At 38.0% G+C, this 60948-nt stretch overlaps 6 protein-coding genes and 1 pseudogene across 6 annotated transcripts; 2 read left to right on the forward strand and 5 right to left on the reverse strand.

Moving 5' to 3' along the window:
• Positions 1-5491: 5491 nt before the first annotated feature.
• LOC148960023 (uncharacterized) lies at positions 5492-12860 on the reverse strand. Its single transcript, XM_089109133.1, has one exon. The coding sequence runs from the start codon at positions 11915-11917 to the stop codon at positions 9845-9847; it is 2073 nt and encodes a 690-aa protein (XP_088965259.1). The 5' UTR covers positions 11918-12860; the 3' UTR covers positions 5492-9844.
• Positions 12861-13804: 944 nt separating this feature from the next.
• Positions 13805-21531, reverse strand: LOC148960024 (uncharacterized). The gene is made up of 3 exons (XM_089109181.1): positions 21420-21531; positions 19624-19794; positions 13805-13938 (listed from the first exon to the last, which is right to left on the reverse strand). Exons 1-3 carry the CDS (start codon positions 21501-21503, stop codon positions 13834-13836), a joined length of 360 nt encoding a protein of 119 aa, XP_088965307.1. The 5' UTR covers positions 21504-21531; the 3' UTR covers positions 13805-13833.
• Positions 21532-37657: 16126 nt separating this feature from the next.
• On the forward strand, positions 37658-38622 carry LOC135683863 (zinc finger protein 862-like). Its single transcript, XM_065199246.2, has one exon. It carries the CDS (start codon positions 37666-37668, stop codon positions 38620-38622), a length of 957 nt encoding a protein of 318 aa, XP_065055318.2. The 5' UTR covers positions 37658-37665.
• A 7987-nt stretch (positions 38623-46609) lies between these two features.
• On the forward strand, positions 46610-47259 carry LOC135683958 (uncharacterized). The gene is made up of 2 exons (XM_089109180.1): positions 46610-46831; positions 47122-47259. Exons 1-2 carry the CDS (start codon positions 46610-46612, stop codon positions 47257-47259), a joined length of 360 nt encoding a protein of 119 aa, XP_088965306.1.
• Positions 47260-47954: 695 nt separating this feature from the next.
• On the reverse strand, positions 47955-51108 carry LOC135685016 (uncharacterized; annotated as a pseudogene).
• A 3272-nt stretch (positions 51109-54380) lies between these two features.
• LOC135683960 (uncharacterized) lies at positions 54381-55555 on the reverse strand. The gene is made up of 3 exons (XM_089109183.1): positions 55455-55555; positions 54949-55033; positions 54381-54548 (listed from the first exon to the last, which is right to left on the reverse strand). The coding sequence occupies exons 1-3, from the start codon at positions 55517-55519 to the stop codon at positions 54381-54383; spliced, it is 318 nt and encodes a 105-aa protein (XP_088965309.1). The 5' UTR covers positions 55520-55555.
• Positions 55556-57320: 1765 nt separating this feature from the next.
• Positions 57321-57779, reverse strand: LOC135683865 (uncharacterized). The gene has a single exon (XM_065199249.2). It carries the CDS (start codon positions 57777-57779, stop codon positions 57321-57323), a length of 459 nt encoding a protein of 152 aa, XP_065055321.2.
• Positions 57780-60948: the final 3169 nt, after the last annotated feature.

Here is a 60948-nt window from a genome sequence, read left to right on the forward strand (position 1 = left end):
TAACAGTTACATCAAAGTCACTAAATGCCTGCAAAACTCTTCCTTTAAAAGTCTGAAAGTCCTCTTTCACGATTTTTCCTCTCAACGCCTCCTGTCGCAAATTACATTTTATAATATTAAATAAATTTTCAATAGGATTCAAGTCCGGTGATCTTGCTGGTATCTCAACAAGTTCAGCACCCACTTCTTCTAAAGCATCGCTTGCCAATTTGCTCCTTTGACTGGGGTCATTGTCCATAACGAATAACAGTTTTTCCTTCTTTTTCATCGCTGCACATTCTCTGAGAGTGCTGTCCAATGTCTCATGCACAAATTTTGCGAACCACCGGGCGTTCATCTTCTCGTACTCCTCCGCAACAACAACCCCTGCCGAATAGGAAACACCAACCAACAAATGTAGTGTACGCCCTCCAGGCAAGTTCTTCGATCCTTTACTTGTAAACACAAGGCCCTCTTTTTTTGTTCTCCACACTCGTCCCCTTGGGCACAAAGCGTCGTTATACGGATTTTGTTTGTGATGGAATGAAACTCCGTCCAGATACATCAAAACATCGTCCGTCCAAAAATTTCTGTCATGTTTCTTTAAAGCATCCCTGGCATATGATACTCTCTTCCTCCTATCCTTAGCTGACAGTATACCCTTCTTTCTAGGATTCAGAAACCTATATCCAGCATCATGCAGAGCTCTTACCAAAGTCCTGTAGCTAACATGTGTGATCTGGCATTCCTTTGCTACATCCATCACTCTGACGTTTCCATTTGTTTCTCGCATCTTCTTGAAAGTCCTAAGAAACCTTGCCTTGTCTCTTTTGCTCATCAGTGGTGGTCTACCTGTCCTCTTATTCTCTTGTTTAGTTGAAGGCCCCTCCTTACAAATACGGACCACACTTGAAACAGAAATCTTGCAATGTTCCGCTATTTTTCGAAACGACAAAGACCTTCCCTTTCGCAAGTAGCAAGCCAACGCTCTCTCTCTGTCGCTAATTTTGCTATGAAACACCATGTTTGTTAAAGAGCAACTCAACAACTGCTTTTGATACTATAGTCAATTTCGTTTTTATTTCTTAGCTTATCGTTTAATTATACAACACCGACACAGTGAGAAACAGGAAGGTTTCCGCCATTGACATTCCAAAAATTCTATCTTGGAGACATTTTCACACGTACATGTGCTTTGAACAGCAATTGCAATACTTAATTTTCCTGTTTTTCATCTTTTGTTTTTTCCCTTGCAAGTCTGGTGAATTTTCAATATCTAATTTCGAAAAAAACAGAGCAGAATTTGAAGAATTCAAGTAAACGTGAATAATAATCATAATATCTCTAAAATTCGAAAAATAGCTAAATTAGGCCAATTCCATTTTAAATATCAAATTTTTTTCGACGCCAATGAAATCAGCGCTACCAAGAACCCCTACCCCCATAACATTGATTTTCATGCAACTAACGGTTTAAAAAAAAGCGCTCAGACAATCCTTGCCAAAAGTCTTGGTACACCAAGCTAAAATTTCGCATAAATTCAGTAGCATCCCCCTCTCCCCCTTGAAACAATGTTGAATAACAACAGTTTCAAAGCTTGAAATTCGTCCAATGTCAGTTTATCAGCTAGGGTAAGTAATAGTCTTTTCAGCCAACATTGTTTTTGGGGGGAGGGGGGATATATCTGTATCTTACAGCCGGAAACCTTTATTTCTTCAAAATCTTTCATTGGTCACAGGGTGTTCCAAGGACTTTTGTCAAGGATTGTAGCTAATACAAAACACTGTGAGATAAAAATATTTCCGCTTTCTGATCGTGATGCCCTGTTTATGTCCTTCAAATTACCAAACTTGTCACCTAGAGGCAGAGGTACCTAGAAATTCAAAACCAGCCTCCTGGTGGCCTACCAGCAGAATTTTATAATTTCTCCTGGGATGAAATTGGCGAAGCCTTAGTAGAAGTACTAAACTTTTGTTTTACTAAAGGCATTCTCACTGAATCCATGCGTTTAGCTATAATCTCCCTCTTGTACAAAAAGGGAGACATCAAACTTCTAAAAAAAGAGACCAATTTCCTTACTTAATGTAGATTAATGCCTTGGCATAGAGACTGCAATTGATACTACAATCCATACTAAATAATGACCAAACCTGCTCGGTACCAGGCAAGTTGATATTTGAAAATCTTGTTCTATAAAAAGAGATTCTATTGAGTATTGCCAGGAGAAGAAACTCCCTCTTGCATAGATTAAAATTGACCAAGAAAAAGCCTTTGACCGTGTAAACTGGGTCTTTCTGCTAAAAGTCTTTAAGAGAATGAATTTTGGCCATGTAAAAACCATAATTTATAAAAACCATGGCCACCTTTCTAGGAAAGTGACGCTTAGGCGTGGAGTAAGGCAAGGCTGCTCACTGTCCCCTATACTATATTGCATAGTGTCGGAAAATTGACATAGTGCTGAAAATTACTATATTGCATAGTGTCGAAAAATTGACTAATAGACTCGTTAAAAGGAAAAAGCCCTCATTGTCAATACAATAGCTCTTTCTGGCCTCGTCTTTGTAGGAACAATCTACCATCTCCCTCCCACTATAGAAAAACAAGTTAATAGAGCTATTTTTCAATTTATCTGGGCTGGCAAAAATGAGCTAATCAGCAGAAAGAAAATGTTTAAACCCGCAGTCCTCTCGCAGCACTTCCTCAAGTCTTCTCGCTCTATGCAATTTGTTTAAGGCCCCACTTCTGGGTCAAATGTCTACTTTTTAAAATGCAGATAAATCAATGTTTCCTTGTGTGAAAGTCTTTGACAATGCATCATTTGAAAGGTCTTCGAGAGAATTTTACAAAAATGAATCTTTTTGATTAGTTGTTACTATGGTTACCAAACCACGGCTTTCTATTGGCTGATGTTAGATATCATAAAACTCTTTAAATAATAGAGATAATGTAACAAAATTTGGACAAATGTTTCTACCAACAGCAAAGAAAAATCCTATTGAGAATTTTTCTTATATCTTTTTTCTAACAATAGATATACATTATTATATGTTCACTCGGTCCCAGGCTCTTTTTCTAAAGTCCGATTAAAATAATTCTCTATTGGATGAAAATAAATTTAGTTATGGACAACCTCTCCAAATTTGAACACAAAATGTTTTACCATTTAAAAGCCTTAGCAATTTGAACCATGGCAGGTACCTAAAAATCACATTATGAGAAAATCGGCTTTAAAGTTTAGCAATATATTGTGTGAAAAATTGTGTGGATTCCTATTGAAGAACAGTATCTGGAAAAAGGTTTAGAGATCTAGTATTCTTCAAAAACCTTAAAAGCATCTGAAGATCAGAACAATCCACTTTTGTAGGTTATGCCTTCATATTCTATTTGTCGCTCTTCAGATGCTTGCTTCTCCAACACAAGTGACTTTCTCTTTCGTTTTACTGCATCTTCTGTATCACGTCTGGCTCCATATAGCCTCTTCTGATCCTTTCTACTTGCTGAATCTAAAAGCCATTTTGAAGAATTTAACTTTATATAGGACAATATAGCAGTTTTTGCTGCATAATCCCCATTAATGGTCCCTCCATTCGTCACAAGGTACTTTTTCGGTAAAAAATTTTGTGGTATTTTTACGGCGATTCTCAACTTTTAGCATCTTTATCTGGAAAACGAGTTAAGCCTTTCATAAAAAATTTCACGACGGCTTCTTTTTCTCGACTAACTACCAATTTATGCAAAAATCTCAGGAAAAAAATTTTGGGCTGGAGTGGCCCTTTAAAAACTATGGTAAATGGTAAATCTCCCGGAATAGACGGACTACCGTGCAAATTTTAGAAACCATTTTGGAAATATCTCGGTAAACACTTCTTAAACGTGATTAATTCTTGCCTTGATAATAAATCCCTTACCTTCTCTCAAAGGATTGCCTTGATTTCTTGCCTCTTTAAAAAAGGCGACAGAGAAAACATTAAAAACTGGCACCCCCTTAGCCTCTTAAATTGTGATTAGAAAATAATAGCCAAAGTTCTAGCAAATCGCCTTTCGAAAGTCCTATATGAAGCATTATAGCAGAAGACCAAACTTGCTCTGTTCCCGGCCGCTCAATTTTGGGCAATTGCCATACTTGACGTGATGTTATTCAATACTCTAAGATGAAAATCTCCCTGTCGCTCTTTTATCTATTGATCAAATGAAATTCTTTGACCGAGTTAATTGGAACTTTCTCCTTAAAACACTTGAAAAATACAATTTCGGTCCTGTTTTTATTAGCTGGGAAAAACTTCTTTACACTAACATTGAAAGCAAAGTTCTTCTATACTCACTCACTCACCTCGACGGCGTTCTTCAACATCCACAGATTGATAACTTTGCTGCTGGTGTGAAGGAGCAGGCAGGCAACAGGCAAAAAAACTGAGCGCTCCGCAAGCAACGAGGCAGACTTGTGGAGAGTCTGAACTGAAGACATGAGACTGGGTATTGCTTCTCGAGATTTTTTCCTGAGCCCACAAGTTGTACGGTGGACTTTGGTGAAGGATTGCTGACCTCGGATCTAGAACAACAAGAGAAGGGTGAGTTTAGTGGGCACTTGTGGGACATTCTCCCTGTTAGGACCTGCAGGTCAAAGACCAACACCCACTGCCGCAGTTAACCTGACAGGGAAAGAGCTTTAGTTTTTGGCTTTAGTCACCGGCATAAGCTGTTTGCTTTGGCCTTTGGCTTAGTCATTATCTGAAGCATGCCTGAGAAGCTTGCTCCTGGGGGCTCTGTGCCCTACGGGTGTGAAGATCTCGAAACCATTGAGTAAGGCTCAGAAGAGGGAACAAAAGACAAACTTGAGCGTCTTGTACTCCACAAACGTGCCATGAGAAACCATACAAATACAGAAAGTACCCACAATCGCTGATCATCACAAAGCTTCCCGCCACCAAAAAAAACAAGAGGCACCAGTTCCAAGAACCTATGCAGCCCTGGCGGCTGCAGCCACAGTCAATGAAATTTACGTTGGGAGATCAGGCAACCTGCGCTCCCAAGTCCCGAATGGCCGTCATAGGCCCGAACGTTGTGCGTTCATTCCCGTGAAGGAGCAATCTACATGAAAGCTCTCATTGGAAAGCTACAGCAGATTGCCCTCATTCCGCAGGTACGATTCGCTAACACCTTTATTAGACAGTATGAACTCCTCTTCCACGTTCTCTTCTTCTCTCACTCTCTTCAGCCTAGGCTCTGTCGAGGCTGGTGCCCCTACTGCTTCAAAGAGATCCTTCCAGGACTATAATGTCTCTGACATTTCTGTCATGAGAAGGTCCTCTACGAAAAAGAAGCCTAAAGGACGTTCAGCTTGGCAACCTCTCCCTAATTAAGAACCGATGATCTTGTAACTCCCCTCCCCCTTTGAGTGATGGCAGCAATTGATATATTATCAATAAATGTCCATGGACCTCGAGATCGGAAGGAGTCAGTTGTATTTTTGCAGGAAACTTACTTCTGTGGCCGATGGGTCAACCTTATATTAAGACACAAACGATTCAAAGCTTCAGTTTTTGAATATCTATGCCCCATGCCAAATAGGTGAAAGAACTGCCTTTTTCGAAGGCTGCCCCACACATCAGGGGGGGGGGGAGTTCCAACAATCATCGGAGGTGATTTTTATTGTCTAACTAATTTATATCTCAATAAACTAGGTGGTGACAGCCAAGCAGGTTCCTTAGCCATAAAAGCTCTAACTGTTCTAAGGGACTTTAACCTTATTGATATCTTTTGTTCAATGCATCTGCCTGTAAGTTTACCTGGACTAATTCAAAAGTTTTATCTACATTAGATAAATTTTATGTTTCTTCTGATATTCTAGCTAATACAAAACACTGTGAGATAACAGTATTTCCCTCTTCTAATCATGATGCCCCTTTATGTTTTTTAAATTTCCAAACTCGTCACCTCGAGGCTGAGGTACCTGAAAATTCAACACAAGCCTCCTTGAAAATGAAGAATTTACATGTAATATAAGAGATTTTTTGAAATTTTGGGTTTCTTGCAAAAAAGACTTAACAGACAAACTAAATATTTGGTGGGATATAGGAAAAAAGAAAATAAGAAACCAATGCAAAAGTTTTCAAAACGTTTAGCTAAGGAAAAGAGAGAAAAAAGCACCATTTTAGAAGAAAAGCTGCAACGGGGCAAGAATTTCTCCTAATCAAAAGGAAAAAGAAACTGTTCCCCTTATCAGACGAGAAATAGAAGAATTAGATCTTATCAACATTAATGGTGCATGTATCAGAGCAAAAGCCCCTGAATACCAATCAAATGAGAAATCCCAGTAAACACCCAGTCTTTGCATATGCTGTAAATTTTTGGACTGGTTTATATCTTCATCATGTCAAGTAAAATTCTGATATGAAGAACACTCTTTTCACATGTATATATATTACGTTCTGTAACAAAAATGTAATTTAGAATTGTATACTTTTTCACATGTATATGTATATATATATATATATATATATATATATATAGATATATATAGATATATATATATATATATATATATTAATCTTAGTAAAAATATTGTGATTTGGAAATGTAACTTGTATCTCATTTAAAATGATAACACGCATTTTACACTACATGTTTTCTATTCTTAAGTTCATCTAATTATAATCACACTTATTAACTCTTTCATCTCCTTAATCTCAAAATCATCGCAAAGATTATCATTATTAAATTATTTATATCAACTTTGTATATAAAAAAAGTTGCTATCTGTTTTCTTCCAATTACACGGTTTACTCTTTTTCAAACACAATTAATCTTTTTCATGGTTTCTTCTAATTGCTGGAGTGGCAAGATGCTCCCTGTTAGAACCTGTCGGTACGACAAACCACGCCCACTGCCGCAGGTACCCTAACGATAAGTGCTTTGGCTCTTGGCTTCCGCCACTAGCTAAGGCATGGCCGAGAAGCCCGATACAATCATCAGTTAGGATACACTCATGGGTATAGATACACCACCATTAACATAACATGTAGAAAAGTTTGAATCTCCATTTAACTATGTATTGGGGAGTTTTAGAAAAACAGGAAAGGAAAATATCATTAAACTTCTTACTCATAACACTAAATGTAGTTAGGTTTGACTCTATATCTAACCATGTATTAGGACGTTGAAGTAAAATGGAAAAGGGTATGTCAACTTTACACTTCTTACTGTTGTCTGTGTATGTGCGGATAAAAAAATGACCACTTCAACAGGATTGGCAGGCGAAGCTACTCAATAACCTTCTAAATTATTCACTAGACTATTTCCAATAAGCCGCACTTTATGACTACAGAACGCAATTTTTGTACAGACCATCAACAAGCCAAAACTTTCAAGACTTAGCTTCAAATTGAGATTTTTAAACGCAATTTTTTTAACAACGAGAGAAAAGGCCATGACTGAGCGGAAACCAAGTTACGTACACCTGAGACTTGCCTGTTTGCTTGAGCAACACAAGGGTCAACCTAAGATGTGTCCAAAATGTGACAGCAGGACCAATCTTACAGCAAATTGCTCTATAAAAAGGTGTTTCAACTATGGGTGTATCAACAATATTAATACAGTCTGTATTAGGGTTGTGGGTCGCCTGAGCACAATCTTGCTCAGTGCAATACCTCATCCTTCTGGGGCCTAAGTGGAACCAATGATGCAGAGTCAATTCCTGACACCCCAACATAAACCACCTTGGCCTTTGACCTGTTGGACCATGAAAGTGAGCGTCCAACAACGGATGTTGGTGCAACTCTGGCTTTGTCAAGACATTCGACTATGACTCCTGCATAGAAGGCGTTTCTTAAATGACAGAGGGAGAAAAAAGCATACCTTACCCTGATGAGTATACAAAAGAGGACCTTTGCAAAATGTTTGAATACATCAAACAAATATTGCTATTTGGACCCACTACCAACAGAAATTTTGAAAACCTGCATTGATGTATTAATTGGTCCAATAACAGCAATTGTAAACAAGTCATTATCATTTGGGGAATTTCTATCATGTTGGAAATGTGCAGTTGTCATTCCTTTACTGAAAAAAACTGGGGCTGGATCTTATCTGCAAAAACTATCATCCTACAGCAACCTCTCTTTTGTTTCTAAAATAATAGTAAAATCAGCATTGCCCCAGTATGTTCAGCACCTGCAAGCACTTGGGTTGTACTCAACTGAGAACTCTGCATACAAACACTATCATAGTACAGAGACATTACTTGCTAAAGTTTTTTTCAGACATTATGAATAATATGGATAAACAGAAAGTGACCATCTTAACTTTACTAGACCTAAGTGCTTCTTTTGACACAGTTGACTTGCAAATACTGTCAGAAATCTTCCAACAAAGATTCAACATATCAGGCACAGTTTTAAATTGGTTTATCTCGTTTTTAAAAAACAGAGAACAAAGTATTATGATCAGGGACACACTATCTGAAATTTACACGTTAAAGTATGGAGTATCCCAAGGGAGTTGTGCAGGTCCTGTGGTATTTTTGGGATATTGAGCTCTTTGTTTGACATATTGAGCTCATGTGACAGCTTATGCAGATGATACACAGCTTTATCTTGGTTTCAATCCATCTTGTGCTGAAGAACAAATAGAGGCAGTAAATGATATTGAAAACTGCATATCGGACATTTGTGCATGGATGCTAACTCGTCGCTTCAAAATAAATGACAATAAAACTGAATTGTTAGCTATTGTTACAAATCAACAGCTAAAGGTACCAAATCTGTCAATACAGGTCGGATCTGCTGAGATTAAAACGTGTGACACTGCAAAAAATTTTGGCGTAATATTTGATAACAAAATTACCTTGGAGAAGCACGTAATAGTATCAGTAAGAAGGCCTTTTCTCAGTTGAGGCTTTAAGACAGATTAGACAATATTTGACAAAAGAAGCCACAGAATCATTGGTCCATTCATTTGTTACATCAACGCTTTTTGTAATGCACTGCTATATGATGTTCAAAACACCTGCTAGATAAATTGCAAAAGATTCAAAATTGTGCAGAACGAGTTGTGATGGGAAGTAGTTAATATGACCATGTAGAACAGCTTCTCAAAGCTCTGCACTGGTTGCCGATAGCACAAAAAATAGATTTTAAAATTGGATTGTTGACGTATAAATGTCTAAATGGATGTGCACCGAAATATCTTGTTGATCTTCAGGAAATTCAGGAAAGTTGCAGAGTACTGAGATCAAATAAAAAAAATAGGCTGAAGTTACCAATGACCAGAACTAAAACACTTGGCACCAGAGCTTTTACATAAGCTGCTCATGCAGTATGGAACTCTTTACCAGACAACAAAAAGAACACAAAATATGTAGAAACTTTCAAGAGGCTCCTGAAAACATATTACTTTGAAAAAGCGTATAATTAGTGTTTAGGGGGGGGGGGGGTTTGAGTATAAGCATGGACATAAACATTCTTCTTCCATTGTTTTTATAGGTATAGAAGGTAAAAACTAAAAAACCAATATGTGAATAAAAGTATAAAATCCAAAATAGAAGAATGAGAAAAAAGGAGATAAGGAGTAGTCACTACCACCTGGTCACAGCCTCAAACTCCGATGGGGGGTGGTTGTGTGTGCCCATATATGTTTTAAACAATTAGCTTGTAAGTGGGCAGAAAATGATAAAAAAGCAACTCATCAGCCAGAAACCCACGAGGGACATTTCGGGGCTTTAATTCGGTATGTCCGTTTCTCGTGGGCGCCCCTCGCAATCCTGCCTCCAGGATCACGGTTGCAAAATAAATATATACGCAAATAAAAATGAAAATTAATAATCAGTGAATGCCGTACCTTAGGTGTAACTGTGCCTCTAGTGTAATATTTACATATTGTAAATTTTAAGGGCGCATGATGCTTCAAGGGCGGCTTTGTATTGATGGCCTATTTTAGAGTGTACCAATCGATCCTTGAGGTTAGGCCTTCTGGTGAGGGCTAGAACCGGTCTGGTGTCATTCCATATTTGTTTAAGATAAGCATCAGCTGAGATCAAGTGCCAATGTTTAGTAAGGACGGAACCTATATTTATAGTTTTTATGTCGAATGGGACAACAAAAGGTAGGACTTGTGGTTTTGGTGGAGGGGGTTCGAAGTTGAGGTGCTGAGGGGTGGTTTCATTGTTGGCGGGGTTTCCTGGGAAGAGGAGCTCGTATTGGGTGACATATGTCAGTTTACTAAATTCGGTGGTGATATCTTGAGATTCATAACCTCTTATGATTAGGTTTTTTTGGAGTGCTTTGAGGTGTTTGTGGAGTTCATTGTTGTCTGTGATCAAACGTCTGAAGCGAAGTGCTTGGCTGTAAATAACACTTTTTTTACACGAAGGTGGGTGGAAAGATTTAGCATGTAAAAGGGTGCATATATCAGTGGGTTTCACGAATAGGGTGCTTTCCAGGAGACCACTGTTGTTATTAAGATAAATTGTGGTGTCAAGGAAATTTATTCTTGCTCTAGATTGTTGTGCTTCAAATTTAATCGTGTTGTGCACATTGTTGGTATGGGCAAGGAATTCAGTGAGGGAAGCTTCATCATATTGCCATATCATGAATATATCATCGATAAATCGTTTCCAGAGTAGAGGTTTCTTCCCCTCGGGGGCTGTGGAGAGGATATATTGTTCAATAACAGACATAAAAATGTTTGCAAAGTTTGGGGCAAAAGGGGTACCCATGGCAGTGCCATGTGTCTGTAGATAAGGCTGTCCATTGAAGGAGAAATAATTCCCTTTTAGTATAAACTCAAACATTTGTTGTAGGTGTGTGGCTGGTAGAGGTAGTCCAGTGGCATAAAAATCAATTAACGCCATCATGCAGTGTAGAATACCCTCATCCTGTGGTATATTAGTATAGAGGGATTTAACATCCAGGGTAAACAGGATGATACCTGGTGGAAAATTATGTCTCTCTCTAAATATAATTTGGAGAAAATGATTGGTGTCCTTGATGTATGAGGGTATAGTTTTAACAATCGGTTTTAAAAAATGGTCCAGAAATTTGGAGAGTTTCTCAGTGGGTGAGCCACACCCCGAGATTATTGGTCTGCCCGGTATGAGGTCGTTAATCTTTGGCTTGTGTATTTTTGGTAAAAGGTAGAATTCGGGGGTGCGGGGGTGGGGGCTTGGTTCAAGGAACTCATAACATTGTTGTGTGAGAAGATTCCGACCTAGTAGATGTGTTAAGAACGTTGTGATCTGGGTGGATAGCAGCTGTATTCCATCAGATTCTAGTTTACGGTAGTGGAGGGGGTTGGACAGCTGATTGTTAGCTTCCTTAAGGTAAGCCTCTATAGACCATAAGACAATGGCTCCTCCTTTGTCCGCGGGTTTGATGGTTATGTCCTTGCGGGTGCATAAAGTTTTAATGCTCTCAGTTTCTATTGGGGTAAGGTTATAGGGTGTAGGGTTAGCAGCTGACCTTATGATCTTGTTGATGTCGACGGAGATTTTATCAAAATATTGTTGTAATTGAGGGCAGACATCATCAGGGGGGGCCCAAAATGATTTCCTTCTAAAGGGTTCAGGTACCGTCCTGGGGGGATGGGAGTGGAAAAAATATTGCAGTCGCATTCGGCGTATAAAGTCATCGAGTCCTTGTAAGATGAGATCATTGTCAACCGGACCGGGGGCAGGAACAAACGATAGTCCCCTGTTCAGCAGAGATATCTCACTTGTTGAAATGTGAGCTGAGGATAGATTGACAATGTTATTGATTGGTTTAGTGGCCAGGATGGCCTTTTTGAGCAGCTTTTTGTGTGCATTTTTAGTTAGTTTATTGGTATGTTTTCTTCGCTTGGTGCCAATGGTTTCCCTGAGTATGGTGCGTTTGGACGCTGTGCTAGGATTGGCCGTGTACATATTGCAATCTAGATAGCAGAATAATGAGTACGAATAAAGCAACATCGTTTATAGGTAGACAGAGTTTAATATTGTTGATGAAAAGGAATTAAAATAAAAATATACAGCTAAGCATGTTTGTTATACCATAATTAAGCAGCAAAAAAATGTTTTGTTAAATTTAAAGTTAAGCGGCAAAAATACAGAAAGAAAATAAGGGGGGGGAAGAGGAAAGAGGAAACAATGTCAAAAGGTGGAGTACTGGTGTTGCCTCCTGGGCCGTCTTCGCGGGTGCTGTGTGTGTCTCTCCCTGTTCCCAGGGGCGGACGCTGCCTGTCTCTTGGCATTGCAGTTTACTATTCTAATTATGTCCGGATTATAATGTTCTTCCATCTCTGACCGGACTTGTGTGGCTTTGGCCTCCTCCTCTCTGGCCAGATCCAGGTGGTGGGATGCCATTATGTGGCAGATGTCTTTGCGGAGGTTCGCAATGGCCTCGTTTAGCCGGGTTGCGTTTGGGTGTGACAGGGGAAGAAACCCCGAGGGGAAGAAACCTCTACTTTGGAAACGATTTATCGATGATATATTCATGATATGGCAATATGATGAAGCTTCCCTCACTGAATTCCTTGCCCATACCAACAATGTGCACAACACGATTAAATTTGAAGCACAACAATCTAGAGCAAGAATAAATTTCCTTGACACCACAATTTATCTTAATAACAACAGTGGTCTCCTGGAAAGCACCCTATTCGTGAAACCCACTGATATATGCACCCTTTTACATGCTAAATCTTTCCACCCACCTTCGTGTAAAAAAAGTGTTATTTACAGCCAAGCACTTCGCTTCAGACGTTTGATCACAGACAACAATGAACTCCACAAACACCTCAAAGCACTCCAAAAAAAGCTAATCATAAGAGGTTATGAATCTCAAGATATCACCACCGAATTTAGTAAACTGACATATGTCACCCAATACGAGCTCCTCTTCCCAGGAAACCCCGCCAACAATGAAACCACCCCTCAGCACCTCAACTTCGAACCCCCTCCACCAAAACCACAAGTCCTACCTTTTCTTGTCCCATTCGACATAAAAACTATAAATATAGGTTCCGTCCTTACTAAACATTGGCACTTGATCTCAGCTGATGCTTATCTTAAACAAATATGGAATGACACCAGACCGGTTCTAGCCCTCACCAGAAGGCCTAACCTCAAGGATCGATTGGTACACTCTAAAATAGGCCATCAATACAAAGCCGCTTCTCGAAGCATCATGCGCCCTTAAAATTTACAATATGTAAATATTACACTAGAGGCACAGTTACACCTAAGGTACGGCATTCACTGATTATTAATTTTCATTTTTATTTGCGTATATATTTATTTTGCAACCGTGATCCTGGACGCAGGATTGCGAGGGGCGCCCACGAGAAACGGACATACCGAATTAAAGCCCCGAAATGTCCCTCGTGGGTTTCTGGCTGATGAGTTGCTTTTTTATCATTTTCTGCCCACTTACAAGCTAATTGTTTAAAACATATATGGGCACACACAACCACCCCCCATCGGAGTTTGAGGCTGTGACCAGGTGGTAGTGACTACTCCTTATCTCCTTTTTTCTCATTCTTCTATTTTGGATTTTATACTTTTATTCACATATTGGTTTTTTAGTTTTTACCTTCTATACCTATAAAAACATGCTTTTTATCTTATGTTTTTATTTATTCTTAATCTAAATTTTACATTGTAAATAGGACTTAGACTGTGAAGCGCAACCGAGTATTGTCGTTAAGCGGTGGCGTTCGGAGCTCCCGTACACGGCTCTTGTTTAAAAGCAAGTATCATTATAGCCTGGTTACTTTGTAATCGTATATTACAATAAAATTGACTATTGAAACAAAGGGTTTTTTAGACATGATTCGTTCGCATTGGCTTTAGATTGTTGCAATATTTGTTGTTTGTTCTTTCTGTGGTCAAGATTTCAAAACGTTAGGCCACCTTTCTTGGAGATGTAAACGGAAGCTTGACGTCAACCACCAAAATGGTCCCAACGGATCTATCAACATACCCTCTTCTTTCTGTGGAAACAAATGAGGACATTGTTACGCAAGACAATCGGATCAAATGTTGTTGTGGAAAAATTTGTAAAGGAACGAAAGGTTTAATGATGCATCAAAGAAGGTGTCGCGTCATTAGCAGAATAGGAAACCCTGATACCTCTAAAGACCTAGTTTGTGAGGTTCAAAGAAACGAAGAAGCCACTAACAGCATTGGGTTTATAGATGACGTCAATTTGGATGAATTTCTTGAAATTAAACCTGGTGTTCGACTCCCAAATTCGAAAAACGAATGGTCCATTGCAAACCAATATTTCAAATCTGCTTTGTCAAATCTCCATTTGGAGCCGTGCACCACCAACGAAGCAATAACTCAATGAATCACTCAATTTACAACTATTTTAAAGAAACTTGTGGTACCATCAACAATATTTCCAACGATCTGGTCGCGAAATATCAAGATCGAAAAGCCAAGAAACTTAAAAAGGACTTAAAATTGCTGAAGATGAACAATGCTACTCTTTTAGAAATTAAATACGTCTCTTGTCTACTGCCTCACAAAATCAACGTCTGTTCTATGATTTCTAACACTATTCATATTGCTGATCATGATAAGTTCATCTCAAAAAATTTCTTGGGTTACATTAAATGCATCTTCAAGAACAGTTCATCCATTCTCCCAACATTTCCTAATGATATATGCACTCAGTACTTTCTAAAAGCTCTTTCCTCTCTCACCTAAGCAATGTTTTTCAATACCATCTTGGATACCCACTTTTCAAGAGCCTGATCACCCTTTTTCGTCAGAGCCTCCTTCATGTCAGCAAATTACAACAATAATTCGCCGAATGAAGTCTTCTGCTTCTCCTTGCCCCTTGAATAAGATCTCTATCATTGTCTTCAAATATTGTCCTTACCTACGTAGTAAACTTACTGAAATTTTCCGTGTTATATGGCTTTCTGGATATATTCCAACTGAATGGAAAAAGGCATGCACTATCTTAATCCACAAAAAGGATAGCGCCAAAGATCCATCTAATTTCAGGCCCATAACACTTGAGTCAGTACCATTAAAAATATTTACTTCTTGCTTGCGTGACTTCATGTTTGATTTTCTTAAAATAAATGGCTATCTTGAACATAAAATTCAAAAAGGCTTCATGTCTAACATCTCTGGCACTCTTGAACATACTTCAAAGAAGGCTCGTATTATCAACAAAGCACGTACAAAACAGCGTTCGCTGGTTGTCACTCTTCTTGATTTCAAAAATGCCTTTGGCGAAGTACATCATAATTTGATACCCGTTATACTGTCTTGTCATCATATCCCTGACAACATACAGCTTCTTATCTCTAGCCCTCACACCGATTTCAGAACCTCTATCATTACAAGCCACTATAATACTCCTGCTATTCCAGTCCGTCGTGGTGTGCTTCAAGGTGACTGCCTCAGTCCCCTACTATTCAATCTATGTTTCAATGCTTTTATACAGTACATAAAAGCTGAAAAATACAAACAGTTAGGTTTTTCCCTACATGATCAGAACGACCGTATGTTTCAACCAGTCCATTGGTTTTAATTTGCAGACGATGCTGCCATTATCACCAGCAATGAGAAAGAAAACCAACTTCTACTGAATTGTTTCACTCGCTTGTGCCAATGGGCATTGAGCATGATCATACGTGTCAATAAATGCATCACTTTTGGAATAAAGAAATTTTCCACACATTCTCACCAGTATCAACCCAAACTTTTCATAAACCATAAATCTATCCCATCTGTCTCGAATGGAAACACTTTCAAGCACCTCGGTCGACATTTTGACTTTGAAATGACAAACCAAGAACATAAATCTGACATTTTATCATCACTGTCCAACATGGCTAAACAAATCGATTCCCAGCCCCTTCATGCAAAAAATAAGCTGCGTCTTTATCACAACTTTGTTCTTTCTAAAATCTCCTGGAACCTTACTGTAGCAGATCTTTCAAAGACGTGGGTTGTCGAGAATCTTGACAACCTTGTATCCAAATACATCCGCCAGTGGCTCGACCTCCCAATAAGTGCTACCTTGAGTAGCATTATTCTTTCTAAAAACCAGTTTGGACTCAGCCTAACTTTAATATCCACCAAATTCCTACAGTGTCAAACAGTTTTACGCAACCCATTCAAATCTTCACCAAACAATAACATTCGCTCTTTATGAGTAGCACAAATATACAGTATGATATATATAGGAACACCTGCGTCTGCAAAACATCCTACCTCCCAAGGATCTTTATTATCACATCTCTTTAACCAGAATCTTCCACAAATAAACAAACTTTGGTCCAAGGTGCAAAGTAGCATGCCTCAGAATATTTTCAATTTCACCATAAGGTACCTGAACAATACCCTTGCCACACAGAAAAACCTGAAAAAATTGAACTTGAGCGAGACCTCTGACTGTTCTTTCTGTTTTCTTCCAGAAACCCTCCTTCGCGTTGTTGCTGGCTGCAAAACATATCTGGAACAAGGCTGATACACCTGGCGACATAACTCTATCCTAATTTTTCTAGCTACTTCATTAGAAGCTGTCAATGAATCTACCATCTACGCTTATATACGTGGCTTTCTTTCACCATCAATCGTAACTTGCTGATTTGTATTCATTATATCAATCGTGTTATGTTGTGTTATCATTTATAAATATATCGAATTGGTTAATATTTTGATCACAAATGATCAACCTGGGGAGTATGTTGTGAAGTAGTCATAGTAACGGTTACGGCTCTTGCGTAATTAGTGAGTTCGAGTTAGAGTCGAGTCAGTGTTAGATAAAGGGTTTGTGAGTATGGTCGTTACAGCGGACATTTATAATCATGCTATGCTTGTAAATATACGTTGTAAATAGTTTTATATGAAATTGAGTTGGATTTATAAGAATTTTCCTCAATCGTGTTCAACTGCAACCTACCATTACAACAAAGGCAAAAGAAACAGGAAAATCATTTTTCCTGTTCTCTTGAAAAGAAAAGACAAAGCAACTGTTTCATGAAGTCTTTTAAAGATAAATACAATAATTCAGTAACTGATTCTATTGAGATAACTAAAGTTGTCAACGAATTTTTAAAACCATTTATACAGAAGGGCTTGTTAATGAAGCACTGTAAAATGTTCTTATAGAAAAGCAACTAAACGAAGATCGAACAGAGAAAGGCATTTCTGTGACAAACTTCAACGGGTGATTTTTTCACCTCATACTGTCGGTGCTACAAGAGAGAAACAAATTGTGGAGCAAATGTGGGTAGCTAATGATGAGGTCAAATCAGAGATCGAAAATTCAGACGGCGATTAACAAAGAGAGAAACAAGAGTCCAATGTAAGTGAATCGACTATACACCAATTCAGAATCCGGGAACCTTTGGTGCGGTTGGAGATCTGGGGAGAGTTGTTGGGTGAAACTTTTCTCAGTGCGTCGAAGCTTCATACAGACGCCACTACATGCTTGGAAAGAAATTCGTCCAATTTGCAATTTATTTGTAAGGTTTCCTTGTCATTTACACTTATTTGCGTAGTTTGTTATATTGGGAACAGCTTTTTTTAAAGCTCTTGCAAGTACCTTGCCCTGGCAAGCTACGCCGACCATATTGCTGAAGATGGTGAATGGAAATTGTGCCGTTGGAAACACCGATCCCCTTCCTTAAAGGGCAAAGTTCTAATAGTTAATACAATCGCTTTTTCTCGTCTTGTGTTTGTAGGAACCATTTACCATCTCCCTCCCATCATAGAAAAGCAGGTAAACAGAGCTATTTCTCAATTTATCTGGGCTGGCAAAAACGATCTAGCGAGCAGAAAGACAATGTTCCAACCCAATGATAAAGGTGGTCAAAGTGTGGTCGACATAAACCTGAAGACTAACGTTCTTCACCTCAAGTTTCTCCAGTCAATTATCGATATCAGTTATGACTCCCCCTGGGTATATTTTTCCCGCTACAATATCGGTTTCCAACTTTTCAAGTACTTTCCAAATGCAAAATTTCTCCGCTGGAATTTACTTCTTCATGCCTTAATCCCATATCCGCATTACACTTGCCTTCTCACTCGCAATTTGTTTAAAAGTGTTGTTGTATCGTTAGGTGATGCGGGCACACGTGTAAAACTATTTATGGCAGCATACTTGCCTTGGTCTACTCTGGCATATTGCCGGCCCTGGCATGGAATGCTGCCCTCGCGAAGCCACAACAGTGGCAAATCCCATGGGAGCACGTTCGCTCCTGCCTCTGCCAAGGCCCTGAAAACGATGTCTTATGGAAAATTTATCATAGGCTGCTGAAAACAGGAAGTTACTTAAAAAGTTAGGGACTGAATATCCCCGAAAATTGTGACCAATGTCATTAATCATGTCTTCATAGACTGCCCAATTGCAGTTGCAGCCTTTGCGTCCCTGCAGCCGATTTTTGAACAGCTGCTCAGTACATTTTCTGTGCTCCCCTCCCTCGTCATATTCTTTGAATATTCTGTGTCATAAAGGGTAAGCGATATACAATATTTTAAAACAACTTTTACTGTCAGTCATTTAATTGGAGAATCAAGTGCTGATTGCAAATAGTTGAAAGGTGAATTATATTGTGCTGATAGCTAGGATTTAACATTGACAGCTGTGGATTTGGTTTTTTATTTGGGATGAGAGGAACCCTTTTTAAAACATGGAAACGAGGCTTACTTCTAATAGAATTTCAAATGAGCCTTATGAGCAAGACATGATTTGTAGTGATAAATATTACATCAAATAAGCCGCACGTGACATTTGGAAAGGTCAATCTATTGTGACACACGTCATAAATTATAGTTTTGAAATAAGAATGTATGGGCGGAGTGAACAGCTTTAAATTGTGATATGAGGCGTCAGTTCTGGTAATAAAGAAATTTTAAAAAATATTGGAGGAAGAATGGCATTTTCAAGGAGGATTACGGATAAAAAAAGAGCGTACATTTATTTTATGAGAACAAAAACGAACTTATCACTAACAGAAATTAGCAGACTATGCAATGTATCGCCGTCATTCGTCCTGAGAATATGCAGAGAGGGAATTAACGCAAATAGTGAGGTGGAAAGCAAAGCTGGTAAAGTAAAAGCAAGAAGATGATGTCTACCGAATGAGATAGAGCGCGGTTCATAAGAATATTTTGGCGTATGAGAGAAGAAAACCGCAACATAACATGAGGTGGTCATGAGGCATTTTATTAGTAGCAGTGCACAAGAGTGAGTTGATAGAGTGAAGAACATCTGGAAGGACCTCTTGCCAGTGTTCTTTGGCCATGTTTCTAGACTTGAAACAACTAACGTATTCCCTCACAAGACAGGTAAATCAAAGCGGCGATTGAATATGAAATATTCAATGTTAGAAAGACAAGAGATCTTAAATAACCATATGTTGATTGATATGACAATTAATCTTGCCCAGAATATATTAGTGAGGGATTTCACAACAATTAGCGGATTTGAGGACACAGTAGTAGGAACTGTTTCAAATTTCTCCAAACACGATGGAGACTGTCCATATATACAAGTGCTCCATACTGGTAGTCTGCACTGGGTATGCATATCGAATATCTCCAAAAAAGGTAAAAGCCGATGAAGTCAACTTGTATGTCAGCTTAAACACTAGAGGTACAGTTACTGCTCCATGTCCAAGACCATATTGCAGGTTTTCTTCACCTACCTTCTGCTCCTGACATTCATGTTGACATTCAACCAGTGCAGCAGCAAACAAATGGAACCAACTGAGGTGTTTTCGTGATGGCTTATGCCGTAGACCTGGCCAATCTTCATGAACGCGAAATGCGAAAACATCTCCATGACTGTCTGCATGCAGAACGTCTTGCGCCTTTTCCTCGCAAAGAAGGAAATCATTGTAACATGCAACAAGAAATTAAGAGAAAGAACATTGGCCTTTTCTGCATTGCCATAGTCATGAAATGCAGCCTTTGTCAAGAATCATTCCACAAAGGTTGCATGGATATTCCAGATATTGTTGTCGAAGAACGGAGCTCTTAGATTTGCAACAGTTGTAACAGGACAAATAATGATTAATACCTAAATCCATACAACATTATTTAGTTGATTCAGCGCTTGTAGCATATTTGATAGCGTCTTCTCTTTTTTATATTTTACTTATGTTGAAGATTCCCCATAGTATATATGAAATCATGCAAACTATTCACTTACTCATAAGAGACTGAAAAAAACTTAATTCGACAGCCCTACCAAACACTTACTCCTTTGTCTAGGCTGAACGCACTCCTCCTTCCCCACCAAAATCGCTCTAAATTTCAAAAAGGAGATGGCCTCCCCCAACTATCTTCAAGACACCGAACATGGCCAAGTATAAAGGTCAAACGCTTTAGGCTGATATATGAGATATATCATATAAAACCACTGCCCACGTGATTTTTAACATGTGATATCAACTAATTAGTTTTATATAGTTAATATTCATACATTACTTAAGAAAATGTACAAACAAATGATGACACATTTGCAACCTAATTGCTTGTTTTTTTCTTCAATTTCAAAATCTCTAATATTTGTATTTGTATTTGTATTTGTTGCTACCTAGCATCCGAAGGTAGTTTTTAGGACACTGAGAAGCTATGCTTAACGAGCAGTGTCCTGGTCCTTCCTCTCGATGTAAATTAGTAGAAACCAAGCTTCACATTACTTCAGGGTCATCTGGAGTTATTAAATGTACATTTTATTAGTTCAACGTTTTTAGAAACAATATTATTGTAGCCCAAGCAGTGAAGCGAGCACATTTTTTGACACCTTTATTCGGCTATTTATTCGTCCCTTTTATTCATCGCTGAGATAATTATGCTGTCAAACGAAAGTTTATTAGCTAATATTTGTTTTATTATAATGTTGCTTTAGCCTGATGCTATTAACACAAAATCACAAGATGATAAACAGTATGATACTGTTTTTTTGTAATATATAGATGATAAGGTTGGGATTAAATGGAACAGGGTTTTTAACCACAGGTCATCCTTAAAAAAACTTTAAAAAATCGAAAATCGTTTATACTGAAAGTAGTAAATTTATTAAGGAATCAAAAAACCAAAAAAAGTTTACCTGAAATGACGTCTATTGAGAAGAAGACAGGTTTTCAAAAGTAGTTAAATGGCCCCCACGATTTTATTCCCCGGAATTTGCCTTTTTTAAATAGATTGGAAAGTCTCCTACTCGGCAAACTGGCACTGGACAACCCCCTTAGAAACTTTTCTAGTGCCGCCTAACATGGAGCAAAACATTTTTGCTCTATTTTGCGCCACCTATGGCTGCTAGTAGGGATTTTCTGCTGTGTGGTTGACAATGTCCACCATTGATAAAAAGTTAATTCTGGCACCAAAGCGACCAGGACAATTAATAATAAGTGATGGAAGCAATCAGAATCAAGTGATCACTGAAACTCATGAATAATTAATGAGCACCAAATAGGTTATGACATTTAGCCTCTACCTGTCTTCTCTCCTTGTGTAATTTGTTGTTGTGTAAAGTTCTTCTTGTTTCGTTAAGTGCTGCAGGCACATCTGTAAAAAGCATCTACCACAGCATTATCCTCTCTGTCTTCTCCGGCTCTCACATGGAATGCTGCATCGCGAATCCACAACAGTGGCAAATCCCATGGGAGAACGTTCTCCCCTCCTCTCCCATGGCCCTGAAAATGACGTCCTCTGGAAAATATATCATAGGGTCCTGAAAAGAGCAAATTACTTAAAGAGTTGAGGTCTTAAAATCCCCCAGAATTGTGACCAATGTCAACAAACCGAAGACATTAACCATGTTTTCATAGACTGCCCAATTGCAATTGCAGTCTTCGCCTTTTCAAACAGTTGCTTGGCACCTTCTCCGTGGTCCCATTCCTCAAAATCTAGCTGTTAAACTTCCCTCTCTCTGACTGTATAATAAAAAAAATTTTTCGCACATCTACCTCTTCACCTGTAGCCTTGTACTTTCCTATAAACGATTAGCATTAGATTGTCAGTAGATCGTAAATTTTGATTTGTCAGTTAATTGTATCATTGTCAATAAACAAACCCCTTTTTGCTAGTTGTTGGTAATTATTTTGCTTTTAACTGATGTTAAATATGTTTTCATACAAAATTATCAAGTATAACAATAATAAACTGGACACACAAACAATTTTCACTGAATTTGAAAATGTCTATTTCTTGAACAACAGCACTTCTGACAAAGATATCAAGGGGCATAAATGAATCAAATAGATATTGCTACCATCATCCAAATAGGTCTATTTCAAGGCCTATTCAATTTTTGATACCTTGTTGTATAGTTGGTAGCAAAAGTAAGTGTGCCCAAATTGAATTCTACAGGCTGCATGTTTTTGTATTCAACAGGATGCCTTTTGCAGCCACTTCATTCTATAAAACAAGAATTACTGATCATGGAGTAATCAATAGGCCATCAAGGAATGCAGTATTTGTTCCCAATTCGGATAACAGTGATGACAAAGATCTTTGTGATGAGGACAAACAAATGGAGTTTGAAGATGAAGTTGATGTTTATGATGAAAATGTTGATGTTTTTCAAAATGTTTTTCACAGACGATCTCTTTTCTCATATAGTTGAGCAAACAAATCTGTACTCTGTGCAAACATCAAATAAAATGTTAATACAAATAGCAGTGAAATGGAGCAATTTATTGGCATCCTTCTGATGATGGGTATTGTGAAATATCCACAATATCACATGTATTGGTCTCCTGAGACAAGGATTCCTGCAATAGCTGATTGCATGAGCATAAATCGGTTTCAAAAATTGAAGCGTTATTTTCATTTAAATGACAACAGCAAAATGCCACCTCATGCTGATCCAAGTTATGACAAGTTGTTTAGAGTCAGATGAATGCTTGACTCTATTGTAGCAAATTGTAGAAACATAGCGCAAGAAGAATGCCACTCAATTGATGAGCAGATTATACCAAAAAAGGCTAGATCATAAATTCGACAGTATTTGCCTAAAAAGCCAGACAAGTGGGGGTTCAAAGTATGGGCAAGGTGTGGTGTTAGTGGTATAATTTACGATTTTGATGTGTATGTTGGTAGAAAGGATGATACAAATGATTCTCGCCAGTATGGTAAAGTTGGTGCTGTGGTGATAAAACTGGTAGAGTTTTGCTAAAATATGTTGGGCACAAAGTTTATTTTGATAATTTATTTACAAGCATAAAGCTTGTTAGATTTTTAAAAGGAGAAGGAATCTGGTATTTTGGAACCATTAGAGCTAATCGGTTGGAAGGAGCCAGCCCCAAAATGATGATAAAAAAGCAACTAGCTGCTTTGGGTCGTGGAGCAAAGGATTATGTTGTAGTTGCTAACTCTAATCTTGTAATTGTTAGATGGCTGGATAATGGCTTAGTTCAGCTTACTTCATCATTTGTTGGAATAGAAGATGGAGATCTTGTGAAGAGATGGTATTCAAAAGAAAAAAAGAAAGTTGATGTGTCATGTGCCTTCATTGTCCAGCACTACAATAAGCACATGGGTAGTGTTGACCTGTGTGATATGTTGTTGTCACTCTATCGCATTTGCCTTGGTACACGAAAATGGTGCATGCACATCGTCTACTATTGCTTGGGCATATCAGTTGTAAATGGATGGTTGCTTTATAGACGGCATTCAGAGCAGAAGCACATTGACAACAACAATGTTTTATCTCTGCTTAAATTTCAAAGCCATTATCCAGTTCTGATAAGATCTGGAAAGGCTCCTGCACAAACCAAACGTGGTTGTCCATTATTATCCTCCCCTGTGGTAGAAAGGCCACAGAAACACCATTCAGCTGCTGCAGCTGTTCCTTGCAATGATATAAAAAGGACCAAGTTGGACACTTCCCAATCTTTATTGAGAAGCAACAGCACTGCAGATTCTGCCCAAAAGTATTCACAAAAACCCAATGCAGTAAATGCCACATAAACCTGTGTTTGATAAATGATAGAAACTGCTTCTATGAATTTCATAACTATTTTACCTGTATTCAATATGAAAGGTTACAATTATTTGTTTGCAATGACATGGCATTTGAAATACTATTATTTTATCAAAGAATAATTTGATTTCTCATTGTTTCTTCCATTTTCTACCTTCATTGAATAAAACAAATTAAGTCAATTTTACGCCCTTACTTCATAATGTTGTTCTGGAACAACACAAAAAATTTCCTGGAATAATAATCTTTGTAAAAATTTTTATCGGAGAATTATATTAAACAGGTCAAAATACCCATAAAATTTTATATTTCAAATTTTTTCAACACATCTATTTAATTCATATTTTGATCATGCTTTCTAGAAACTATTTCAGGCAAAATGAAATTAAAAAATACCTTACAAAATTTTTCTTGCAATTTGAGGCAAAATTGATTGTCTTCTTCAATTGTCAAGAGTAGCTTGTCACTTTCTTTCTCCCCTTTTGTCCAAATGAAAAAGTGCCAATAGCTTCGTCCAGTTACAAGAAGCTGGTGCCGCACTTGAAAATAGTATTGGTGGTTCTTTATATGAGCATTTAATCTCTAGTACTCCTTTTCCATGACACTTGCATTCAATCAGTCCATCTGGTGATGCAGCAAGATAAGGAGATTCTGGTATCCGAAACAACCATTGTGGAATGGCTTTTAGTTGCCAAGCTTATTTAGTCTCTTTTTGCTTCTTTCTCCATTCTTTTGCCATACCTTGTGTCAGCTACAAAATTGACTCGGAATACTGCATAACTGAGTTTAACAGACTTTTTGGATAATCCACTGATTTGCTAACTTGAAATGCCTGTTTTGAAATTGGTGCAGTGATTCTTCCTGCTTTTTGTAGTTGCCAAGTTCTAGAGGCTCTCTGCTTTTCTGTAATTTTACAAAGATCTCAGTATTGTGATACACAGTTACTATTATTATACCTTTCGTATGATTTTTTGCAATGCTCCTGTAATTCATCATTGGTAAGGTTGATAGCTTGTGGAACAAATAAACTTGTCAATGGTTCAGAAATACAGTTTGACTCATCTTAATCACCAGTGTCTGTTTCACTATTGTTCCTGTCATCATCTGAAGACGAATGAAGAATACTTCTAAATATTGCTGCATTTGGGGCCAACTTTCTCAGTTCTTTTAATTTATTTGTGGCAGATGTCACACCAGAAAACTGACGGATCTTAAGAACAGTATGGCTTCTCCAGTTGCTTACTGCCTTTAGTCTCATTGGGACACAACTATCTTTCTTGGGGTGTCGAAAGTCAATGTTTTTTAGAGGAGCTGGCTCAGCATACCTCCTTGATTTCTTCCATGCAAATAGCCAGGGCTGCCGGACGCAGGTTTGAACATGGGGGGGGGGGCAAAACGAAAAAAAGAGCACGAATATATTTTTCAGAAACATTAGTAAGTGCCAAAAATGATACAGATTTCATGGTAATTTAGAAATTTATAAAAATAATGACACATTCTGGACATAGTGAGAACTATCTTCGCTGAAAGCAGACATGGCTATTTACTCCATTTAGGGACAATGCACTCTTGATCATGATTATTTGTATAGCTTCCCATCTCATGGCCTTCAAGTATTTTCGAGAGTGTAAATCTTCTTCCATCTATGATTTATACCTTTATTACAATAAGCTGTACTTGTTTTCCTTATAATATTCATTGTAGGTGAATTTGGCCCCGGGTAAGAAGCAGGCTGATCTTTACGCAATCGGCTAAAGGTGCGGCAGGGCCTAAAATAAGCGTGGATCTGACTCACTTTGTGGAGTTGCAAATTGAGATTAACGGTTATAATAAGAACTTAATCAAATAGGTTTATTCCATAAGTTTATTTTTAATAGTTTCATCTATTGGTGTTGACTTATCTTAACTTGGCAACTACAGTCTAAATATGTCATGTCAGTCCACTCTTCTTATCCGTAGTTGTATAAAAGATGAAATAACTTTATTGTTAGTAGCATTATTGGTGTGTTCACCATTAAATGTTTTGATAATTTTCATGAAAATGAGTTTGATATATCTTCTTTGAAATTTATCTGATATTTTCTCAACCTGCCGATCTTTGTCGCGTGGTTTTATTCAGGAAAACAGTTTTGAAATTTTAAAAACATCAATGTTTATAAGATAAAGCTGAAATTTCTGAGCCATTTCCAAAGGTAAAAAAGGATGATAGGGTTTTTCGGAAACTTAGATTTATTCAGTATTATTTGCATATAAAGATAGATTTCTGAGCCGTTTCCGTAGGTAAGAAACTAGAATTTCTTGGAAACGTAAATTTATTCTGTAAAAATGGCATAGGAGATGTTAGATTTCTTATCGTTTCCGTTGTAAGAAATACCAACGTTTCTGATGTGGCACTTGGTGGAAACGGAAATGTACCTTTCTGCTGATTTATGATGTCGGAAACTGCTTCAGAAATCCTGAGTTTCTTACAAATTTTTTTTGGTGAGATTGGTAGAAACTGTTCGTTTCTGAGTAATTTCTTTAATTAAAACTATAAGGAAACGTCGGCTTTTCTTGCAGTGCTCATTTTTTATAAGTAAATTGCTATAAGAAAAAAGCAATGTGAGACAACAAAAAAGAATTAAGAAACTTCAAAACTCGAAGCTTTAGTACATGCGGAGAAAATTCAATTGCGCTTTATGATATTCTCGCGTTGTTTTGAAGAAAGATGGACTCGGTATACATCTTCAACTTCAAGAAAACATCTCAAGTTATTCTCCTTTACGACTTTCTTAATAAAAATACTGAGACTAAAGACCGAGACCGAGATTATGTTTTCCTGCTCGTAAGGTATTTTGGGGTTTATGTAGATTCAAGCAGATTTCAGAGAAAGTTGCAAAACAATTAAACTAAGGTGTTTCAAATTGGAGAAGCAAATTGGAAAGATTCCTCTCTCAGAAGAGATCCCAGAAGAGAAGAAAAGATCCCAGATTCTCGAGGCTGAAGCAGTTGAACGATAATAAGCCTCTCGGTGGCAGCTGTGAGGAACATTCAATTGGGAATGTTACATAACAGGGACTATAGTCCTCCCCTACTTTTTTCCAATAATAGGTTAGAAAATGTTTTTGAAAGCTTTCACTCACGAACCTATTAGCAGCAGTTCGTCTTGAGTGCGAACCTGTTTTTGTTCTTTTTCATGATGCTTTAACTTGTTTGATCAAAGATAAATGTTTATTCCATCTAATTCGGTTTTGTATTTTTATAGTAATCGAAATCTTCTCTGAATCGTTTTGTTTAAGAATGAGGACAGAAAAAAGCAAATGTTTTCCAGTGTTTCAAAGGGTGTGGTCGTAAAAAATCTAGGGCAGGCTCCCTAGCTCGGCTCCAGCCATTCCCCCTATAGGCTGGTGCATGGTGTCTGCGTTACTAACAAGATGGGGAGAAAGATAATGCTTTCAAACTACACCAAAAGAGAATAAGAAGAGACAAGCACAATTTGATACATAAGTGAGAGAAGAGATTATTTGCCATCCGTAACAAGGTTTTTGTTTATAATATCGAATTTTTTGAAGAAAAGATTTGATGACAAAGAATTGGATGGGCTAAATGCAATTAAAATGACTTTTGAAAGCCTCACTCTGCTTTTGCCCCGAACTCCTCACTCTGACAGCCTCACTCAAAATTTAGCAAGATTTCATTCAACCGTGCATTGAAATTCGAGAAACAAATGACCAAGATCACAGAGATCTTAGATTTGGTCTCAGAGGATTTCTACCAGTTGAGACAATGGCACGCCTTCTCGCAGCAAACCCTAATTCTGCCGATGCAGAGTGGCTGATTCCCATCTACAAATTAATAGTAACAGGTTAGCAAAGCACCATATCTCCAGAAACACTTAACAAATATATAAATAACACAAGTTTTGAGTTCCGTGAACAGCTACAAAGATATGGTTCCAAAAAACGAAAAACACTAAAGTCTGGGAAACGAAACTGATTTAAGGAGATTTTCGAAGGAGAAAGGGAAGTAAAATAACTTTGACGGAGATCCAAACAAACTATGTCAAAGGGTTTCCTTTCGATAAATATTTGCTCACAAGTTAAGACATCCCTATATCTTTTTAATTTTCTTATTAACCCAATCAATGTATTGAAAAGAATCAGCTTCTTATACTTCTTTCATTTAGGATTTTACCCAATTTAAACATGCTATTTGCACTATAGTGGCAGTCTCTATATTTGCCACGCCCATTTTGCCAATCGTGGCAAAGTACCACGCCAAAATTTTATAAAGAAATGTGGATCTGTAAAAATGTCTTATTTTAGGCCGTGAGGTGCGAACACATTTTTCACCACCATAGAAAATTCAATTTGCAACATTGATTAGGTTCATCTCATCAGTCTTACGAACGAAACAAGTTTTCAATTCTCCTTGGACTTGATCCTGGCGGGCTCAGTCAGTTGGTCAAACGTATTACATGTTAGTTCCGAATAACTCTGAGAAAGTGTGGTCTGTTAACTAGAATTCTGGGACATAGAGTCTTGAAAATAGGATTGCTTTTTTAATCAGTCAGAGAAAACACAAAAGGGCAGGAATTATATTGAAGTACAACAAATTTAGCATCTATTCTTGTATTTTTGTTCTAATGATAGATAAGAAATTTAATTCTTTGTTTAAAAATCCTTTACTGCTAGCATGTACTCATTGCAGGTACACAACTTTTTCATGTCTACATAAAAACATCGAACTCAATTTTTTGAAGTAAGCAATATGTTGCAGTTATAGTTTTACAGGTGTCTGATTTTGTTAATATATCTTAAGAACCATAAGGGATTGTTGTTAAAATCAAATTTAGTGTACTCTGCTTTTTAACTTGCCTAGACATAAGTTTAAGAAAAAGAATGGTTCAAACATGAAAAAATTCCTGCTCAAGCTTGAAAAATCTCAGTGAAAAGAGTTTCACAATTTTTGGCAAAGTCGCAGATTAGGGTACATTTTACTTTACCCAAAATCAGAGATAGGGGTCCAGTTTCTACCTTCAGGAACACACACGATATACATTGCACCAATTGACTGTGCCCGTCAGGGACTTGATGCAGAACTTTCACTAATGCGTTTGTTGCTGAAGACATACTAAGGAAAGTCTTCTACACAGTTGATATCATTCTTCGCAGGAGTCTCAGTTTTCTTGCATCAAGACCAAGTAAAGATTTAAGGAAATTCCAGTGAATGGTCCTCCAACAACATCCAGAGTTATGTTATTCTACTTAGTTTCTTAAGGCAGAATATCTGGCATTGAAAAAAACACGCAATTTATTTATCAAAAAGGGGCACTTTTTGTACTCTTTGCAAACAGGGGGTGGGACCCAGAATATCTGGCATTGAAAAAACATTGCGATCCACAAATGGGTATATATTTTCCATCGTGTTCTTTCGGAACCTTATTCTGACGTTTTATGCTCTGAGGAGTGTCAGACGAAAAAGCTTTTAGTATGTCGTAAAATGTTTGCTATTTTCAAAGCCATTTTCAAATTTTGTACCTCAAAAAAATTGCTCAAAAGAGAAACACAATAATTCCATCTCTGACCCGAACAAAATAGTCAATGTAGTCAAAGAATTTTATGCCTCTCTGTATAAAGAACAGCCAGTCGACTCAAATCTTCAGGATACTCTTATAAAAAATAAGTAAATGAATTTCAGAAACTGAAAAAAACATTTGTGAAAACCCCCTTACTCTTGAAGAAGTGAACATTGCCCTAAAAACTATGGTAAACGGAAAATCTCCTGGAATAGACCTTGCAAATTTTACAAAATATTTTGGAAATCCCTTAGTAAACACTTCCTAAACATAATTAACTCTTGCTTTGATAATAAATCCCTTACCCCCTCTCAAAGAATTGCTTTGATTTCTTGCCTCTTTGGAAAAGGTGACAGAGAAAACATTAAAAACTGGCGCCCCCTTAGCCTGTTAAATTGTGATTACAAAATAATAGCCAAAGTTCTAGCAAATCGCCTTTCCAAAGTCGTAACTAGCATTATAGCAGAAGACCAAACTTGCTCTGTTCCCGGCCGCTCAATTTTAAGCAATTGCCATACTTAACGAGATATTATTCAATTTTCTGAAGCATATTATTCTTCAATTTCCCAGTTGCTCTATTATTGATTGATCAAATGAAAGCCTTTGATCGTGTAAACTGGAACTTTCACTTTAAAACACTTGAGAATTCAATTTCGGCCCTGTTTTTACCAGCTGGGTAGAACTTCTTAACACAAATATTGAAAGCAAAGTGAAATGTAATGGAATTATCTCTGATTCCTTCACTCCAAGCAGAGGTAGCAGACAAGGTTCTCCTCTCTCTGCCCTTCTTTATGTTCTCATTGCTGAGATGTTTGCTGCTAGTGTCATAAATAAAAGGTGTAACAATCAGCAAAACGGAATTTAAAATAATCCAATAGGCAGATGATACTACCCTTCTTATTCAAGGTAACTAATATTTATTTGCAATTAAAAATCATCTAGCTAAAATTATACGAAAAAGCCTCTGGAGCTAACTAAAATAAACAATGATAAAAATGATGGCATCTGGCTTGGTAGCTTTAAAAGCCATCTCAATTCCCCACTAGGTTTTAATTGGAAAAAGAAACATCCTAAAATTCTTGGCCTTTATTTCGGTACAGAATATGTCAAAAAACTAAACTGGAAACCAAAAAAGTCTGAATTTCTAAAAAGACTAGACCTTTGGAAATCGTTTGACATAACCTTTAGGTTTCCAGAGGGAAGGTTGTTGTCGTTTATCAGTTTGCAAGCTCTGCACTTTGGTATACAGCTTCGGTTTTTCCCATACTCTGATGGGCACTTAAAGAGTTTAATGAAAAACTTTGGCATTTCTTTTTTAATGGCAAACGACCCCCGATCCCTAGATCACACGCTAAATTTTCTTATCAAGAATGCAGCGCCAATATTCTTGATATAGAGAAAAAATGTAACAGCCTCCTTTTATCATGGCTAGCCAAACTCTTCTATATTGTTCGGGGATTTCCTGCCCCTGAACAATCAGGCAAATGGAAAGTCCTCTTTGACCACTTATTGGTAGATATTACCTACAACTTTTCTCCTGGTTTCCTCCCAGAACCCGCTATTAAGGCCAAATCAAAAACGTGGAAAACGCGGAACAGGCGGAAAAGTAAAATTTTGCTTTAAGCTTCTGGAATGGAGATACATTAACAAAGCAACGGAGCTCTTTCAATAATTGAGATATAGGAGCTTATTTTTTAAGGAATAAGAATTCCACATTTTCCACGTTTTCGATTTCGAATGAGGGTGAAAATGGAAAACGCGGAAATCACAGAAATCTTTAATAACCAATTATAATTGCTAATTTGATGACAAGAGAGGTATGAAATGAGTTATTAAGCCTTTGATAAAGTTTAACACAGATTTTGTAAACATGGTATTTATCTCAAAATATGTAGTTTATAAAATGAAAAGCACTTAAAGGGCTCGATTATCAAGATAGTTTTTCCAGTGCATGTTTAGTAAAAGCGTTGTTGTTTCTTTTACTAACTAAATTTTGCGTTAGTTTATATATATATAACTTCTCACCTAGGTGTGTGCAGAAGCGAAGAGTTGAGACGACTTGTTTTTAACTGTACCAGAACTCGATTAATCATTTTAACTATCTACACAACTATAGTGAAACAGCTCATTATAGGGGATTAACTAAAACAAAGCGAATAGAAAAGCTAGGCTACAAAGCGAATGTAAATACAATAGGAATAAAAGCTGTTGTGCGTAAGTGCAAATATGTGGCTGAGTATATGGCTGATTAAGTGCAAATAAAATGACGTATTATAAGTTCACTATAAGAGCCCCCCCTCTAGAATGTAAGAGGAGCGAAACAGTCGATATAAGTTTGCAATATGGGGGCTTTAGAAACCAAAGCGATCCGGAAAATGAACTTTGCACCCTGAATGTGTCGTGCATTGGTGACTAGAAGAAGCTGGTGTGTTGTCAATCACTGGGAAGAGTTGGTTTTCTGTTGACATGTAAGAATCCAAGTGGTCCACTTTGAGGCGATCAATGCTGATTGTTTTATGTGTGCAAGCAATCTCTAAAACGAAATGCTTGTCTTGACGTTGAAGCACTTTGTAAGGCCCATCGTGTGGTGGCTGAAGTGGCTTGCGAATGGCATCATGATGCACAAAGACAAACTTACAAGTTGCTAATGCTGACAGAAGATGAAACTTGGTATCCTGTTTGCGAGGTGGTGTAGGCCGAAGACGTTGTGCATAAATTGTAGGGTCTAAAACAGAGGACTATTGAGAAGAGGTAAAGAATTCACCAGGAAGACGTAGGTTACAACCGTACACCAGTTGTGCAGGAGTGCAGTCAAGATCTGGTTTCAGAAGTGTCCGGAGGCTGAGAAGAATTAGTGGCAGACTTTCACACCAACGTGATGGATCAGATGATGCCTTTATTGAGCTCTGGAGTTGACGATGGAGGCGCTCAACCATGCCATTTGCGCAAGGATGATAGGCTGTTGTGTGGATCCATTTGATTCCAAGAATCGACGTCAGTGACGCAAAAAGAGCAGATTCGAACTGAGCCCCGCGATCAGTTGTGATGGTTTAAGGAACACCGAAAACAGAAATCCAATGTGTGACGAAAGAACGGGCGACAGTTTCAGCTGTAATGTCAGCAAGTGGAATGGCCTCAGGCCATCGTGTGAAACGATCGATGCATGTAAAAGATATTTGAAACCTTGAGATGGTGGAAGAGGTCCAACTATGTCAATATGTATGTGGTCGAAACGAACATCTGGTGTAGAGAAAGTGCCAAGGGGTGAAACTGTGTGGCGAGTAACTTTCGACTTTGGCACGGTACGCAAGATGGAGTCCAGTTGCGAATATCCTTATTTATGCCTGGCCAAACATATCGCTGAGTGATAAGATGTTGTGTAGCTCGAATTCCAGGGTGGGACATGGAATGCAACTGGTCGAAAATGAGACGACGATAACACAAAGGAATATATGGTCGTGGGTGGCCAGTTGAGATGTCACAGAGAATGGTGCCTGTTGAAGATTGTAGAGGAAATTCCTTGAGGCGTAGTGAAGAAGACTGTACAAGAGACAAATCAGGGTCGTTTTTTGAGCTTTGGCAAGAAGTACAAAGTCAAGAGGTAAGGATCTTTGAAGAATGTTTATATCCGTCCTAGATAGGGTGTCAGCAACAAAATTTGCACTGCCATGTATATGACGAATATCTGAAGTGAACTGGGAAATGTAATCCAAGTGTCTAGTCTCGCGAGGAGAATAACGGTCAGGTGTAGCAGATAAAGCGTGGGTAAGCGGTTTGTGGTCTGTTAACACGTAGAAACGGCGGCCTTCCAAATTGTGGCGAAAATGACGGATGGCCAGATAAACAGCCAATAGTTCACAACCAAAAGTACTATACTTGATTTCTGCCGGATGTAGACGTTTGGAGAAAAAGGCAATTGGTTTCCAGATGCCGTCAATGTGTTGTTGAAGAACACCACCAACTGCAGAATTTGACGCATCAACCATTAAGCAGTATGGAGCAGTTGAAGAGGGGTGTACCAAAAGCATAGCATTAGCTAAGGCTGTTTTAATTGCTGTAAAAGCAGATGCAGCATCACCCTTGAGAGGAAAATGGTCGTGATAACTGTTTTTGGGAGACAGGATGTCTGTGAGTGGCTGTAAAATCGTGGCACACTGAGACATGAAGCGTCGGTAAAAGTTGATAAAACCAAGGAATTCTCGAAGTTTACAAAGAGAAGTTGGAGGTGGAAAATCTTTGATGGCTTTGATTTTGTCAGGCAAAGGATAAATACCACCAGCAGAGATTTTGTGTCCTAGGAAGTCGATGGACAGAGCACCGAAAACACATTTAGCAGGATTTATGACTATACCATATTCGGAAAGGCGTGTGAAAACAAGTTCTAAATGGTGTAAATGTTCCGATTCAGTAGAGCTGGCGATGAGTAGGTCATCAATGTATGCGTAGACGAAATCAAATCATCGAAGTACTTCATCCATGAACCGTTGAAATGTTTGTGCGGCGTTGTGAAGACCAAAAGGCATTCTGACAAACTCAAACAATCCAAAAGGGGTACTGATGGCAGTCTTTGGCACATCATTGGGATCCACTGGAATTTGATGGTAGGCACGGACGAGATCAATCTTTGAAAATATAGTGGCACCATGCAGCGTTGCAGAGAAATCCTGAATATATGGGATTGGGTATCGATCTGGTACTGTTACTTTGTTGAGGGCTCTGTGATCACCGCAAGGACGCCAGTCGCCATGTGTAGGTTTAAGGACCATGTGGAGTGGAGACGACCAACTACTTTCCAAAGGACGAATGATGCCCAATTGTAGCATGTGGTCAAACTCGGCTTTGGCGACAGCTAAACGATCTATTATAAGTTCACTATACATGTATGTTGCAAAACAGTAACATTCTTAATAAAAGATCTAAAGATAACAAAAAGTGACATTTTAACAGCGTATAAAATATAGAAAAGTAGTGACACTTTAATAGGGTATCTAAAATGGCAGAACAATATTGTTTTTGAGAAGAGATTGTATAATAGCAAAACAGTAGCATTTTAACATCATGTGTAGAATAGCAAAACGATAACAATCACAATAACAGAACTTAAATCACAAAACAGTAACATTTTATCAGTGTGTATTAAAGTATCAAAACAGTATCACTTTAATAGCATATCTAAAATGGCAGAACACTAGCATTTCAATAGAGTATCTAAAATGACAGAGCAGTAATGTCTGTGAGAAGAGATTGAAACAGTATTATTTTATCAGGGTATTTAAAATAGGAAGAGAGAAGCATTCTCAATAAAAAATCTTAAGGACAAAACATTAATTATCTAACAGCAGATGCTAAATAGCAAAACAGTAAAATTTTAGCAGCTTATATAAAATAGCAAGGGCGAAAAATTCTAAATATAATATCTTAAGTAGCCAAACGGTAATTATCTAGCAGTAGATCCTAAATAGCAGAGTATTAACAATTATAGGTCAAGTCAAGCAAGTCATTCCAACTGTAAGACAATGCAACGTCAGCAGTTCCTTGCACATTTTGATATTTATAGTTACATCAAAACATTTAATTGTTCCCTAAGCAGTTTTTTGTTACATTCCTTCAGGTCAAGGTCATCAGGAACCTGTATAAGCTCTTGTCTATAATAAGGAAACCTCTTGTAGATACAAAATTTATTTATGCAATAGTACCTTGCTGTCAGCCTGTTCACAGGATCTGGGAGAAATTCTGGCTCATCTTTGCTCTTCTTTTCACGATTAGGATATTGCCATGGTTCCCGAAGGTTAAGAGCAATGTCAAAGGGAATCACAGCAAGAACCCCTTTAGGAAATTCCTTTGAGCACTGGCCACACCTGTTTCTATCGCTTGCTATTTCACTAGCCAAGCAAACAGCAAAAGGCTCATTTTTATGCCAGATTTTTGTGAATGGCGGTGATGCGTTGCTTGGTCTATATGACAAAGGGTTCATCTGTCTCTGTTCATACACCTTCAACGTTGTGGTTGATGGGCCTTTTGCCCAGCTCTTCTCTGTTCGTTGTGGTATGTTAAGGTAGACCTAGCGGATTTTCGAGCCGACTTTGCATTCTTAATTACTGTTGCCAGTGTCCATTCCCTCTCAGCAACTGCAACAGAATGTTTCCATATACTCACAAACTTGAAATCTTTGTAGTTGCAAGTGCCCTTTTTCTGCTTTAGAGACTTTGTAAGGAGATGCGTTGCTTCCTGCGACCCAATACTTCTTTTCCCCCTTATCATTGCCTATACTTGGCACTGGAACTATTGTACTCTTGCTGTTTAGTAGTTTGATTGCCTTTCTTTAGATGACATCTGCATATATGATTAATGGAAGTGCAATTCTCAACTTTATCGACAATGAATGTATTTGATTATGTGTTCCTTGTAAGCCTGTTTCTGGAATGCTGATTCTTTTTCCATTTCTTACTTCATCCAGCGATGGGTTATTGATAGCTGTCAAGTAAGCTTTTTGTTTCTCTGCTGTCCACCGGTACCATTGTTCTAAACTGACAGATAAGTACATTGCATCTTCATTTTATCTATATCATGAACCTGTACCAGTGATAGCTTTAGCTATCTTGTCGTCTCAGTGGCGGCTCGCAAATGTATTCAATGTATTAGTCTAATACATAAAATTTTCGACATATACAAGAAATTACGTCAGACATGATTCTTTGTAAGTTCGTTGAAAAGGAGTTCCTCAATTTTCATGTCTGTGTGCAATACTCAAGGAGGCGCTTACAAAAGAAAAAATGTGTTGAATCCCAGCACAATAAAACTGATAATCCTCTAACGGCTGTATTGAATTCCTGGGGATTAACGCAGGCATGGCGGCTGTGATACTGCCGGCCGGTGTCAGTGTATTAGATCTCAGTTTCTAATACAACCACTCAAAATTTCTTTGTGTTGGAGAGCTCTTTGTGACGTCTAGTCTATTTTGCTGCCTATCCATAAATATCTGCCTGCGCAGCGAATGTATTAGATTTCATTTTCTAATACACTGAAGCTACAGTGCCGAGAGTACGCTAACGCTGTTAAACATGAACCGAATTGCTGAAGCTGTTCCCCGTTGGGGAGTGTCGCAAATATTTACGTTTTTGAAAAGCCAGAGGCATCTTACACACGAGCAACATTTAAAATTAAAGAATGACGGAAGACCTTGTCCAAAAGTAACATTGAAGTACAGAACTTCTGAGTCTGTCTATGAAACTTTTCCATGGATGTACGGCAACGAAGAAAAGAACATATTTTTGCTGGCCATGTCTTGTAATGGGAGACTTGTCTACTGTAATTAAATAACTGTTCCCCTTCAATATCATTTTCTATTTCTGAAATTTGCATTTGATTGCAATTTTTTAGATTTTAGATTTCAAATATTTTCTTATAAAAATTAATTTATTCCTCTATGATTTTTTACAAATTGTCCTCGTTGTTTTGACTTTTAATGTGAAGCTGTTTGTTTAACGCAAATTACGAAAATGACGCATGCATGAAAACAAGAGTTCTTTCTGATGTATTAAGATGAGCTTTCTAATAAACTAGGGCTTACGAACAAACAAAGGCTGATAGGCCGTTGTTCGTCAGCTTATTATGGCGCCTATGAGACACTGATAACGAGCCCATAGGCCGCTGGCGCAGAGGTAGTGCATCAAAGAATGCGGCCCTTTTATAATGAGATGTTTATCTTTATTCCAGACAAGAAACGTTTTTGTGGAGGTAACTGGGTATTCTTCATCAGGATCAAACTTTGAGAATGGCTAATTGCCACCAAATCTCGAAAAAGCACATTACCAACCATCCTGCTTACAAGTTAATTGGTAATATGGATGTTGCTTGCGCTCTTGACAAAGCTCAGAAGAGAGAAGTGGAGAGGCACAACCACAATGCCACTCAGTATTCTAGCATGATGCGTCATCATATCAATATTTCTGTTCTTCTGGCAGGTCAAGGTCTTGCATTCCAAGGCCACGACGAATTAAAGGCTTCATCATATAGGGGGACTTTATAGAATTAATGGAGCTGTTAGCAAGCTACAGCCAAGAACTGAGGTCGTTTCTTGACAATGAATGAGTTACCTATACCTAACACGAGCCTCAAAATGACCTCATCGGATGTATTTATAATCAACTTTGACAGGAAATTAAAAGGCGAATAGATGACACCAACTTAATTGCTGTCATGATGGACGATACAAGTGACATTTCCCGAGTTGAGCAGTCTGCTGTATCTGTGCGACTTGTATACAAAGGAGAAGTTGAAGAACATATGCTTGCTTTAATTGATTCATCCGAAGACCAGACAGCAGACGGCTTAAGAAGAGTCTTACTAAATACTCTGTCAGAGTATGGAATCACACCAGTTTCAAGTAAAAACAAACTAATTGGTCAGTCATATGACGGAGCACCAACTATGAGTGGTGGATTAAGAGACGTCCAGAAACAGGTTCAGAACGTTTTTCCATTTGCCTATTATAATCACTGCATTGCTCATAGGTTAGCCTTATGTGCCTCTGAGTCTTCAAGCAAAGTTCCGAAGATTGCCAAGTTTTTCAGCACAGTGGACGAATTAATAGATTTCTTTAGAAGCAGCCCTAAGGGCACGAGCTACCTTAGAAGAAATCTCCCAAAGCCTGGAGACACACGTTGGTTTTCTAGGAACACCGCTATTGGCGTGCTTGACGCTTGGTATGAGAATATAGGAACTGTTTTATTTGAAATCGCAAATGACAACAGTGAGAAATCAGAAACCCAAATTACAGCCAGAGGCCTATGCATTCAAGTTCAGCAAGTCGAGTTTATTTTTTTTCTCAAGTTTTATCGTAAACTCTTCGAATATTTTACACCAGTGACGACTATGATGCAAAAGACTTCAATTGATGCTATTCAAATTTCGTCAATGCTTGAGGATCTAAAAGCTATGCTAACAGCTTTCGATTTTGGACAAATTTGGGAAGATACTCTTGCAGCCGATCCAGTTATGCCAACTGTACGTGTCAGAACTGGTTGGAGAGGAATAGAGGACGAGATTGGCGGCTCACATGAAAGTTGGAGAAGGTCAGTGACTGCAGTGGCTAAAGAGCTAATACGATTAGTTTTGGAAAACATTGAGTGGAGATTCGCGAACCTAAAATATTGAAATGGCTTTCTGGACAAAAATATTTTAAAGACAATGTAGTTGCCAGATTTAAGGGTTATAATCAAAGCCGTTTTGAAAGATTTTCTAGGAAGTAGTTTGGATAGTTTGAAGGTTTCTTTGGGTGTGAGACCCATCTGCTTGTTTAGATGTAGCTATAAGAGAAATAAAAAAATTCTTTAAATATAAAATTTGCGCATTGTTTAAAGTCAAGATTGTTTTTTGTATTGTTTAACTCATCATTACCATGGACTCCGGCACAGATTGGAAAATGTGAGGGGGGGGGGCAAAGAAAAATTTAGCCCTCATAACAAATGATTTTGAAAAATGCCCTATTGTTTTGCAAAAATTGGGGGCCATGCCCCTCCCTTCTTCGTAGGCCCTAATTTCATTCTAATACAACATTATTTTGGGTGCCAGCCGCCCCTGCATCGTCTTGATAACTGACCACAGATTCCCACCCATCTTTGATGAACTGTGTCATTTGGCAAATCATCTTTTTTCAAAAAACCTAAAGAAGCTTACTTTTCTGCTAGCATGGAATTGACACATTGAGATTGATTTGTGTAGACCATTTCTGTTCTACCATCGATGTTTCTTGGCATTCCACCTTTCTCGCGAGCATCTTGGATAACTTGCGTAGCACTGGCTTTTACCGCTCTTTTAGATAGGCATAGAATTTCGATTTGTATACTGACAAACCTTTAACTTTCAAAGTTTCTCCTTCCAGCTGTGATAGTTTTCCCATAGCTTCTGTTAGCTTTACTTTTAGATCTTTTTTGTCTTTTGCTTCTACAAGACCATCCTTTCCAAAAACAACATTCAGCGTAAGGTCTGTGCCTACACCTTTCACGCCAATTGAAGACAGAAATTGTTTGCAATTTGTCTTGTACGTCGCAACATTACTGCTTTGCTGAAATTATTTTTGCAGGCATTATGTAAAGCCTGCTCTCAGCCAGTGACAATTCCTATTGATTTTTTGCTGAGTGTAGAATAGCGTGCCATTTCATGGACAGCTGTGTCATACGTTTCAAGTGATTTGAAATGTCCTAGAATTCAATGTTGCTTCCACCTCTACAAGTATTGTAGTCACTTCATCCTGTGTGAGTCTTGCATTGCCTAGGACTTTTCTAAGGCACCTCTTTACACTACCCACCATGCGTTCAAATGCCCCACCCCATCAGGGACTACGGTCTAAGTTGAATCTCCATATACTGCGCTTAGATACAAAAAAATCTCTTACCTCAGTTTCACATAACTATTTATTGAGCGGCTTTGAAATAGCTTTAAAGGTCTTTGCATTGTCTGACACAATGCACACTGGCGTTCCTCTTCTTGCGCAGAATCAACATAAAAAATTTACAAGGGTAGGGGTCGCAGGATTTGATACTACTTTAAGGTGAAAAGCTCTGGTTATAAAGCAAGAAGAGAGACAGATATAACATTTAATAATCTCACCACCTTCAGCTTTCACAAACAATGGCCCCGCAAAGTCCACACCAGTAGTGCTGAATGGCGGTGCTTTACTTACTCGAAAGTCTGGTAAGGCTGCTGTGGCTGGTGCATTGAATGACTTTCTCTCAAGATACCTGCAACGAAAACATTTTTTTATAATCTTTTTGACAAATTGTCTTTCACTGGTTATCCAAAATCTGGATCTTACCTCAGCTATTGTAGCTTCTATCTTCAAATGGTGAACTTTCTCATGACAGTCTAACACAATTAACAAAGGTACTTTGTGTTTCTTGGGCAGAATAATAGGGTACTTTGATTCTAGATCTAAGTCCGAGTTTTCCAGCCTTCCCTGGCAGACAAGTAGTCCATTTTTCTCAAAAATCCCAAGATGAACTCTGGTTTTCCCAAAACTTGCACTTTCTTTCTGCACCTTTTATCTCCTCTACTGCCAAGTTCCCTTATTCCAATTTTCTTTTATCTTTTTTGAGTTTTAAATTATTAACAAATCTTTTGACCCATGCAGTCACTCCGAGCAATTTAATCAAGGAGTTAAATCTTTCTATATTCACAACAGTGCTCAATGTCCTAACTTTTTCTGTAACTACACTCAAAACAACAGGCATCCTCTCTTTTCTCTTTTATCTCAGTTGAATCTTCAAGCACTAAACTAGTAAGCCAATTATTTTCACTCTTTCTCAACCATTTTGGCCATTCCCACTACAATGTGCTGTCTTTCAAAACTAATGCTGGTACTCACCTAGATCCTATGTCTGCAGGGTTATCTTTCCTCCTACATGACCCCAATCTGACTTCTTTGTTAATCTCAAGATTTCTGACACACAAAACTGCACCCATTGCTTCCACTCTCCCTGGTTATATATCCAGTAAAGAGCGGTTTTGCTGTTGAGCCAGTACTCTACCTTGTCAATGATGACTTATGAAGACAATGCTTTCTAAATAATATCCATGAGGGCAGCTAAAATTCTGGCAGACATAAACTCAAGACGTGGAATGGTAAGATATTTTAGTGGAGCTACCCTTGACTTAGAGCACAGAAGCTTTGTATACCTGCCTTTTGTTGTTTCCCAAACAAGATACACTACTGCACAGTATGCCCTTTTGCTAGCATCTCCAAATCCATGCAGTTGACAGCTCAACAGCTCACCGTAATTTTCATCAAACATTTTCATCAAATTGTTAATGTTTTTACCTCATTTAGCCCATGTATCCATTCCTCCCACTTTGCAACCTTGCTCTCAGGGATTGGGACATCCCACTCAAGCTTCTCTTTACAAAGATCCTGAAGAATAATTTTAGCTTGCACCCCAATGGGGCTTGCTAGACCTAAAGGGTCAAATGACATGGCTTAAGTGCTCAAAATGCCTCTCTTTGTGGGTCCCCTTACCTGAATATTTTTGAATATTTGTAACCATTTTTGGATTCCAAAGATGCCAAATTCAAGTAAGTGTGACTTTTTCATTGTCCCAGATTATACCTAAGAATTTGGTCTTCCACCCCCTCCTCCTTACACGTTTCCTGCAGAGGTCCTAATGATTCTTTGGCAAAGGATTGGCTTTCTTGAGAATCCACACTCTCACTTCCTTTCACTTGCTGCAGAATCTGTTCCCTAAGCTCAGCTTTGTTTTTTTTCCATTTTCGAAGTGAAAATTCCCCTTTCCTCATTCTCTCTCTTGCCTTGCAAAAAAGGAAATATGCTTCTGCTGCATTAGGGCAACGGGTTACAAGGTCATCAACAAAGAAAGACTGTGACATTTGCGTAACAAAGTCTGGGTCAGACTCCTGAAAGGAAGAGAGATGATGACGCAAAACAGCATTCAAAATGAATGGTGAGCTATTAACTCCAAAGACAACAGAAATGAACTTGGGCTCAATAATCTCTGATTTTTCTACACTGATGTCATTTAACCAGAGAAATCTCAAACAATCACGATCTTTAGCATTTACCTCAATGTTCAGAGATGCTTTTGCAATGTCGCCAACAAGAGCTACTCTTGCATCTCTGAACCGCAAAAGAATATCAAAAATTAATGTATTTTAATAGATAGTTCCTTTATAGTCAATTGAGAACTATTAACAAAAATTAATTTAAACGATCTCACCCGTTGATGTGTTGAGAAAACGCATAGAGAAAATCGAGTTCTGTTTGATTTAATTCAAGATACCTTACTGACTTACTCTCATTATACCTTAATGCTAAAAATAAATCTGCTGACGAAGGATGTGTCAGTATGATGTAATGTGATGTAATGGAGATTGAAAGATCTATATAGAGAAAGGAAAGAGGTTTAGCATGACGCCATGTAGCAAGGTAGAGCTGAAAGAAGCAGTTTAAATTAACAGCACTTTAAAATGAGTAAATACTTTATTGCTACAGTGTCAATGATGGACCCACATGAAAGCAGTCATTTAAGGAGGTTTAGTGTTTTTATCTTTACAAGAAGCATCATAAAGAACTCTTACCTTAGCTGTTTCTGCATTTTAACGTGCAACTGCTGAATGTTGCAGGTAAGAAACCCTTTCTGCATCCTCCATTTCTGATACTCTTGAGATGATACCTGTTTGCAACTGCTCTGAAATAATTTTACCAGATTCATGCAAGATCTTAGGATCCTGCTTGAGCTTTCTTACTTCCGATTTAGGAACACAATTGTTATAATTTAATGGCAGAGGACCATGACCTGTCTTTCAAGGCAATGATACTGAATATCTCTCTCCTGTAAATACAATGTCATAAAGTAGAGCTTCATGCACATCGTCCTTAGGCCTTATGCCTAAGCTACAAAGATCCCACAGTTGGCTCACTTGTTCATCAATCCACAACAAATTAACTGAGCATTGAGAAGAAGAATCAAATTTCTCACCTTTCAGGGGTGCAAACAACAAACAGCTTGTCCTCAAATCTAGAAACATCTGAAAAATATATCATGTGCAAGTGGGGGTAAAGGCTCTTTACTCAACATTAATATATTCGCAATACTAGTTTTCAAATGTTATTAACAACATAACATAAATCTTTCACTCTCTTTTTTCCCATGAAAGGCAAAAGATAAAATTCTACTACATCTCTAATCCTGTCATCTTTTTCTCTACATCCAAAGGCCTATATGCTCAAATTCTCTCTTCTGACTTGCCTGAGTTATAAAATTTATACAGCTTTGGCAGAAATAAAGGATCTATGACTCCCAGAGTCAAATAGCACTCTCACATTGCATCCTTTTTTATCATCTACCTTCGCCAAGGCTGTCTGCAAGGCTACACTGTCCTCAGAACACATGCTTCCAAAACAAGCTGGGGCGTTGTTGCTTAGCTTATTTGCAAGTTCATCCTTATTTTCTGGCTTAAATGGCATGCTGCTACAAATAGAGACGTGATGCTTAGCCTTACACTGCGGACATCACAACTTTGATATACATTCAAAAGACCTGTGGTTGGCTTTAGGACGAATAAAACACCTAAAACATTTCTTAATGATACTTTTCCTGTCCTCAGGGTCCGTATGATTTGTGTACTCCTTTGGCTTGTCGTCTCCTGTGCAGTAAACACACTTCTGTTTTCCTGCAGGTGTAAAAAGTGCACTTGCAGTGTTCGGTCCCTTCAATCTCATTGGTTGTTTTGGTGCTTTTTCTTGCTTATCATTAGGCCCTCCACGATCTTTAAAAATTCTGCATGATTCTCTCGAACTTCAAGCTTCAAATCAAGTTCTGCAATCAGCTCATCCAGACTCCATTCCAAAACGCTTTTTCTCTATGTGATTGCACCATGCTAAATTTCAACTGCTTTGGCAACTTCTCAACCAACACAGGCACCACAATTTGGAGTAGGTTCCTTGATCGACAGATAGAACATATCCAAGAATACTATTATCTAACCCTTTCAGCTCATCCCGTTGAGTTTTAGCTGTTCGTTAAAAAATTTGAGAAGTATGGTGTCGTTTTCTCCATCGGCATTTCTCAGGTCTAAAACCTTGTTCACCAATTTTTTTGGTGTTTCTTCGGAAAACCCTCCGCTTCTTTTCAATATATTTGCTTCTTCTTTTTCAAGGCTCATGATATATGATACAGCTTCTTAGGGTGGACCAAGTCTTATAGATCGCAATCTATCTCAATTAAAGTGTATATGAAGTCATTTTGTGTTTAGCGCCAATTTTATCAAAAAAGTGTCAAGAAATCGATTTGTAAAGTCCTTTTCGTCATTTGGGACTTCCTTCCCACCTTTTTTGCGACTTGAAGTTACGAATTCCAGGCCGCCGCATCAAAATCTCGCGTTAGGTCAAGAGACATGGGTCGAGAGCCTAATGACGTACATTACGGAAGGATTTGTGTATCATTTGCTTAGCAACGGTGGATTTTCTTGTTATGGTAACTTTCAGTTCGGATCTTTTTTATCAAAATGCCTTGTCTGTGCGTTGTTTACAGATGTAGTAACAAGAATGACAAAGTGGGTAGAGACAAAGGGATGTCGCTTCATCATCTGCCTTTCTGGGGAGATGAAAGGCCGTTGGCAAAGAAGAGAAGGAAGCAGTGGGTTGATTTTGTAAAAAGAATGCGAGCAAACTTTACCCCATCCAAGTACTCAGCCATTTGCTCGGAACATTTCAAGGGTGAAGATTTCAAAAACAGAATACCTTCATTGCCTGGATTTATGGGAAAGATTCAGCCCGTTCTTAGGCGTGATGACTTTGGTATTGTTGCCTTTCCGTCTGTGTACTTGCCAACACCGCAAGAAGAACCTTCTGCATGGCCTAAGTCGATGACATCCTCGAGAAAAACATCGAGAGATCATCGTCAGGTGAGGACAGTTTTGGCTATTACTTTGCAGTGTATTTAGATTTGTCTCTATTTTCTTATTTAATACAACTTGTAATTGCTTACAAAAGTTGATGAAAGTTTATTTCTTTTTCAGATTTTACGCGATGCTCTCTCTCCCTCGTCATCTACAGAGGCATCAACATTGACTGTTTATGACCACACCGGGACTGATGAATTCGCTGTGGTTTTACAAGAATGTGAAACGGAGATAGCTGATGAAGACTTTAGTGTAGGAATTTATTCTGTTTGTTATCATTTTCTACTGAGTTTCGAATCTTTGGTTCTCTTGTCTCCATTTTCCCTCCAATTCTTTGCTGTATATCACATTACTCTTCAGAGACAAATATTGAGCTTTATCTAATGTCAATCCCTGATTTTTTGTGAGATGTTTGTTTCCTTTACCTGATAATCACTACCTGATATTATATGATTTTCTTTTCTTGACAAGCAACTAATGACAATCTGACTGGCAAAATAACCTTGCTGGCCTCGGGCATAATGTTGTTGAATAAAAAAATATTTGGGAACCCCCTTTTATCACGATCCCCCTTTTTATTAATAGTTGGATTGTATATCAGACCCTCTTATCTTATATTACATTTTACCAGAGGTTGCTTGCCAGACTGCTCTGAATAGTACACAAAACATGAGGCTGAGGAACCAGTGGCTAGCCTACAAATTCAAGCTTCGCAAATTAAAAACAAAGCACAAGAAAATAGGTATTTTATGTTCCATAGTTTTTCATGTTCCTGTTTTGTTAGGGTAACAAGTTGCAATAACAGCTTGAAACACATTAATAAGGCAAAAGTTACATGTTCACGGGAAACACTCCCAATATAACCAGGGTTATACAATGAGAGATGCTCAACCGATATTGTTACTGATCTCTCATTCAAGAGGTTTTGTTTTTTACAAGTATCAAGCTTATATGATCCCATGTATGGATATATAGTAGCCCATGTCATTTTTTTTCTGCAGGAGTGAGAAGAGATGAGGTGAAAGTCGCGGAGACCATTTCTAAATTGCCCATAAGCAATCAAGTACAAGATGAAGAGACTTGTGAAAATGAAGAAGATAGTTACAGTGAAGATGAGTCAGATGACGATTATGATATTGAAAAAAAGATGAATCAGATGAAGGCCCTGGTGAATTTAATGACAGGTATATTTTGTGTATGATGTATGGTTATGGTAATTCTCTCATATGACCTTACCTTCAATCTGTCAGTGTAGAACATAAAGCTTTCTCTCCCAGTTCACATTTTTTCACAAACCTTTTTTGCATTAGGGGCCTTATGTTCTGCTGTGATAGTAACTCATAGTATGCAGACTGACCTGGTGTTCCAAAACTTCCCATCTTGATATTTAAGTTTGCTAGACTAAATTGCTCACCTTCAACATTTGTCAAGAAAATTGCACATTGCGAAAAATTAATTTTTGCAAATGTCCATAGGTACTGCACAAAACAACACATAGGAACAGAATAAATTCTGGCAAGAATTTTATCAAAAACAACCTGAAATATTATGAGCAGGCAGTAAATTCACTTCTAATTCTTGACTTTTGTATTTTAGAAATGCTGCAGATGACAACTTGCGATCTGAGCCTAAGTTCATTGTCTTTCTGTCACAGCTTCTCCTTCTATTTCAAATATGCCCTGTATGCAAAACTAACGGCCCTTTGGTGACAACCCATCAAGTTGGAACAATGGTCGAAGTAAAAACAACCTGCTCCAACATAGCTTGCCCAGCCAGTGAAGGTATTTGGAGAAGCCAGCATGATATCTCAAAAATCAGAACACCGGCAGGAAATATGCTACTTTCATTTGCAATTCTTGTAGCAGGTGGATCTGCCAGTAAAGTTTTCAGAGTGTTTCGCCATATGAGTCTTGGATGCACCTCAATTAGAACTTTTTTCAAACATCAAAAGGTAAGGATAGAAGGTAGAAAGCAAAATATATTATCTCACATCAGTTATAAATCAAACTGGTAAATTCTATAGCCAGATAAAACATTGTACTTTACCAGTTTTTGTTTAACTAAGCAAACGTTTCTTCCATGCATTTTTTTACCAACAATCTTTCTTTTACTAATTTGGGAGTAGTGGTAGAGACTTTTTTTTCTTCTTATCAGCTGACCAATTTTGACAAACCATTCTAAAGCATCAGTTTTACATATAGGGGTTTTTTAATAAATTTCTTCTTTTGTATGAAATTGTAGGAAAAAATAATGCCATTCATACTTCTGTTGTGGAAGAGACATCAATCAAAGCTATTTGGTCAGTTGAAAGAGAATGAAGAGGAGTTGATTATAGGTGGTGACGGTAGGCATGACAGTATGGGGCATAGTGCAAAGTAGGGAGCCTACACAGTCTTTTGCTGCAATATCTCCAAAATAATTCAATTTGCCCTTGTCCAGGTACGCATAGCTACATACAATACCAGCTAAAGAGAATAAGCATGTATTTCAAGTCAAAATCATGTTTAATAATAAAACTGTGTTGAAAATATTAATGATTTGTGTTATTCTTATAGCTATGAAGATCTTGTTGATGAACTTATGTCTGTTTGGATGAGCTTGCAAGGCTCTGGTCAGCCCAGTACTTGTCAATAAGTCCTTCTTTTCATATTATTTTGCACTCCCTAATAGACCCCTTTCACATTCGATTGTCATTGCGAGACATGATTCGGAAAAGAGGCTAACGTTGTTCCGCACAACGCTAGCTCCTTGCCGACACACCAAAACAACTTGTTAGCCGGCTATTCGTATTACGTGTATTACTCTATAATAATTATGGAACAATTCAAGACCTTGTTGCCGCCATTTGGAGCCATTTGCCTTGGACATCAGATCTAAGAGGGACTCCTGCCTTTTCTTTTGTTCAGCTGTATGACTATCTTGTTGTACGAACAACGAAGTTCAAGCATATCAAGCTGAAGAGTACAGCCTATAAAAAGCTCAAAGCCTTTCAGTTTTTCTACGAAGGATATATAAAGAAATTTTTTGTTGCTAGAGATAATAACTTTACTTTTTTTGATGTGCGTATCAAAGCTTCAATGACGAATGTTTTATACAAAGCCATCGTTATTCTCTCAAACGATTCTGGTGATGTTTGCTGTGCAGCCTGTACATGTCCTGCTGGTGCTGGCATTTCTGGTTTGGGTAATTGTAACCATGTTGGTGGTGTCCTTTTTGCTTTGGAAGACTTCAATAGAAAAGGCTATCAAAGTTGTCCTCAACCTGTCTCTTGTACATCGAAGTTATCAGCATGGAATGTGCCTTCTTCATTTACATCAATATCTCCCGTCCCAATTGATCAAATTGTAATTGAAAAGATTAAATTTGGAAGAGATAGTGGTAAATCACTAGATTACTTTCCAAGATACAACATAATTATTTAGAAATTGCTAATATGTAAGTAAATTGACATCCAGTAAGTAAGTAAAAACAGGCAGTAAGTAAATTAACATTTTTAATCAGTAAGTGAGTAATCTTGGGTGAAATTTTCCCTTCAATATACTGTGGGGATAATACCATAGGTAGTGACCAAAAACAAGAAGATAATGTCTTTGGTGACAAAATTTCAATGAAAATTATTATGTACACTGATTGGCATAAGATATATATGCTTTATGATATACTTATACATTCCAAATCTAACATAGAAAAGATTGAAAAGCCTGCATGTATCCATTTCCTTATCCAATAAGCCCCAACACTAAAAAAAGCCCCTTCCCAATTACTGATATATATGATACTTTATAACTTATGGCAATTACAGGCCTGGCTGTAAGACTTTTAACAGAGGGGAACAGTAAACAGCTCTCCTAGAAGTATTCAGGTGAGCTATAAGAATAGAAACAAAGGAAAATTGATTTCAAGGAGAGCAAATTTGTTTTTTTTAGAACAATTTCGGAGAGCAATCTCTAGCTCCTCTCCAGCCCTGAGGAAAGCCTGGAGGGGAGCAAGAGCTATGGCTCTCCTCAAATGGCCAGGCCTGCAATTATGATCATACCTGTAAAAGACCTCTATCGTGACCTTGATATGAATATCACTATGTATAAATGTTATGTAAACTAGCAAGGGTGCATGGATTTTTATTTGTTAATGCAAGTCAAGCTAATAGCCAATGTTGATGTTCCTGTAACATAACTTATAGACAGAATCATTTATAATTTTTTCCCACTTAGTTCAAATTGTGGAAACATTTAGAAGTTTTGTAAAATGAAAAAATAATTTGCTTCATGAAAGATTTATGGTCAGAGCAACTGAAAAATTACAATTTACTTAAAGCTGTTTATCTATGGGTTCTGCATATAAGAGGTGAAATGATAAAAAAATTAAAGAAAAAAAACGCTGTCCATTTATATACAATTAAATTACTTCTTATGAATTGAGGGTATCACTAGAAATGGCAAAAAATTAGTTAATAGAGAGCAAACAGTAAAAATCTGATTAGTTAATGGGCATAAGGATAATGGTAGAACTCCATTGAGAATGTGGTAATTTTTAATTCTACCAATGGCTCTTTCCACATGAATTCTAACAGCTGCAATCTGAGCTGTTTCTTCACTCTCTGCTGGTGTTAACTGTGATCTGCTTCCTTTGAAAGGTGGAATATTGAGTGTAACCCCAACTGGTAGAATGTCAGCTATATCAAATCCTCGGTCTGCCATGACATTGTCACCATGCTTAAGAAGATCAATAAGGCCACTTTTCCAGGTAATCTCTTTATCAGACACCCTGCCAGACCAAAGCTTTGAGACAAAAGTAATAGCACCAGTAGGAGATATTCCAATGAGAGCTTTTCAAGTATTGTGGTGTTTATACTCAGACCATGTCTGTGATTGAGCTTTCATGGATGAGGGAACTTTAGTAAAAATTTCTGTGCAATCAATGACTATTCTTGTGGAAGGATACTTTTTAAATTCATCAGGCATTAAAGCTTCAACATGTTCTTTAGGAGGAAAAGGAAAAAGAAGAGGCAGTTCATGGTATAGAAAGTTGATCCAGGTAGTGAATATTTTGGATGCATGACCAACAGAGATTCCAAATCTATCTGCAAGATCGATCAAAAACAAGCCAACTTTGAGACGCATTAAAACAAAAATAAATTCTTCAAAATGCGACAGCTTTCTTTTAGGACCTGGTTTTGTTAATGATTCTTGCCACTCTGGTCTTTGTTTGGATGTACCATGAGACTTAGAGCCACGCCAGTAAGAAATGTTCTGCAACTTTGGTTCCAGATACTCATAAACAGATCGAAGAGAAGAATAATTAGGAAAACCAGTATAAAATTTGACAGCAGAATCATCATTTTGCAACTTTTCAAGTGAAAAAAATGCCTTTTTTGCAACAGACAGTTCAGCATTTAAGTTTGATACTTGGAAAGAAAGTTCATCAATCTTTTTTTGAAGGTTAACATACTCCCTTTGTTCATTACTTGACTTGTTTTCATCATAACTGGAATCATCATCAAAATAAATGGGGGCCACGACAAAAGAAAAACTTGTTTGCGTAGAACTGTTTCGGTAATTAGAAACATCTTCTTGAATGGAATCAGAACAATCATCAAGTTCAGATGTAGCGGAAGAAGAAGGCTGCGGTTGTGGGATTTCATAATAGTGGCTGCGATCCTTTGGTGCCTTACGGGAGATTTTGCTGGTCCTCGCATCACTGTTATAAAGCTTCAAAGAAGGAACTGCGCCATGATGTAACTTCCATCGCTGAGGGTTTCGCTTTAAATCTTCATCTTTGAAATGTTCTTGGCATAACACTGTACTTGCAGTAACTTTAAAACCATCCAAACCATCAACTCTTTTGATCAAGTTACACCAAACTCTCTTCTCTGGATTCTTCTGCGGAAACTTAAAAAAATGTAGGCCACTGGGTGAACCATCTGTGTTATAGGAAAAATTATAACAACCAAAAGCAGCGCATTGTCTCCCCAGCGATTTCTTCTTCTTCACCTGAATATTAGCTACCGGTTTCTCAGTATTCTCAGCCATATTGCTAGCGACAATTTTTCAACAGATTAGCAAATAATATCAGGAAATATTGACAAACACAGTGTTTGGCCGTATCTAAGGTTTGCGATTGTTGTGCGGAACAACGCTAGCCTCGTTTTCGAAGTCACTCTTCGCAATGATAATGGAATGTGAAAGGGGTCTATTCCTCTTCAGACTATTCTGCTTTTATTTCAGTGCAACGAGGTTGGGAACAGCACAGCCATGGAATTTGAAGGATTCAAACGCTGTCTTGATTTTATATTGAATGAAGGAATGCAGGTATCAACGATGATATCAGACAGACATGTTTCCATTGCCAAGTAGATGAGAGAGGAAAAAAAGGACAATACGCACTTTTTTGATTTGTGGCATCTTAAAAAAAGTAAGCCTGCATTATTAAAATTGACAGATTTAGTTGTCATCTTGGCCATTGGGGAATTTAAAATATGTTGTATGTCGTAGATGAATGTAAAATTCTTTATTTAAGTAAAATATTGCTATATTGTTACACTTATCAGAGCTGGTCCCCCTATTTGATCTCGGTCAACAACCAAACAAAAAGTTGTATCTCAGTCTTTGGTGCATATAGTATTATAATATAAGTTGAAATCTATGTTATATCATAGAAATCAGGAAGCTTTTCCAGAATGCTGCAAACAGAAAAGGATATGAGGCACTGGTAGAATGGATCAACCCATGTTTGAAGCAGTTTCACTGGTCAGCCACATCCACACCTGATGGCAACGGGAAAGTGATTCTGGCAAAGTTTCATTCCTTTTGCAGCATGTCGTGAGTGAGCATGAAAATCTGGATAATCCAGTATTTAATAAATTTGCACATGCTGAGGTAATCACACAAAGAAAATGGCTTGATAAAGGCACAGTCTATAGAATTGGGACGGTCTGGAAGCCTTTTTTTCTTTGCGATGTCATGTTTTTGTTTACGAAAAATGCGGTCATGTGGTATCGAACGTGCACACGTATTCGGGTTGAAGAGACGCATGTTATGAAAATGATTGTGCATGTTGCCGGCGATCTTGATACATATTCTATGTTCGCATAAATTTGCTCAAAAATAACTGTTTAAGTGCGAGTCAGGGATGCCTGGCAATAATTGTGCCTTCAATCATTGCGGTACAAGTCGAAGATCGAAAGGAATTGGGCTGCTCAAACTGCCAACTCCAAGGTCGACGATGTTGAGACAAGGAATGTTGAGAAAAAGTTTTGGCTGTTCTGAAAAAATATCGTGTAGAAGATGAAGGTTTCAAGCGTCAGCTAGCTGCTAATACACTACACATATGTGAAAAACATTTTCGTCCGGAAGATATCGAGATATGTAAGTTGAACTATACTAAGTTTACTTGATTTGTTGGTCTACAGCAAGTTCAGCGGACATTGTGAATCCGAATAACATGTTTTGCTGGATGTCATATTGGAAGGGGAGCGTTTCCGGACCCTTGGTGACTTGTGATTCGTTAATACAACCCAAAAAACTCCTCGACATGTACGACATGAAGTTAATAGACATCCATTTGGATTTGCTTCGCTAACCTGTACTTTATTATCTGATCGTAGTCAGGTTTTAAAAACAAATAATGGAAATATTAAAACCAGTAAATATGTACTTTCGATTTTGCTTCTTAGCTACGGAAGCTTTATGATTTTAATTATTCTTGTTATATGCAAATACAATGCACAAGATTCGTTTTAAAATCTTGAATTTAATCAATCCTAAAACCAAATGTAAACAAATCTTTTTATTTAACCTAACTAGGCCCTTTTTCTTTATGTGAGTTTAAAGGGGCTGGATAAGAAATTTGCCCGCGGGACGCTACGCGCACAGTTTGTGTTGATCTTTGGGTGAAAGATCAATCTTGTCATTGGATTTTTTATAGGAAAATTGCCTACAGCAATCTTTCTGCATAGCTTTGAGCACAAGAGGAGCAAGTAGTAAAAAAAGGGAATTGTAAAGAGGATAGTCGTTTTTATTATTTTATTGATATATTTTGTACGTGCGCATGGAGAAAAGGAAGAGGAGAAGGCCGAATTTGACGGAGTTTGCTGCAAAGAAACAAAGACAGTCTGTTCGATCATGGCAAAGTTTGCACAGGAGGATATATTTAACAAACCAAGTGTTTGAGCAGTGGTCCTTATTGAAAGCAACAGGCACATTCTCAAGTGATTCTGTTCTTGCTTCCCACCTTATATCCTTGGAATTTCGCCGGAGAGACAGGTAATAATCGCCTAGATCATGTTCCTTTTGCCATGGCCTAGACCTGATCTATCATGTATTGACTGAAAAACCTTTTTTAAGGCATTGTTTTAATTTAGTAACACTAAAATTGATTTCTTCTTCTGAAATATAAAAACTATTGTTATGTCAGTGTGCATTACCTGTAGTTTACAGTATGGAATAGACCTTGATCTTGACCTAACCTGTTTCTAATGCCTTACGCAAAATTGTGAAAAATAAACAAACTTCATTTGGGCACAAACCTAAAACCAACAGTTTGATGGTCAATGTAATCCCTAAATTATTGACTGAATTTTCAAATTGGTAAACTCGTTTAACAGTGTCAAACCTTTATTTTTAGGTACAAATATTGTGCTGCTGGTTCAGATAACAAAAGAGATGATGCAAAGCCCAGAATAAATAATCTGAAAAATGGAAATACAATCCAAGAACAAATAACTGGACAATCAAGAAGCTGTTTAATGAAAAGGACTATCCTTATGTCCCAATGATAATTGCAAGATTCTAAGAAAACAAATTTCAGAATATGGAGATTTAAATAAAAAGACTGTTCTGAAGGAAAGTGACCCAAGAAAGATTGCTGCCACAATTGGAAAATCTCCTCCAGAGCCTACTGCTGAAATTGCAAAACGATATGTTAGCAGGCTTGACTTTGCAAAAAAATAGATCATGTATATATTTAGAGTAAAGGTTTTATGCATTTTATATTTGCCAGAATTTTCAAGAAAATTGCACACTCCTGAAAATTTTTTTTGCAAAAAACAATAGAATAAATTTCAAACATGATGTTTAGATAAATAAACAAGCTTTCCTAAAACAAAGTGAAAATTATGGCGAAAACAGTGTTGATGCCCAGTGCTGTGTGTCTTTTTGTTAATGTTAATGTTCTTCGAAACCCATATATATATGCCAGTTGGTGAGGGGTTATTGCTCCTGATGCATAAAGCAGCACAAGATGGGACCACCTTGCGACTGCCTTTCCAAGATAGACATGTTGCCACAAGGCAATTGTGTGTATCCTGCCTTGCAAAATGCATGTGTGCTGTTGTCTCTTCTGTCATTTCTGATGTCTGTGGTATTTTTTATCACCATTTCTAAGTTTTCTGGATCAAGGCAGAATTTTGAAAATTTTCTCCTTGACGTAATGCATTCAGCTTTATTGCAACATTTATTTTCAATGTCACGTTGCATTTCTCTGCATTTTCTACACTTATACCACTATGGCAAGTTGGGGTCATTTGACTGAATGTCTCTCTGCTGTGCATCTTCCTGTAAAACACTCTCTGCTGTGCATCTTCCTGTAAATTCCATGCTACCAACTCCACATTTATACTTAACAGAGACCAACTTCTTCAACTCTTTGATTGGCAGGGTCTCGATGAAGTTCTGTTTGAAACAATATAATAATGTGATTTGACATGCGGCCCTAACTAAACTTGCTTTAAAAATTTCCTTGAACAGCCAAAATATTATTTAAAAAAAATTTTGAAAATTTCCTTGGCTATTGAACTTTTTGAGTATAGTTTGAAAAGTTATATCCTACAAGAACTAACAAATAGTTCTAAGGCATGCAAAATTTGCATAACTTTACCTAAATTTATTCATTAGAATTATTTTTGTTTGACGAAAAAGATACTCAGGCTTGCTAAATTCTCTGCTTGCCAAATTTCCTTTGTCTAAATGTTGGTATATTCTTAGTTTTTATTTTAGCAAATTATTAACTGTAGGTATGCTCTCTGATGCTGTATGTAAATTTAGTTGTTTATTAACCAGAATATACACTTACCTCCACAACAAGGTTTTCTTGTTGGTCTTCTTCATCTTTACCAACACTCGTTTGTTGCATTATGTGTAGGTGAATTAATATGCACCTGAAGAAGAGTAGAAACATATGGCCATTTGAAAAAATATCTTTATGTGTAGAATCAATGACTAAATATGAAGGGTTCAACAAAATGTTAGTAGAATCTTGTATAGTAGAAACTTTATTGGAAAGTTCTTGTGACCCCTTAACCCTCCTGGGAACCCAAGGGCAACAAATTCTTGCACAAGTACCAAGTCATATGTTATGAGCTTATAATAACAAGGGGTTACCAAAATTGGAGAAACAGAAGAAAGCATTGGTTGAAATAAACCTTATTTACTCCTGGTGGTACTGGAAGAATGAAAAATCCTGTTTGCTAAAGGAAATATCTCAGCTTTAAAAGTTTTAGTTAAAAATCTTGCTTTTGTCATTGATTAAGGTTTAAATTGCGGAATAAAGTAAAAAATAAAAAGAAGTGTTTATCCTACCTTGTTTTTGCACGGCTGTCCTTGCCTTCTACAGCGACAGTGAGATGAACATTTTCGCTGACCATCTCTACAAATGCATCCTTTGCGCTTAGTTGTTGATTTTGTAGCACACAATTTTACTACACAGTCACAAGGTGGGTGTGCTGACTGTTGGGTGAAGAAATATTATTAATTGATGTTTATATTCAAAGATAACCATTTTTGCAAAGATGTAAAGAGTTGTTGCCCTAAAGTGAACGATTTCACAAGAACCATGCCGACATGGCCTACCGAAGAAGCCTATTCTTTTATCTAAACAGCACAAATGATATGTATAAATTATATTTTGATTAAATGAGTACTCACCACTTCTGGTCCAGAAAAAGTACTGTCGTTCTCGGCACTCTCCGAAGAATCCATCGACGAATTACCAGGGATGTAACTTTCAGTATGTTCGAAGTCCGCCATTTCGAAATCTTCCTCCAGCTCCAAATCGCCCAGGACGGCCCGTGATGCGCAATGTTTACAAATTTCTTATCCAGCCCCTTTAAAAAGCCAATAATATTATGATAATAGATAGATCTAATAGCCTTTTAATTTCTTCACAGATAAAGGTGAGAAAATGACCAAGAAATTTTTGAAAAAGGAGTCCTGCCTTCATTGAACATGCAAGTAAAATCGTTTCACTTTATACAAACGAATTGTGCAAAAAGAGAACCAAGGACAGTTGTTCAGTCAATTCCAATTGAAGACAAACAACATGTCTACTACAAGTCACTTCTGGAGCTAAAAAAGCGAGTTGGAAAACTTGTTTTAAAAGATTGGTGTGTTGCAGAGACTGATAATGAAAATTATTTCACTCTAAATCACATGGATTCACAATCTCTTGTACCAAAACTCAGCGTGATGATTGATGAAAGTTTGAGTTTCACTATCTCTGTCTTTGGGTACATCATACCAGAAAGCCACTTTCTGTATGAGGACTTTGGAAGGTCTGTTCGCAATGTAACTGTGTCAGACCTGCTGCTTAATCTTCACAGTCTCATGATTTGCCCAGGCAGCACATCATTAGGTGACGAAGGGACTGTGAGGCATGTCGTACCAATATTAGTAAATTCATTCGAGGAAGATTCAGTAAACTCTCCATTTCCTTGCAGAGAATACATCAGAGCAAAAAGCTGTTTGGTTCTGATTAAATCAGATGATGTTGGGGGCTGTATGTGAAACAGCTGTTCTGACCTTGGGCTCAAGCAGGAAAAAAAGAAAAGAAAGTCAAGGGCAAAGCTTTCTGTTCCTGCACAAGCAAAGGCACCCATCAAAGGGACATCTGTTGAATGAATCAGACTTGCACTGCAGGAAAGCAGACTGCAAAACAAGCAATTGCTGAAAGAAATAGAGAAAATGAAAGTGGTTTAGTAAATGTTGTTGTTTAGTTGTATTTACTAATTTAGTGAAAAACGAAAGAGAAACTCTCCACGTGTGTCTCTGTGAAACTTAATCACCAACTCAATTAAAAAATAGCTTTGTACAAACTCAAAAGTTGATAACAGAGAGTTATTGAAATAAATACAAAAGGAAGGGAAAAGAGCTAGATGAAAACAATAGGGCTAAAGAGTTATTACGCAAGTCGAAAACAAAAGGTGTTCTCTGCTATTGTTTTGTGAGTTTGTTTGTTTTGCAAGTTTGTGAGTTCACTACAATAGCTCCCTCCTTAGAATGTGAGCGGAGCAAAACAGGCGATTCAAACTTGTTGAGTACTAATAACCAAAGCGGTCCGGGAAATGTACTCGCCTTCCGGAACGAGTGGTTCGAGGCTGACTGACAGTTGAATTTTGTGGTGTCAATGAAGTCGTGGTATCAACTGGCAGGGGCATGGCAATGTCAGATTCAGTATGGGCAACTTTGATACGGTCGAGACTGACAGTTTTTGGTTTGCCTGTCATGATGCTCCAGCACTTTGAAAGGACCGTCATATGGTGGCTGCAAAGGCTTTTTAACTGCATAGTTTCGTACGAAAACAAATTTAGATGTTGATAATCCTGGTGGACGATAAGACTGTGGAGTCTGGGGTCGATACGGTGTAGGACAAAGGTCACGCATGGCAAATTGAAGCCGATTAGCATAGACAGACGGGTCAAGCTCGGAATGTTCTGTAGAAGATGTAAAAAATTCACCAGGTAAGCGAAGATTGCAACCAAGTATGAGTTGAGCAGGAGTGCAACCGATATCTTCTTTGATGATTGTCTGCTGGTGAAGCAGGATAAGTGGAAGAGATTTGCACCACTGGGTAGGATCAGGGGAAGCTTTTATTGAAGACTTGAGTTGATGGTGAAATCTTTCTACCATTCCGTTGGGACAAGGATGGTATGCTGTTGTACTGATCCGTTTTATACCAAGAAGCAATGTCAGAGAGTGGAAAACATCAGATTGGAATTGAGTGCCGCGATCAGTAGTGATGGTGGTAGGGATATAGGAACGCTTATTATGTGGCAAGAAATGCAATGGTTCCTATCATATCCTGTGACTTTCCATCGTTGGTGTTCGCTTCGACGAATCTTATTTAACGTGCAGAGAACACGGAGCCAGTGAGAGAGGCAGTGTATTGCTGTATAACTCTGATCTGAACTGAACTTGACTGACTGACTTACATACAAATTAACATACCTATATACAAAATAAATGTGCTGCGTAATGATGTGTTGTGATGATGTAATGATGATGCAATGGAGAAGGAAAGATCTAGACTTGGGAAGAAATCAGCATGACATAGATGTGTGAACGTGTGTACAATGGTGAAGGGAATGTCCTACGGTATGCGATGCCGTGAATGACGTAAGGGGATATCGTGGTGCTGGCATGATCACTGAATGAGTGCAAATATGGCCTGTTTTACAATATTTAAATCACTACAATAGCTCCCCCCTTAGAATGCAAGCGGTTGTGAAGCATTCGATACGAAAGGGGAAAAGTACTAGGAATAAATTTGAATATTGTAAAGAGATGAATTAAATATAGTGAAATGCGATAAAAAATTTAAGTGTTCGAAATTTAAATGTCCAACCGTTGTAAATCGATGAGAGTTCGAGACATAGCCAGTGTTTTCTTCTGTTCGTGAATTCGGAGACTTGTGCAAGGTTTTTACGTTGGATGACCAGGAACCAGCTTGTTGAGGAGTTTTTGAGCGTTGATGTTGCGTGGAGGCACTGCGGTGAGTCGAGTGCTGCGATGCGTTGAGGGCACTACGGTGAGTCGAGTGCGTTTGTTGCTTGTGTTGAAGAGCACTACGGTGAGTCGAGTGCGGTGATGTGTTTGAGGGCACTACTGTAAGTCGAGTGCTGATGGTTGTCGATGAATCCAAATGAGTTGCGTTGTGTGTGTGAAGCTGAGTTGATGTTGACGAATCCTTGTTGATGAAAAACTTGATGTGTCTGATACCATCGAAGAGTTGATGTTGTAGTTGAAGTAGAATTGACCAACGATGGGTTTGCGTGTCACGTCGTGGTCACCATTATAGGAACGCTTATTATGTGGCAAGAAATGCAATGGTTCCTATCATATCCTGTGACTTTCCATCGTTGGTGTTCGCTTCGACGAATCTTATTTAACGTGCAGAGAACACGGAGCCAGTGAGAGAGGCAGTGTATTGCTGTATAACTCTGATCTGAACTGAACTTGACTGACTGACTTACATACAAATTAACATACCTATATACAAAATAAATGTGCTGCGTAATGATGTGTTGTGATGATGTAATGATGATGCAATGGAGAAGGAAAGATCTAGACTTGGGAAGAAATCAGCATGACATAGATGTGTGAACGTGTGTACAATGGTGAAGGGAATGTCCTACGGTATGCGATGCCGTGAATGACGTAAGGGGATATCGTGGTGCTGGCATGATCACTGAATGAGTGCAAATATGGCCTGTTTTACAATATTTAAATCACTACAGGGACTCCAAACTGAGAAATCCAGTGGGTGACAAACAAACGAGCAACTGTGTCGGCAGTAATATCAGCAAGCGGGATGGCTTCAGGCCAATGAGTAAAACCATCGACACAAGTTAGTAAATATTTGTTGCCTCGAGATGGTGGCAGAGGTCTGACGATATCAATATGAACATGGGCAAAACGAGCATCTGATGTTGCAAAAGTGCCAAGCCGTGTTTTTGTATGGTGTGTGATCTTTGACTGTTGACAAGAAATGCAAGATCGAGTCCAGTTATGAATATCTTTGCTCATACCAGGCCAAACGTATCTTTGACTAACAAGATGCCGTGTAGCAGATATTCCAGGATGAGCAAAACAATGCAAGGTTTCAAAAATGAGACGACGATATGGTAGTGGAACATATGGACGAGGTTGAGTAGTGGTGGTGTCACAAAGGATGGTTCCAGCTGAAAATGGCAGAGGAAATTCTTTGAGTTGAAGTGAAGATGACCGTAGTCTTGTTAACTCTGGATCGTCCTGCTGAGCCTTGCCATGGCTGCAAAATCGAGACGAGATGAAACGTTTAGAGCATTGATTTCCACCCGAGATAGGGTATCTGCAACAATGTTCTCTGTTCCCGGACAGTGACGAATATAGGAAGTGAATTGCGAGATGTAATCCAAATGACGTGTCTCACGTGGAGAGTATCGGTCCGGAGAAACAGATAAAGCATGGGTAAGTGGCTTATGATCAGTAAAGACAGTGAAATGACGTCCCTCCAAATTGTGGAGGAAATGGCGTATGGCGAGGTAAACAGCAAGCAGTTCACGTCCAAAAGTACTGTACTTTCGTTCTACAGGTTGTAAACACTTTAAAAAGAAAGCAATGGGTTTCCAAACGCTATTGATAAATTGTTGAAGGACTCCACCAACAGCAACATTAGAGGCGTCTACCATGAGGCAATACGGTGCAATTTGAGATGGATGTACAAGAAGAGTGGCTTTGGCGAGGGCAGCTTTGATGTTGATGAAAGCAGATTCAGTATCACCGGTCAGCGGGAAAGGATCGTCAATGTTGCATTTAGGTGACAAGAGATCAGTGAGCGGCGTTAAAATTGTTGCACAGTGAGGAACAAATCGGCGATAAAAGTTGATCAAACCAAGGAATTCACAAAGCTTGCGAAGAAATGTTGGAAGTGGAAATTCCTGGATGGCTTTTACTTTAGCAGGCAGGGGTGGAATACCGTCTGCAGAAATTCTATGACCCATAAAGTCCAACGAAAGGACGCCAAAAACACATTTGACAGGGTTAATAATGACACCATACTCTGATAGTCGGCTGAATAGAATTTCTAAATGCTGTAAGTGATCAGATTCTATGGAACTAGCAATTAGTAGGTCATCGATATATGCGTAGACAAAATTAAGACCGCGAAGTACCTCATCCATGAAACGCTGAAACGTTTGAGCTGCATTTCGAAGTCCAAAAGGCATTCGTACAAATTCAAACGAACCGAATGGCGTGCTGATTGCAGTCTTTGGGACATCATTTGGATCCACAGGAATTTGATGGTAGGCAAGGACGA

The sequence above is a fragment of the Rhopilema esculentum genome, chromosome 7, assembly GCF_057945365.1.
Source record: "Rhopilema esculentum isolate cy_ngs chromosome 7, ASM5794536v1, whole genome shotgun sequence".
Classification (NCBI taxonomy): Eukaryota; Metazoa; Cnidaria; class Scyphozoa; order Rhizostomeae; family Rhizostomatidae; genus Rhopilema; species Rhopilema esculentum.

What these genes read in the sequence shown, in the direction of transcription:
- LOC135683865 (XM_065199249.2), bottom strand. Translation starts at nt 57,779, where the DNA reads ATGGTAGAAAGATTTCACCATCAACTCAAGTCTTCAATAAAAGCTTCC.
- LOC135683863 (XM_065199246.2), top strand. Translation starts at nt 37,666, where the DNA reads ATGATGGACGATACAAGTGACATTTCCCGAGTTGAGCAGTCTGCTGTA.
- LOC135683958 (XM_089109180.1), top strand. Translation starts at nt 46,610, where the DNA reads ATGGTCGAAGTAAAAACAACCTGCTCCAACATAGCTTGCCCAGCCAGT. An exon ending in CTTTTTTCAAACATCAAAAG is followed by an intron (nt 46,832 to 47,121) that starts GTAAGGATAGAA and finishes ATGAAATTGTAG; the next exon opens with GAAAAAATAATGCCATTCAT.
- LOC148960023 (XM_089109133.1), bottom strand. Translation starts at nt 11,917, where the DNA reads ATGTTGCTTTATTCGTACTCATTATTCTGCTATCTAGATTGCAATATG.
- LOC135683960 (XM_089109183.1), bottom strand. Translation starts at nt 55,519, where the DNA reads ATGGTCAGCGAAAATGTTCATCTCACTGTCGCTGTAGAAGGCAAGGAC. An exon ending in GACAGCCGTGCAAAAACAAG is followed by an intron (nt 55,034 to 55,454) that starts GTAGGATAAACA and finishes ACTCTTCTTCAG; the next exon opens with GTGCATATTAATTCACCTAC. An exon ending in AAGAAAACCTTGTTGTGGAG is followed by an intron (nt 54,549 to 54,948) that starts GTAAGTGTATAT and finishes TGTTTCAAACAG; the next exon opens with AACTTCATCGAGACCCTGCC.
- LOC148960024 (XM_089109181.1), bottom strand. Translation starts at nt 21,503, where the DNA reads ATGCTTTTTACAGATGTGCCTGCAGCACTTAACGAAACAAGAAGAACT. An exon ending in TACACAAGGAGAGAAGACAG is followed by an intron (nt 19,795 to 21,419) that starts GTAGAGGCTAAA and finishes CTTCTTTGCGAG; the next exon opens with GAAAAGGCGCAAGACGTTCT. An exon ending in ATGAATGTCAGGAGCAGAAG is followed by an intron (nt 13,939 to 19,623) that starts GTAGGTGAAGAA and finishes TTGTTTCCACAG; the next exon opens with AAAGAAGAGGGTATGTTGAT.